At 39.8% G+C, this 72,089-nt stretch overlaps 2 protein-coding genes across 4 annotated transcripts; both read right to left on the bottom strand.

The window, feature by feature from the left end:
- Positions 1-35,491: 35,491 nt before the first annotated feature.
- hic1 (hypermethylated in cancer 1) lies at positions 35,492-52,501 on the bottom strand. 3 transcript variants are annotated; one of them, XM_060888833.1, is made up of 2 exons: positions 52,377-52,501; positions 35,492-43,684 (listed from the first exon to the last, which is right to left on the bottom strand). In XM_060888833.1, exon 2 carries the CDS (start codon positions 43,665-43,667, stop codon positions 41,457-41,459), a length of 2,211 nt encoding a protein of 736 aa, XP_060744816.1. In that variant the 5' UTR covers positions 43,668-43,684; positions 52,377-52,501; the 3' UTR covers positions 35,492-41,456. The 3 variants fall into 3 exon arrangements, with proteins under 3 accessions (XP_060744816.1, XP_060744815.1, XP_060744814.1); XM_060888832.1 differs by lacking the exon at positions 52,377-52,501 and adding an exon at positions 50,627-50,862; XM_060888831.1 differs by lacking the exon at positions 52,377-52,501 and adding an exon at positions 48,588-48,883.
- A 6,903-nt stretch (positions 52,502-59,404) lies between these two features.
- On the bottom strand, positions 59,405-68,513 carry tsr1 (TSR1 ribosome maturation factor). The gene is made up of 15 exons (XM_060888440.1): positions 68,354-68,513; positions 67,819-67,922; positions 67,498-67,726; positions 66,123-66,257; positions 65,527-65,981; positions 65,115-65,274; positions 64,010-64,197; positions 61,928-62,145; positions 61,063-61,222; positions 60,869-60,979; positions 60,617-60,749; positions 60,250-60,366; positions 60,026-60,166; positions 59,836-59,910; positions 59,405-59,693 (listed from the first exon to the last, which is right to left on the bottom strand). The coding sequence occupies exons 1-15, from the start codon at positions 68,469-68,471 to the stop codon at positions 59,515-59,517; spliced, it is 2,523 nt and encodes an 840-aa protein (XP_060744423.1). The 5' UTR covers positions 68,472-68,513; the 3' UTR covers positions 59,405-59,514.
- Positions 68,514-72,089: the final 3,576 nt, after the last annotated feature.

Genomic DNA, 72,089 nt, shown 5'->3' with positions numbered 1-72,089 from the left:
GATTATAGACTGTCGGCATGCACTGATGATATGATATGCTCAGGAAGCCATTTTTAAAGACCTCAGTTTCACATTTGAGTTTTAATTAGTTTACGTACATATTCACCTGCACATCTACAGTACATTGTGTGTCAATCCATAAATACACACACACATACACACACACACACACACAGACACACACACATACACACACACATTATTCTGTGTGCATGTGTGTGAAGCTAAGCAGGATCAGATGGAGGTTTGGGGTTGTTCCGTGCAACTTAGTGTGGTTACTGATCCCCAGTGCCACCCTGGCCTCCTCCACTCTGTCCTCTTGTGAAACCAGATGAGTCTCTCCATCCTTTCCTGACTGTGGATGTGACTCATTCTGCCAGAAACCCAGGAAATGAGAGGCAGTGTGTGTGTGTGTGTGTGTGTGTGTGTGTGTGTGTGTGTGTGTGTGTGTGTGTGTGTGTGTGTGTGTGTGTGTGTGTGTGTGTGTGTGTGTGTGTGTGAGATGGGTGTATGCGGAGCAAAAGACATTGAGATATAACCTCTTCTTGAGTGCGAGTGTGTATCTGGCAGTGGGCTGTTGTACATGTGGCAATGCGAGTGGTTGGCTTATCTGTGCTGTGCTCTCATTCTTTTTCTGTGCCAGCTGCCTTGGACAGCAACCATTAGATCCCATGAGTCTCGACTTCAGGTTTCACTCCCGTATGATGTAATACTGCCCGTCTCCATGCTTTAATATTAAACATTCCAACCTTACTCAAGAGCTTTTTCACCTATTAACCATTAGCTGGAATCTGAGTGAAATTAATACTTTTGGTTTGTCGTCTAATCAGAGAGACATCAAAACACTGTCTAATGGCCTGTCTGGGAAGGAGTGTGGCTTTAAATGAACAAAAAAGAAAGGCATTCAATAGTGAGAAATTAAAATGGAGAATGTAAACATACTTTTGCGAGACAGCATTGAAATCCCAGAATACAAACAAGCATGAAGAACACAGCTATATTTAAAAAAATTAATAATCATATGAATGAATAATCTTAAAAAACATCAGTGTTTTCTGAACTGTTTCTAGCATTTTTGTGTATGTTCTTTGACCCAGACATCTGCAGCACTCCTGCTCTGTTTTCCGGCACTCATTTTGCATCACATATGTCCATTTAGGCAGCTAAAATGTAAAAAAAAAAAATGCCTGCCTGTAACTCATAATGCATTGCATGTTTGGTTTACGTCACAGCTAAAATGTGTTCTCACTGTATTTGACCTGAACTAGAGTTCACGTTGAAAAAGACAAGGACTGTCTCTCAGATGCAAAGCATGCAGCTCAATTCGAATGCCATGTTCATCTGCTTGAATTAACCACACCAACAGGATAAGCACGTTGAGGTTTGCCTCAGTATGCCACTATCTGTTTCTGTATCTGTTTAGACCTATAAATATCTGTATGCGTCTTTAGATTTCGACTAGAAGTGGGTGGGGACTAAAGTAATTTTCCATGAAAACAGTACAATATATAACACCAAATGATTACGATTTTATTTATAAAATCTTCTGGTAATTTGTTTACTAACAACAGAGAATCTAGAAAAACATGCAAAACGAATGTTCTGTATTTATTAAAGAATTAAATGTTTTAGAAATCCCCAGCAGAGATATGCCACCCTGTGCACAGCATATAAAATGTGGCAGATCTACTGGGACTGTTAGAGGAGACGTTTTAGAAAGGAAATGTTCAACTGAATTTGTATTTGCCCTATCAATAGACGAAGTGAGCACAGGCAATCAGCATCATGGTATCAAGTAGCCACTAGAACGATGACACCAAAGGGCACAAATAGAGTTAAAAGAGCAGAACACAGCAAACATTCCCCAAAATCAACAAACTGTTTCAGTCAATTCATGGCCAGCAGCATAGGGACATGCACTGCACTTAGAAGATCAAGGCAAATGGAAATCTGCCACTCAAACTTGTGTCTAGTGCTCTGCCATCAGAACAATTTGTTTCCATTGAATTAAAAAAAAGTATTTGTGTCTGGTTACGACATCATCTGTTGTGTTTTTTGAATTATGTATTCATACATGGTTACATCCTAGTATAAAAGCATTCATCCAAACCCTTTTAATAATGACATCTGGGCTCCAAGTCCCGGTTATCACATTATTTGTACACACCCAGCACCTGACACCTGCACTGTAACCACGTCTGACTGTCTGGCTGTTGCCTGAGGTCAGAGCAGTGTGAACCTCATCACATTATACCTAGCAATCTGTCAGAGCTTGTCAGTTAAAGTAAAGATGCGTCCCCAAAGCCAAACTGCCATCTAACTCTCCTCACCCTGGCTTTTACTAAAAAAAAAGATTAAATTATCAAAATGCATCATTCATGTGAATTTATATCTAATGAATGTATAATGTGGGGATGTTTTGCCACGCCACGTCACTCTGATTTGCTTCTGCATATGATGAGAATCTTGTGTTGCTCTAAATGCTCAGCGTGGACCATGCAAATTTATACGTATGTCATAAGGAGACGGTAGAGGTCACTCTCAACTTCAGCTTTGGTCCAACAGATCTCCCATCATCCTCCTCTTCTCTTTCTCCTCCAGCTCTTCGTGTGGTGCGCCTGTGGCCCTGGGAAGGTCTTGAACAAAGTGCAGTGAGATTAAGTCATGGAGGGGTGTTGAGGGAAAACGCTGACCTCCAATCCTCCCTCGCACTCAGTCTTTCATTTTTCAGCATGTCTTTTTTTTTTCTCCTAATTTTCTGTCCTCCTCATGCACCCTTTCTTCTTGCCCTGATGTCTGCCCCTGAGTCTCATAGATTGTAATAATAGGAATAATGATAATAATGGTGATGGTGGCCGGGATGGTGATGTAAAGAAACATAATATTACAATAACAAACACCCTCTGCAGCCAATGGCCATGGACTGACCTCTGTGATAGTGTGTGTGTGTGTGTGTGTGTGTGAAGGAGAAGAGAGCGTGGTTGCTGGCATGCTGTATATACGGTCACTTCCTCTCCAGTTTAAACAGAGCAGGCTGTGCTGGCAGCCTACACTCCCCTTTCCAAATGGTTTGCATCATGTTTAAACCCCCCTGCCATCCTCCCTCCCACCACTTTTTACCCCCACCTTCACCCACTCTCTCTTCCCCTCCCTATAAATCATCAAATATCTCAAACTTTATGTGAATCTGAAAAAAGAGGACTCTTTCTTTCTTTTCTTTCTTTCTTTGCCCTTGATGCAAAGGCATAAGAAAAAGCCATAAAACAGATGGAGAATCTTTCTCTCGAGTTACCATCAAATGTATCTCAGCATCGCATGGTCTAAACTGAGTATCAAACATTTGGAAACACCTTATATGTTTATGAAATATTCCCATAGCACACCTCAAAGAAATATTAGGTGAGAAAGTATCCAGTGCTGTCTGTAATGGAATGACATTTACAGTCATCTGATCTTAACCAAATCAAGCTGCTCTGGTTAGATCAAAAGATTCAGCTGAGTTGTCCAATCAGCATGACAAACCTCTGGGGAATTGATTTAAGTTGGGGAAGCAGTCATGTACATTGATGAATGTAGAATTGAACAGTTTTGTTGTTTTTTTTTTTGTCACAAAGGTTGACCTAAAATATGTTTGGACTATCAAAACTTAACCAATGAATTCTTAACTGCTGAATCTCCAGAGAAGATTTTATGCTTGTTGCAAAAACTAAAGTTATGCCAGTGTACAACTTAAACTTTTGGATCCACGTGTTAACCATTTTTAAGCAAAAATAAGGAAAAGCTTAAAAGCTGCTACCATAAATTTACCCTAAATGTGCCCTTAGAAGTGACATCAATAGAGAGTGAAGGCAGACCAGTTTGAAGGCAAAAAAGGAGAGCTGGCCTTTACTGATATTACTTTGAAGAAGGAAATCATATATATTGAAGCAGAAGCGAAAAAATGGACTCTTATTTAAGGAGAAATTTGCACAGAAGAATAAGACTCATCAGAACTACAGAGCTGAACACCTAGACAATGTTTTTCTACTGTTCAGTTATGCCGTTTCAGTGCCCGCTGTAGTCCACTGCAGATTCTTGGTCTTGGCTGAGAGGAGTGGAACCTAATGTGTTATTATGACATTGTACATCAAACTAATGGTTCAACATCCCAGATCAGTGTTTCCTGAACTACTCACACCAGCCTATCTGACACCAACAACCATGTCATAGTAAAAGTCACTGAAATTATGATTTCCCCATTCTGATGTGTGATCAGTGATTAATGCTCTTGACTGGAGCATACATTGCCTAATTCCATGAAAGTATATTACCAGTGTTCTTAATATAGTGGATGGTGAGTCTTCTTTTGGGTGACAGATTTTTGCTAAGATTCTGTTCAAAACAAAAGATGGTAAACAGGTGTTGGATGATTGAATACATTTTGAGTACTGAGGATGTTAATTTGTTTAATTGCAGACCAAGAAAGAAAATTGATTTATTAATTTAAATAAACATTTTTGAAAAGGATAGGTGAATCCAAAGCTTTAAAATGCCCTCAGCTGGTCTGCCACACTGCTCCCTGACACATGCTACCATGTCCAAGAAAAGCGGTCCTGGAAAAGCTCAGTGCCTGTTTGTACTTTGAGACAGGTGAACGGCTTGCAAGGGATGGGTGTTCAGTGTCATAAATTACTGCTACAGCATCAGAGGACTGTGCTCCAGTGCTTCTGGATCTCATTAATACTGAACATAATTAAGTGAGGTTAAGTGTCATTTAAGGTGTTAAAATGTTAGAAATATTGAAGAACATCTGGAAATGATTCCCAGAGTAATCAATCATATGTGTGCGGTGGAGAGAAAAGTACAGAGGCATGGACAAATTAAGATGACAAAGAGACAGGGAGTTCTGCCTGATAACACAGAATGTCATGAGCTGTGGGGTGAACATTCAATTTTCAGATGCCCTTTCTTTAGATTAGTCATAGAACCTCAGAGGCCAAAGCATATCATTCTATTACAGCGAGATCCACTGACAGGCTGGCAGTGTGTGTGTGTGTGTGTGGTGTGTGACTAGCAGCATGGGTGGGCAACAGATCAGTAGAAAATTAAGATAAAGAGAAACTAGGGGCATCCCCTATCCCAACAGCCCTTGGCCCCTCTCCAGCACTAGATCCTGTCTATGCTCACCTCAGAACAGCACTGATGTGCATTTATCAGAGATTAATGTGGTTTTTTAAACAAACAGGTGTGTGCATGTATCACTTTCATATCTGATCGACTGCTGATCATGCTCATTAGAGTGCAGATTATGCGTGTGCACTGACAGCCTCACTGGGATGGAATATTAAAACATTTTGCTTGAGGCTTGGGTTCAGCTTGGAATTTTATGCAACTGGAACCAATCATGGTCATTAATTACAATTTTGCTGTAGTTTTGCCAGGTACAACACTCTTCCAAAAACTCTTTCTCTTCCTGTTTCTCTCCTTTTCAATCTACTGCCACTGGTTTGTGTGCATGTGTGTGTGTGTGAGTGTGTGTGTGTGTGTGCGTGCATATTGCATATACCTAAGTGTGTATGCATGCATATGCTTGTGCATGTGGGCATGTTTTATATACTGGTGGAAAAGAAATATCAGAACATATATGAACATATATGGCTGGGAAAGTATATATATATATATATATATATATATATATATATATATATATATATATATATATATATATATATATACACAAAAGTGTGTGTGTGTGTTTGATATATGTATGTATGTGCACGGGAATGAATGGACATCATTTTGTGTGTATAGCGTGAATGTACCTGCTCATTAGAATTTCTAAGGAGCCTGTTTTCCTCCCGGGAAAAATATACTGACTGAACTTGCTGCTGTCTGGATAGTGATCAGACAAGACTTGAGAGTGAGGGAGAAAGAGATATACACACCGCAGGGTCTGGCTCAGGTGAGCTCCTTTTAGAGAGAGAGAGAGAGAGAGAGAGAGAGAGAAACAACAGTGTGCATCGACAACTGAATGAAATCTACTTACACAGGATTTTCATAGATGTAGTCATGCCTTAGAATCATTCCCTTGCTTTTCTGTATTGTATAGACTTTTCAAAAACATGAAGCAACATCTGCACAATAAACTTAAAACTCTAATACATGATAACTTTTTTATTGTTAACACACTGACTCACTATAACAGCTTTATCTCATATGTCTGTGTCCACATTGTTTCTTCCAGTATTTTTCCAGTGCGTTGAATATGCTAGTATTTTATGGAAGACATTACTTCTGTATAAAAGCATTGTGTTTTTTCACATCTGTCTTCATGTACAATGTGTCTTCATGTACACACACACACACACACGCGCACACACACACACACACACACACACAGACACACACACACAGACACACACACACCTGCATGTCTGTGGCTGCCAGCAGGTCGTTTATACCAGCAGTGATGATGAGCATCTCTCAGAGCTGGACAGAATCCAGTGCCCAAAAGCTTCTGTACTCCCATTCTGCTCTTTAATTGTCTGTGTCTGCTTTGGCTTAGTGCTTAACAGTGTAAGTGCAGTAAAACTTTGTTTTATTAAACGAAAATTATATCTTTATTAAGTTTTTTTAAGTGTTTGTTGAAGAAAACACTTCTTTGAACTTAGAGGAAAATCAGTAGGTAGTGTGACTTAGTGATATATGGGAATTCATTGTTAGAGATGCTTACTCTGTAATTAACTACAACCATGTGTGTGTGTGTGTGTGTGTGTGTGTGTGTGTGTGTGTGTTTGTGGATGTTCTGGTGATTAAAAACACAAAATGTAGATATATGAATGACTCTTGTGTATGTGTGCAGCATATTCAGCATAATGAGAACTCGATGAAAGTGAACAGAGGGGTTGGGACTAATCTTGCATCTTGTGAGTGGATAACAGAAAGAGTCTGACCCTGAAACTCTATCTAATAGGGGGTTCAAGTCCTGAACTCACGTTTAATAAAGCCTTGTTTTTATTGCTAGAGAAGCCCAGCATGTTACATATGGCCTTAATATAGCACACGCTTCACAGGATGAAAAGGAATCACACCCCACATTTAAAGTAAGTGGTGTGTGATTTGTAAAATAAGTAGTAAGGTATTTCATGTGGTCATGTTTACTCACCAAGCACTGTATTAGCAGCCAGAGTCGTAGGATAGCAAAAGACTTTCCGTCATCGACCCAAATGAAAAAGTAAAAAGAACAATAATCTAGAGAAGCTTGACTTTAGTAAATACTTTACAAATGACTTTCCTATATGTCTACAATTGACAATTTAAAAACAATTCCTTTCTGAAAATCTACGTAAACAAGCCAGTATTAAAGTGAACACTACGTCAGTTATTAATAGCATATAAATAATGCAATATTCGGTCACTAGCTAACTCCCAAATGCTGTTGCGGTTTCAGTAGCTTCCATGGTTCATTACCTACTTAGCTCATCTTAATTTGTACATGTTTCAAGCTAAATAACTAGCTAGCAGCCTTTCCCTTTACATATTATTCTAAATGTTACCAAAAGGATATAACAGAGCTCTGCTATATTTAACAACAGGCAGTCTCTACTGAACATCAAATTGACATCTTAGGTTGAAGGCAAAGTTTTCACTTACCAAAGTTCTCTCTGTTAGCTAATGCTTAGAGCTGTGAAATGTTTATATCGCCACTTGTATGTCATTTGCAGATGATCATCATTTCGTTTCCTCTGACATATTTAAAACTGAAGTTGCCTGTCTCATACATTGATTCTGTTAAACATTTGATTTTGCTAGAATAGAGCTTTATTAGAGTCAAACTGAATTGCTTCAAATTTGCACATACTGCCTTTTTAAATAAAATACCCTGATTTAATTAAACTAATTGTACTAAGTACTGTTAGAGTAAACCATGTAATCAAGCTCTGTAACAAGGGCACTTGTAGCCATAACTTTCCACCCCTGATAAACCACAAGACAAGCTTAAATCATTTGTGTTAGACATTTATGAACCTTCTAGATTAGATATTTGCATGAAAGCCCATGCTGAAAAGTTCAGCCCATCTGGAGATGGTTATCAGACTGTGACTTCCTGGCACACTGACACTATCTTGAATGTGGAGAGTTTGTAAATGATGAAGTGCAGTTTCTCTATGTAACAAGAGGTGACACTGATAAAAGCTGACTCTAGTGTACAGTCACAGGAATTCTTTCACAACACGAGGCTGTGTGTCTCTATACTGTAGGTTGAAGGTTATTTTTTAGACTGTCACTCCTACAGTTCTCTACAGTCTTCAGTGCCTGTATTAACAGATCTAATTAAGTTGTATCTTTGTGGCTTCACATTTTGTATAGATGATGACAGCTTACGACTGACTGCTGATGCATTTTGTGCATATAAAATGGGATAGATGAGATTAAAAATAACTTTTAAGAGTTAGGGATGGGAAATATGACAATATAATATAAATTTTGTGATAGACTGTATTACAAAACACTTATCCGAAATATCTGAAATAATTGTTGTAGTTTTAGAAAAAAGAGAAAATTACTAACTCCGATTTAAAGCAGCTGATTTAATATTCAAGTTATGTTCCGTTTTAAATCTTTAAAATTGTCTAAATAAATAAATAAATAATGTTTCAATAGATTTTTGTAATTATTTTTCTCCTTCTGCAATTGAAGCAATTTATTGTTGTAGATATTAAATTAAATTATCAAACATTTTGTCATATTACTCACCTGTGTGTGTGTGTGTGTGATTATGTGCAGGTCACACACTCCTGCAGCAATACTTTGGACTCTGTGCGGCTACAGGTGCTTCACATTACCACTCCTAAAACTCCTGGAGAGGAAAAAATTACCGGCACAATTTGTTTAGGGCCAAAAGGAGGAAGAGACACAGGAGTAGTGGAGTTGTGTTGAATACAGTCAGACTTGACATTTTAATTCATGGCCTGTGATGTCTGTTGAATTCTTCAGCAAGGCATCTCAACCAAGTGCCAGAAAAGAGCATATTGTTTTTGAATTGATGTTATGTGCAATTTGGAATGGGTGAGTGGTTTTTCATGTGTGTATGTGTGTGTGTGTGTGTGTGTGTGTGTGTGTGTGTGTGTCCTGTATGCCCTGTGTGGTGTGTATGTTGTGTGGGTGTCCATTATCTCTGCCAGGCCTCTCTACTGGAACACTGCCACTTTCAGAGCGAAGGTCAAAAGGCCAGAGGGTCGTAGAGAGGTAAAAGCCACGAGAAAGGAAGCAGGCTTAATAGGAATGAGCCTGGTAGTTTCCTGTCTGCAGGCAGGGCATAGAGAGCTTTCTGTCCTGAATGTGGACCTGGCTCTTCACCCGCTTCCAACTTTAATTCAGTCACAGCTCCTCACCAAACCCTGACCGCTTTGTGTCATGCTGAACTAACCCTGGCTCTCTGACTCACACCTTCTTTGAAACAACTCCTCAGTGCACACTCGGGGGACTGGCCATGTGCAAATATTACAATCGCAATATTTCATCATTTTAGAAATAATCAGATTTAATCATGTAATAATCATAAGTTTAGAGAAACATTTTTTAGCAGTAAAAATGAAGACACAATAATAAACCAACTAATATGTTTTCCTAATGAAATTCTAATAAATCACTAAGAAATTCTAAGGTAATACTTTAATAAGCTAATAATTGTTTCCCTCATAAAAATGCCAAGCTCTGTTAATTTGTATTAATGTGCATTTTGGAAATGCAGAAACATTCAAGACTGCTAAGTAACTGCTCTTAAATTAGCTCACTGAACAGTTACGTGATTGGTTTACTGTCTGGGTTTAGATTTACAATGAAATCTTTTTTAACACTGGGGATATGGTGATTTGTTTATTTAATACAATGATTTTTATAGTACATTACTTCTGTGCTAAAGAAAGAAGATCATATTAATAGATAAACTCGCATTTTATGTATAAATATTTTTTATATAAATATAAAATAATATTGGTTCTATATATATTTTTGTAAACCTTGTTTTACTTTGGGGGGCACGGTGGCTTAGTGGTTAGCACGGGTTTGATTCCCGCCTCCACCTTGTGTGTGTGGAGTTTGCATGTTCTCCCCGTGCCTCAGGGGTTTCCTCCGGGTACTCCGGTTTCCTCCCCCGGTCCAAAGACATGCATGGTAGGTTGATTGGCATCTCTGGAAAATTGTCCCTAGTGTGTGATTGTGTGAGTGAATGAGTGTGTGTGTGTGTGCCCTGCGATGGGTTGGCACTCCGTCCAGGGTGTATCCTGCCTTGATGCCCGATGACGCCTGAGATAGGCACGGGCTCCCCGTGACCCGAGGTAGTTCGGATAAGCGGTAGAAAATGAATGAATGAATGAATGAATGAATGAATGTTTTACTTTGTTTGCGAACATAACATCATTCATAATATAATTTTGTACTTATAACTTTGTACTTTTTCGAAGTAGTAAAAAAGGGGTAATAAATTCTCGTTGTTTCCGAAATAAATATAATGTTTACTATTTACATATCATATCAACATAGATAGAACAAACTATCTAGCTATATATAATAATATATAACTTTAGCAGGTTTACCTAATACCTTAAACATATCGCTGATTAATTGCATTAGCGCCCAAACTAACAGCTACCAAAAACTAATAGCTTAAAAACTAGAAATGTAGTATTTAAAGCTGAAGATTAGTATTTTTTTGCCATTAAATAAATGCTTGAGTGTTTTGTTAACTGTATTTTAAAGTGTATTAAATATACACCCATGTGTAGTTTTCCCATTAAGTCTATTATTAAGGTTATACAAAAAACTAGTACATGAAATGGCATAAAAATTGTTAATGCCATGGGGTGAGGAAACCTTTTCCATGATTAAATATATAAATCTAAATGTTGTTATATATTTATTATATATCTCAAATAAATCTTGAAATATAATTTTACATAACAATGTCCTTGTTCCACAAAGAAATCTACTCTTCAGAACACAGTGACACCTCATACTGATTAGACAGGACAGGTTTTTTTCCCCCTTTTTCTGTTTCCACAGCCCAAACAATTGTTACAGCTTGTATTACATCATGTGTTTCCATAATGTCCGCTATGAGAGTCAGGGATTGCAGAATTGTTCTCCTGCATTAATTGCTGCCTAATAGCACTCTTCCTGTTGAGCCCCGTGTCATATTCACCCTTTGTATCTTGCATAGTTTGATTAAATTTCCCAATGAATGATCAGAAATTCATATAAAGTTAACAGGATGTTAAAGAACAAAAATAGTGCACATTCTTGGTAAATCTCAGTATGACTATTGGGCACTTTAAACAGCACAGGCAGTACCAGCATTTCGAGTGTTGTTATCAACACAAAGGCTAATATTGTGTCTGTCAGTAGCTTTTATTCAGCCACCACAGCTGCTTTTCGGGCTTCTGCACTGTACAGCCTCTGCAATTGATTACTCCACAGACATCAAAGTCTACCAAATGTGCAAATCACTGTCCATATCATTATGCAATTTGCATGGATTTGTGTTTTACTCACATCACATAAAGGTTTAGCAGACTGATGTTCAGCTTAAGCTTTGTGTCCGCATGGTGTGTATATACTGTAGGGTGATTTTACAGCATCTAATTGTCCAGCGTTTCTGAAATAGACTCTGGATCCACCATAACCCTGAGCAGGATAAAGCAGTTCCTTAAAGTAAATGAGTTCCAAACATAAAAGTGCTTTTGGTTTGTTTTGTTTTTTAGTTCATTTCATCCTATTCTATTATATGTGTATGTCTATTAAACGGATTTTGTCTGGTTTAATTCGGTGACTGCGAAGGCCACTGAAGAACACTGAACTCATTGTCATGTTAATGAAACCAGACTTTTGCTTTGTTACTTTTGCTTTCCAATGGAAGTAGCCATTGAACAGTGGTAAAGTGTGGCCATGAAGGGATGCGCATGTTCAGTATCACTAGTCAAATAGCTTGTGGCATTCACATGATTATTGTTTGTTATTGATGTACCCAGAATGTACCAAGAATACATTGAGTACCCACACTATTACACCACCTTGGACTGTTGACACAAGGCAGGCTGGGTCCATGGATTCATGATGCTGGCACCAAATGCTGACCCTACCATTTGTTTGCTTCAGCAGAAAATTTTCAGACCAGGCTACATTTTTCCAGTTGAACCATCTAGTTTTGGTGAGTCTGTGGCCACTGCAGCCTCAGCTTTCTGTTTTTGGGAGTGGAATCCAAAGTGGTCTTCTGTTTTTGTAGCCCTTCTGAATCAAGGTTTTGTCATGTTTTGCATACTTAGATGTTTTTCTGCTCCCTTCAATTGTATAGAGTTTTCAGATCAAACCAGCCTGGCCATTCTTTATTGGCGTCTCTCATCAACAAGACATTTCCATCGGAACACTTCTGCATGTTTTTTCTTTATTGCACCATTCTGTGTAAACTCTAGATAATGTTGTTTGTGAAAATTCCAGAAGATAAGCATTTATAGAAATTTTTAAACTGGCACCATCTTTCAGGCCACACTAAAAATCACTCAGATCATATATTCCCCCCTTTCTGATGGTTACCTGAAGCTGCTGTCCCATATGGGCATAATTTTATGCATTTCACACAGTTGACTAAATAGATAATTGCATGAAACATTAGGAAAAAGAAGAAGCCTTTGTTTTTGTCACATACACATTAAAGCACACAGAAATTATTTCTTCACATATCCCAACTATGGAGGTTGGGGTCAGAGCACAGGGACAGGGTTAAGGGCCTTGCTCAAGGGCCCAACAGTGGCATCTTGGCTTGAACCCCAATCCTCAACAACCCGGAACCTTAACCACTTGAGCCACCACTGCCTGGTGTTCCTAATAAAATGCTCAGTGAGTGTATATTGTGTATTTTATTATTCACATATATTTCTGTCAAATTCATAGTACAGAAGCTTAGCCCCACTTGTTATTTACGTAAACTACAGATGTTTTAACCCCTGCACGCATAATTCTCAGCAGTACTTAGACTAAAGTCCCTGATGAACAGATTAAGCTGGTGTTAATCTTTATAAACAACATATGGTTTATTGGTTTAATGCATTATTCAATTTGTTTTTGTTTGCTTATGTATTTATTTATTGTTCCTTCTCTTTCATGTTTAGTGATAGGTGATGCTTCCCTCCGTGGATGCGTACACTGTCTGATCACAGGTCTGTGAAGTGGAGTGACAGTGTGTGGCAGTGATCAGAAGTGGAGTTCTTCCTGCATGGCTATTTGGACAGGAGGAGCCTCCGCTGGCCTTCAGAGCTGGAAAGTATGTGTACTGTGGCCACAGGCCCACCTCCCAGCCTGGGAACGGAAGCCGGGAGTCGCCAGGGAAAACAGCTAGACAATCAGGTAGGAGAGAGAGGGAGAGGGAAAGAACAGCACAAGAGGGAGAACATAGGCAGGGAGAGTTAAGAGTTTTCTCAAGTGTCGTTGTGGTTTTGAAACAATTTTCACTGGATATTTTGGTTCTTACTGTATAGTAATGAGGAATGTGTAAGTGTGTGTGCGTAAATGTATGTTTTATTTTACTGACCTGGTTCACTGTGTGCTGAAAGCTGATCCAGTATTAGTGTGTGTGTGTGCGTGTGTGTGTGTGTGTGTGTGTGTGTGTGTGTGTGTGTGTGTGTGTGTGTGTGTGTGTGTGTGTGTGTGTGTGTGTGTTTGGAAAAAATATTGGGAAGTTTTTACATAGATTTGCTTATAGATCTTAATAAAGTGACAGTTCTAGTATAGCAAAGTATTTATAAGTGTGTGTGTGTGTGTGTGTGTGTGTGTGTGTGTGTGTGTGTGTGTGTGGGTGTGGGTGGGTGTGTGAGTGTGTGTGTTTCAACAGTGACACTAGCCAGCAGGGGACATAGTGGGTTCAGGCCAGGTGAATTCTTAGCAATCTGCCTATAGGAAGATAAGGGTTCATTTCCAACAGGGGGGTCCTGTTGTCCTGCACGTACATCATGTTTGAATGGGGTCTCTTAATCTCATTCTCTCTTACTCTGTCACTATTTCTCTGAGCTAAATGAATGCCTCAGGACTGAATGGAAATGTTGAATGATGAATGGTAGAGTAAGGTAGTAGTGAATGAAAGGATTGTGGGAATGCAGCGAATGAATGAAAGCCTGGAAATAATAAAACGATTTTAAAGGCAAAATTTGGCTGCATTCAAACACAGCAAAAATAACTGATTTTAATGCCAGAGCATTTCAGTACAAGAAATAATTACTGGCAGCATACAGGGTGTCCCAAAAGTGTCAATGCATAGGGGAAATTAAAACGTTTTAGTAAAATGTCTCCGCACACACAGAGTGAGAGAGAGAGAGAGAGAGACAGAGAGAGAGAGAGAGAGAGAGAGAGAGAGAGAGAGAGAGAGAGAGAGATTTTTTGACCAAAGAAGAAGGTATTGAAATCATTCTTATGGCTGGATCAGGAAGCTGTCGCAAGGTTGCGATGGACATGCAATTACAAGCATAATTCCAGATGTGTTAACACAAGTGTTTACACAGAACTTCACAGATGTAGAGGATGTTTGTACATTTTGCTAAAAAGGTGTTAATTTCCCATAGGTATAAAGACTTCTGAGACATGCTGTATTACTATTTTGGAAACATGGTATTGCGGCTAAATTTAGAACACATGCAATACAAAACATTAACCATAAACTATTATGTGCACAAATGATCATACATGTGATCATAGATGTCATTTATTAAATCTGTACTTGCACTTGTTTGCAAAATGTTCTCCATTTTGTACTGTAGTGGACAAATATTTTTCCCTGTATAGTTATATTATAATAAATATATCATTTTCATCGATGCAAAGAATAAGAGCCATGAGGCAAAGTCATTTCTTTTAGCTTGGCATGGTTGCTGGAGCAGCCAACAATAATATAAATGTGTTATTGTTGTTTAACCACAGATGAATCCAAAGGGGATGTGTTCTGAATTTTTATGGTTTCAGTTCACTAGTTAGGCCTCATTTCATTCTAACAATATTCTTGACAACATTCACTCCCAAGTAAGTGTATGATTTGGGTCCAGTGTCTCCCTATTGCTGTTCTACTTACTGCTTTTTGCACAGCTACTGTAGTGAATGAGTGAGTGAGAGAATCGTGTCAGATACACAGTGCAATAAAAACCCTGCGTCTGTAAATAAATTGAATGTGTAATTACAGGAAATAGTTTTCGTTAAGCACGCTGATAAATTGCTGTGGAATAAATGGTGGTGTTTTTTTGACGACGAGTAAAGAGGATGTTCTGGCAGATAGAGCGGATATTGCAGTGGTTTTGGCTAGGCAGTGAAGAAGAGAACGTGAAAGGTCTATAGAAATGAGGGGTCTATAGATAAATGTTGTTATTGTATATATATGCACTACACTCTAGTGCAACATGAACAAGCACAGCACATATTAAAAAACACCCTTGCAGGTCAAAACTGAGAAGAGTTCAAAAAATAGTTCTGCCAAAATAAACTTGTCATTTATTTGCCGCACAGCACAATCTTGATATTGCCATTCAAGTATATAATCCAGAGGTATGGTTGATTCTGCTACAATCTGCTACTGGATCTGTTTGATTATGCATTTTGCATTAATATTTTTGTAGTAGAAAAAACTGCCTTAGCCCAAATGTGTTTCGTGTCATCTTGTGTGCATCTGTGGGTGTTTACCCATGTGTTAGCACTCTAGACCATTTTTAGGATGTTTTTGTATCTGCTCTTTCCTTGTCTCGGTGTTGCCAGTTATTTTGGCGAGTGCGGTAATATAGTTCTTTAGACACCTTTATTGAAGATATTAATTATATGAAGTTCAATGTCAGCTTAAATAACTGGTTCACGTTTAGTTTAAGTCAAGTTGTTTCAGTCAGTTTATTTTGGAGTGAGATAACATAAGAAATCTGCAGTTATATCTACAATAATGGGCAGTAAGTAATGTAACAGGACATTTAATGTTCTGGCCTGAGATGGCATTGCATTTGTACAAGTGTTGCAGTTGGCAGGTAGTAATATAAACACTATTGTGTAACAGCCACAGTACTATCGGTAAGCTAAGAAACTCTATTTCAGTTAAAGATTCTCATCAAACTCATTCAGAGAGTAGAGTAGACTGCAGTATTACAAAACCAAATGCTTCCATTCCCCCAATAATTCCTTAGTTCTCTTCTGCAACATCGACAACCTCCCCATTTGAGGTCCAGGTGTGTTTCATGTCCATCTGTAGCCCATAAATAATCCACAAATCAGCTGTAGGCTTTTCACTGAGAGGCTTAACTCACAGGCCTCCATCTGTCTCTTAGAGGAAATTCTATCCTTACAGCTATGTTAAAATTCTGAAGTTCTCTCACCTCTCAAGCAAATGTGTAGCAGGAGAACATGATTGTGGGGCAGGCTGCAGGACTGTCCCATGCAGCTGTAGGGAATTGACTGGCACTCAGCTCTAATGAGCAGAGAAAATGTGTCAGCTCCAATAAAGCAAGAGTGAGCGAGAGAGAGAGAGAGAGAGAGAGAGAGAGAGAGAGAGAGCATTTCTTGCTGTGTAGCGTTTAGACCTTCCCTTTGCAAAAATGTGCTTTATTTACACACATCTTTCAGAGCAGCAGAGCTAAGAGGCAGTTCTCATAGCAGTCGTAGAGTAACCCAGTGTCCTTACATAATGCGTCCTACAGGAACCGTGAACTATAAGCCCACAGAGACACCCAATGACAGTATTGTGTTTTTAATTCTAAATGGTCTATGGGAAGCTGAATAAACCTGCATCTGATTTATGACTTCAAAGAACTGTAAGGATTAAAAACTCGGTTTCTGTGGTTCTTAATGTCTGATCCAGACAAAGGGTCTGCATTTTTCATTATGACTTTTTTCAGTGTCATGATGGTGGTGGAAATTATATTCAAATACTATCTGTTACAAATCAAATAGAATTTGCTATTATTGTTGTTATTTATTTATTAAAATTGTACACCCAAATATAAACTTGTATGTTATAGGAAGTAGTTACTTTCCTGAGTCACTTGAATAAATAATATCAGCTTGAATTTTAATGGTGATTTACAACCCTGGAAACGTTATAAAATATCCAAAGCATTTTGATGCAAGTGATTTGGGTTTCTGTTTGTGGAAAGTTCAGGAATTAAAACCACTAATGGCTTCAATAAATAAATTTTATGGCATGTATTTGCCTAATGTGTCTAATATTTGTTAATAGTTAGATTATAGCAATACATTCATCTGTGCTGCAATCAGAACAGGGTCCATGGAAATGATGTTTACATTTACATGGGAAGGGACTGTCTTTTGAAATTAGATTTTTTTTTTATGTCAGCTAGTATTTGATGTGCTCAGTAGGATAGAAAAGAGACATAGCATAAGGCTACTTTGAATGAAACTGTGTGTGTGTGTGTGTTTCCCTGTATTTGTGGTACGTGCCTCAGTGACTGTCCGTAGTCTCTTGGGTACTGAACTGATTAAAGCAGGGATGAAAGTAAGGGACAGTAAGAGAGAAGAGGAGTAAGCCAAGAGAGATTCTAGAGGATGGACAAGTGGACGTGACATCCCCAGCTGGGCTGTGATGTCACTCCTCTGCTGACAGGAAGTGAGGGAGGTATTAGGAGAGAGGACTGTTGGGGTGGTGGAGAGAGAAGTGGTGACATCAGAGTACTGTCTGGGACACACAGCTGGGTAAACCAGGGAACTGAGACTATACTCCCTTATAGTGTGTGTGTGTGTGTGTGTGTGTGTGTGTGTGTGTGTGTGTGTGTGTGTGTGTGTGTGTGTGAAATATTAGTGTTCAAATTTTACTTACATTAAAAAAACATCTATAAGCCTTTAATTTTATGTTGCTCCGTAAATCATATTAGAAATGTGAAATAAATGCCGAGGTTTATTTTAATGGTTTATTTTAATTTATTTAGAATGTTTTTTGTTAATGATAATTTGTAGATTTTTCATTTGTTAGACTACTTGACCTATCACAAACACAATGTATCATAAATGATCATAGTGTGTCATATCATAGTGCTGTATCATAGTGCTGACAAGGTAATGAGCACCATAAATTGACTATAGACTCTACATAGTGTGCTATAAGCCTAGAGCATAGTTTGAGAATGAGCCAAAAAAAGGACCTACAATAGGTAGCTGTTACTAATTCCTAACTACATAATTGGAATATAAGATTTATGACCCTTTTTGTTTAAAAATATTTCTTTATTTTACAGTAATATGGGAGAGGGGGGTATTTGGAAAATAAGCCCAAAATTATATGCTCTATTCAGCTCTCTTTTCCGATATCAAGTAACATTTAGCCAAGGGTTTCGGAAATGCATGTTTCAGTAGACTTCCAATAGGCAACTTGAAACGTAGCATGTGATCAGGGAAATTCGTTCTGACAGCCATATTTGAAATACAGACTCAGCTCTGCTATTGGTATCCAAACCACTTAGCATCTGTCTGCCACTGTCTTAAACACACACACACCCACACACACACACACACACACACACACACACTCACACACACGTGCATTAGTCCGCAAAAAACAGCATTCTTCTTAACGGAGAGTAGCTGTAGTGTCAGATATGCTTTCCTGTCTTTGTGAGCAAATTTGTTTCCTAAATTTAGAGTAAATCTTACATACATGGCTCATGCTGTTTCTCTGGACTCAGACCGTATGAACATTACACACATGTAAACATGTAATCAATTGGACATGTGGGAAACATGTCATTCTTACAAAACACAAACACATACACACTTTCATATTTGCTGTCGTTTTAAATATCACACATAACATTCATGTCACTTTCACTGCTGACTCATACGCATGTGTGAGAGCTACTGTGAGGAAGAATATGTACTTTGCTAAACCTGAGTTAAGAGGGTTAATAAAGATTACTTAAAAGTTCAGATCAGATCAGGTTAGTTGAACTGATGTAACTCTGATAGCTTTGATTATTATCAGTCAGAATCCTTTTGATACCTTGCAATACGCCAGTGCATGTTCACCTTAATATCTATCTGGTGCAGATCTGTAGCTGTAGAATGTGTCTGTTCAAAACTCATAATGAAATTACCAGCACAGACACCATTAGATACACTGCTAAAATACAAAATAATGGTTAGACTCTATGAACAAAAGGCTTAGTTGGAGAAAAAATGTACTTAAATGTATTTGGAAATTAAGCTCTAAATCTGCAAAAACGTTTCTTATGTAGTCCTACGAAAGTTTTATATAGTTACAGTATATCCATCCTTTCAACTTCGGACAATCACAGTAAAAAATAATTGCTTTTACATTTTCTTGAGTTTTTTTTTTGTGTAGGTCACTGACTGAATTTTGCAGATTTAGAGCTTAATTTCCAAATACATTTAAGTACATTTTTTTTTTCATTTACATTGTGCAGTAGAGTCCACAAGAATAGAAAGAAAATAAACTGCTAATAAAAATTTTGCATGCTTTAAAATGTTTAGTCACAAATGATATTATCAGTAACAAAGTGTGCAAAATCTAATTCTAGATAATATTTACATTTGGGTTATATTTGGTAAGTCTGCCTTCTGCTTTACTGTCAGTTTGTACTCGTGCTGACATAGGCCTCACAAGTTTTTACAAACGTCACCATGCCAAATTTAAACAGTGACCAAAAGAAATGTGCAGAATCTTGAATATTTAAGTGTTTGAAAGATTCACTGAATTTTTTCTTTAAAACAAAATTTTTTGGATATTTTAGAACATAACTGGATGCTGTAACTACATTTCTTACACTTCACAATCCCACAAGCTGCACTACATACTTTAGTATGTAGCAAGCACAGATTACTAGGCAGATTAGCATGCACAGATTACTAGGCAGATTAGCATGCACAGATGACAGACACAGCTGAGAAAAGCAGAAGACTATAACACTATAACTACACAGTCCTTCCTTCCCCAAATGCGTTTGACTAGCTAATTTTGTCTCAGTATATTATTACAATCCCAGTCACACAGAACAGAACTGCCGCATGCAGCACCTTCTATACGGTCAACTATATGTTGCAACTTTTCCGTGAATGCCCTGTATGTCTTTACTGTATGCTGCTGCTTTTTCAAAATCTTCAATACAACTTTTTGTGGGGGGGTTTTGCGGAAAACAAACATTGCAAGCACAGAATTTCTTCTCTTAAGCTACTACCATGGAAGACACACCTGTCATTACTTTCTATGATAGAGGTATTCATGTCTGACACTCAAATTGAAGAGGACTTTGGCTGAATGCATGTTGCGATGACATCACATGACGTGTTTTGGCCAAAATATGTGGAAAATCTGTGGTAATTTTGGAAAAATTGCAAGCTCTCCAGAATATCGCAGAGATGATTTTGCATGATTTCGTATTAATTGCTGTGATTGAAAAATCGCAAAATCCTGGAGGGACTGGTGTAAGTGAGTTTTGAGTAAACACATGCTTTAAAGATGAGGCAATATGTAGATTATTTTGAAATACATGTGGGCGCCCATATTACAGAAACTTCCTGACAGATTTTTTTTTATATCTGTTTAGTAACCATGGTAATTACGTTTATTCTCTTGAAAAGAATGACACAATCCCTATATATACTGTAGTATTGTGATTCTGGATCAGTCCAAATGACAAAATCTGTTTATTGTTGATTATTCTGATTCTGATTATATCTGCATTAGTTTGCTGTATATCACACAGACACTGTCCCCAGGTGCTTCCTATATTTTAAATCTATTTTTTTTTGTGCCAAATCATCAAGCTTTGGGGGAAGTCCTGGCTGTTTTGGCTAGAGTTTCCTGAGACAGTTAATTTGTGATTTGTGATCATTTCATACTCACAGTGAGACCATCATTTATGAACCCAAGAGAGGAGCTAGTTGTGTGTGTGTGTGTGTGTGTGTGTGTGTGCGTGCGTGCAGATGGATGGCCAGCTATGGTGAGCCTAGGCGTACAGTGAGTTAAGGGGTGGCTGGAGGTTTCCACATGGCCTGTTTGAATGTGAAACACATGTTAACGTGTGGGTGGAAGAGGGAAGAGAATGTGAGTGGGTATCCATGTCTCACTGTGTGAGAACGCCCTACTTCTCCATCTGCAGGACCTGTTGATAATATATGTGTGTGTGTGTTTCTGGACTTTAGCTCGCACCATCTTCTCCCACACCCCTTTATTGCCCCATCTGGCAGCTCAAAATGATGCAAATCAAATTCAGCACCTCATCTATAGTAGTCTCTGCCACATGTGGCGTGATGGGTTAGTGTATTTGGCACTTGTGCTGTATATGTGAAATGTGCGTCTGTACTTATGTTTGTTGTGAAATAGAAAGTAGAGCTACAATGTTTAGCATGAACATGTGTAAGCTTAGTAAAGACTTTTTTTCCTCTGTGTTCTGGTGCCTGTCTTCTTCGTATTAGGCTGTGGGTGTGTGTATGTTTCTGCTGTCTGGCAGCTAGGAGCAGTGTTGCAGATGGCAGAAGGGTGGGAGAAGTGTGTGGCTGCATTAATATGGCCTGCAGTTCTCGTTAGCTCTAATCAGGGGCTTCCTGTACCGAGAAGAGCCAGGGTTCACCTTCCCGAGAGTGAACACTACAACTTGCTCTCCCACTCTCCCACTCTCCTCCTCTTCCCTTTTCTCTCTCTCTCTCTCTCTCTCTCTCTCTCTCTCTCTCACTCACTTCCTCTTGAGTGTGCTCTGTAACCTTCTCCTCCTCCCAGAGCATTCAGAACTGTCCCTTTCCCCTTCTGAGCCCTTTCCCTGGCTCTCCCACAGGCTCCAGCTGCCATGAAATGAGTTGGAAAATGTAAACCTGGGAGAGGAATCTTTTCCATATTCATTCAGGTTGCTGAGAGGCTACAGATAGGCAGCACGGCAGTGGCCAGAGCAACTAGAACACACATACTGTCCCGGTGTGAACCCCAGCAGGGGTCGTGAACCTCAGCCAGAACTGAAAGAGAAAAGGACGTACAGCTCTGGGTGAAACAAAAGGGCCTCTTTGTGGTCCTGCTGGCACTATGCAGAGGTAGGATACACAGTCAGAAAAGTGGACATCCTGTATACGGTTCTGCACAATGAGACGCACCCACGTCTTACTGCCAGTCCCTTTGCCAAGACATTTGCTCTGCCACCTTTGTGCAAAACGCAGTGTAATTACAGCAGTGTTTCTTACTTTTTATGGAAATGGGGACAGAAACTGAGCAACTGATTGACGAGCTAAAACAAAGCGAACTAGATTGAATTTTGGCAAACTGGGACATGTGTTGTTCCAACCTACTCTTCTCCTTGTCTGTATTTTTCTTTCCCATTCTCTCTCTCTCTTTCTGTTCCTCTGGCTGGCTTTTAGAGAGCCCTTGGGTTAGATTGATTAATGCATATAAGATGTGGAAATAGGATATTGGAATTGTTGCCTTTACCACTCTCTCCTGCTTCCCCTGTTTCTCCTGCACTCACTCTCTAACACTATCTCTCTCCTCACTCTCTCACAGTCTTGTGCCTTAATGCACCTTAATAGACACTTTGATAGATAGACTGAGAGAGACTGGAGAGATTCGGTTTAACTTTCTATGCTCTTTTGGCTGCACACTTTTTTGCGTGTGTCAAATACTTTTTTTACTTCTAGAGTTCGCCCCCTTTTTTTACAGTGCCCTGGGCTTTGCAACGGATAGCTTCCCCCACCCTCATGCTCCGAGCGGCCACCCCCACCCCCAGCGCTGAACCCCGGCCAGCCCCAGCTGCCTAGCCAGATGTGGGAGAAAGGGAGAGGCAGTGTCCTACAGGGGCCAAGGGCCTGAAAACAGAGACAGGCTGCAGAGAAAGGGAGGGTGAGAAAATAAGAGAAAAAAGAAGAAGGTTGCAATGGACAATTGTCAAAAAGATATCCAAGCCAGCACACTGCATTTATCAGTAAAGTAGATAAGCAGGGAAGTTCAGGTGCTTCTCTGTATACTCCACTTAGTTTCACAATAGAAGAATATGATCTGAAGTGGCATTTGTAGTGCACGCTGACGGAAAAGCCACTAGTGGATGAACTGTACACTTATCGACATATATGTGATCCTCCCAAAGCTACGAGATTTACAGGCAGTGTGTGAGACTTTTTACACCATACTCCAGGGGGTTCTCTGATTAAAGGTGGCGGAGTGAGCAAACACACACACACACGCTCTTGCACGCTCTCACACACTCTTGCACGCTTTTGTGCATGTGGTTCTAATTACACACACGGGGAGTCAAGGGCCCAGTGTCATCTATAACATGGAGGCAGATTTACACTTGTCCTCTGGTGTTTTGCACTCAGGTTGGTCCTGGCCAGATAATTGTCACACATTACTCAAGCCTATTTATCATGTCAAAGCAAGATCTCAGCTGTGAAGGTTAACAAGTGTGTAGGTCATATCCAAATGGGTGGCAAAGAGAATTTCATTTAACTTGGGGAACATACAGTGTTTTACTAAAATGAGAAAACAGGTGGACTGAAACGGTTTAAGCCAAAACTTTTGGTAAAAGAGGTGCTGGTGGAAGTATCATGTCTCTGACATGTCCATGCTGTTCTCCCAAAGTGAGGCTCCATTTTGCAGCTTGAAGCTCTTTTATAGTGACACTTAGCTTAGTCTGGCCGTAAAAATTAAAGTGTGGCATTTGAACATGAGTTCAGTTAGCCAAGTGTGCTCCAAGTGTTCTTGTGTGAACTCTACACCTCCCCGAGTTTAAGACCAGTGTTAATATGCGAAGCCCGTAAACACAGGCGTGGAATCAGAGGCTGCGGTGCAGTAGTCGACTCAACAAGGCCTTTACTGTACACTTTTTTTGCATCTTAGAAAATAGAGAGAGACAGAACAGAAGATGGGGTGATAGAATAAGAGAAAGGAGGAAAGAGACTGACAGTTAGAGAGAGAACATCTGTGCCGTTTGCAGCAAACAGCGTTCCCCAGCTTATTGTAAGATGTGCTGTTTTCCTTCAGACGGACTTGGTCCCCTTACCCAAATTCTCAGATAATAAGCATATGTAGAGATGTCCAAACTCTGCTTTAGATCTGAAACCAGTTTTGAATTAGTAAAACCCTCAGCAAGGTAAGTTCCAGTACACACACACACACACACACACACACACACACACTAGCTTAAAAGAAAGGACAAAAAGTGTGGTCTAAATCTAAATCTAAAGTGTGGTTGTGCTTTTACTCAAGTATATTGCAAGTACAAATTCAGTTGTCAAGGGACATGTTTTTTTTTTAAGATTAAATTCAGTGCAAATTTACAAATCACCTGTGGACAGTACAAAGTCTTCAGGAATGCTCTGCACAGATCTTCTTATCCTATCTTGTCTACTGATGGTATACAGGTACTACAAACAAGCTAATACAGAAAAGCTCATTTCACTAGGCTAATAATTAATCATTACAATTGAGCTTTTATAATGAGTTACTGCTTAGTCAAATGGCTTTATATAATTTTATATAAAACTACATAATTAAAGGATTATCCGTACTTGCAGCTTGTCCGGGGTTGTAAAATGTATTTTGGGTGATGAAACTAAAGTTGATTAAAGTAAAAGTTGTTGTTATATACAATGGAAACAGAAACAATGAGTGATTTCCAACAGGAATCTGTCTACACATCAAGTATGAATGTAAGAAGAGGAGCTTTAGAATTGCCATGCAAGTGAGATAAAAGAAAAGAGTAAACTCGGTTCATCCCAGAAGGCAAATTTAAGATACAGGGATACGTAAACCCTCCTCCATGTCTTGATTTGATGAAAGTTTATGGTTCACATCATTTGTTTGTTTTCTCCTGATTACAGAATGTTGAGTGGCTCAGATAGAGTTACATTTTTAAGTTTATCCAGAGTTTATTTACTGATATATTATTAACAGCTAGTGGAATGTAAGCAGAATTTCCCCAAATATACTGACATAAAATCACTTTTACATTAAGAACACCAGCATTCAATTGATAGTACGGTAATATGATGCATGTATTAGTACTACTTTGTTATTTTTTAATAATTATAATTTCTATAATGTTATTCTTTTTATTTTATTTAAATAAAAATGAATTTAATAAAAAAAAAAAAAAAAAACACCTAGATTTCAAGAATGAATGTTTGGATTATTCTGAGCACCAATTAGGTTTGTGCAGTGTAAGGATTTTCTCGTCCTTACACAATATTACCTTGATGTTTACTCCCATTGTATTATACGACCAGACCTGTCAACCTTTATGCATTTTATAATATTGGAGTATACTATGAGTTAGTGCTCATAAATATGTCTTTTTCTCCCAGGTAAAATGTGAGTTGAGCCAATCAGCAGGTGGATCTGGAATGATTTATACAGATGTATTGAACTCTCCAGCATTACTGTAACTAGCCTGGAAGCCCCGCCCTCTTTCCCAGGCTCACATGTTCTTGGAAAATTTGGTTTACTGCTGATGTTATTACTAAGTGATAATATATGCAGTTTTTTGTTTGGTTTTTTCACACATGCTGTAAAAATGTCAGGATGTAGAAAACTGATTTGTTAAAAAATTGGTCTGTTATTTTATTTTATTTTATATGTATGTATGTATGTATGTATGTATGTATGTATGTATACACACATTATTCACTGATTTCTGCTGCTGGCACCTAGTTCCTGACTTCAAAGTTGTTAATGTTATTACACCCTCCTGTCAACCCTAGTAACATGACATCCAGCTTATGATGAGCCCATGGAGCCTGACATCACACCTCAGCTATTTGTAGACGTACAACCAACAAGACACAAAAGGCGCAACGCCTAGACACATACCACATGCCGTGCCGCCGGGAAATACGGCAACACAGCACTATGGGTCTAATGGACAAACCAGACACACAACAACAGTACACACAACTACAGAGGAAAATTAGACTAGGCAGTTCAATAGCCGGTTTCACCTTTATTGTTGTGGCTGACTGTGGCCCAGCTTCCTGACACTTTCCGCTCAGGCTTAGACACAGATGGCCACGGCTGGAACAAGTGCGCCCGCTGAGAATGCATCCAAACCCTGTAGAAGGAAGGTTGCAGTGTGTGTGTGCGTGTGTGTGCATGTGTGTGTGTGGCAGGTTCAGGCAGACTAGACTGGGACAGCAGGTTTGGGTGACCTCTGACCTGCATGAGTTGTACCGGGTGTGTGTGATGTACATGTGCACACTAGCACCTGTAGCATTCAAGTGGCCAGACAGGCTTTCTGCAGAAGAGTTGGCTTTGATGGAGTCAAGAAAGGATGCTTCTGGAGACACTGTGTTTGTGTGCACGTGTATGTGTGTGTGAGATGAGCTGTGGGGGTGTTGCTGTCTGACAGGAAGTGCGGGTCAGCTGTATACGTGTGTGTGGCCAGGCCTGGGCCAGGAGGTCAGGGCTGGGCAGCCCGCAGGAAATGGCCAAGACATTCCGGCCCTGCGCAGGCGGACTTAACCCCTTAACTGCATAAATATGCAGTAAACATACACACATGCAGACTCCGGACCTGACGAAAGACCATGCATACAGAACTCGTTGCTAAAAATAGTTTTTGACTTGATAGGGATCTGTTTTATCTGTTTTTTGGAAGCTTAGTTATTTTTATTTTAATTCCACTCCACATATTCAATTTGATATTACACCACTGGTAATAATAGTGCATATAAAAATGTTTGGTGTTCAGTCCTAAATATAGCCCCACTACTTGCCCTGGACCTTGACCGCCTTCCCCGAAGACACACACAAAACCCCACAGACAGACTTACCTCCCAAACTAGAAACAATGGTAAGCAGACCCTTGTTGTGTAACACACACCCCTCCAACCCACCCACAAATGGTTTGTGATGGCTGCTACAGCTGAAAGGTCGACTCTCTGGAGTGTGCTAAGAGGGGAGTTGGGCTACTCTTTGGCCAGAGGGACACTCTGGGGAGCACAGAGACAGGAAGTGACTTTTGTAGAAGAGGAATTCTGCAGCAGTGAAAGACTCAAGGAGAAGCTGACATTTTGGAAAATTGCGATGCCATAACAGAGCTCTGACGGCCCATGGTTTGAACAGGCAGGATGTGGAGGTCTGTGGCAGGGCACGTTTACATTCCTGCACTCCAATGCTCTTGTATTAATGGCCTTTTATAAATAGGTGAGGGATGAGTCATGAGCTGGCTGTTAGCCCCAAGACCCTGCACCTTAGGAGTGGCCCTTTGGGACGGCAGCCCTTTTGGCTTCCTGGTGCCACATGCAAGCAGGGTTTCAGTCCACATGCTATTCCAGATAGCAGACGGAGCACGTGCAGGGGTCTTCCTGTTTTGGGATGCTGCCCTAACCTTGAGCAATTTGATTTTCCTGCATCAACCTGCAAAACAGACATCTGTTATCTTTCTGCTTTCTATTTGCATCCCATAGCATGATGTCCATCTTATACCTTTGTTGCAGAATTAGTTGAGATTAGTAAAAAGTCAGACTTTAAAGTATTTGGTTAGATTCTCACCAGATTTTTCCAATTATAGTAAATTCAGGGTGAAGCTTGTTTCTTCAAGCAGAAGAAGGGCTTGTCATTTATGTTGCCTGTAATTTCAGAACACTTCTTTTTACTTCTGCACTCTGATTTCAGCTTTTAATGGACTCGGAATGTGTTTTGTGAGAGTAAAAGAGAGGGAAACGAGTGAGGTGTGTGTGTGTGTGTCTTCTGTGAGATGACTATGTCCATAGTGGTAATGGCACTGTTCCAGGTCAAGAACAGAGCCAGTTAGGGGTCTGTGTGTTTCACATCCCTCTTCAACCAAACACAAACACACATGTCCGGCCAATCTAATCCACAGTATCTCTTGGCTTGCTTGTGCCAGAAACACACAAACACACACAAACAAACACACACACACACTTTGCTTGTTCTCTTCTTTAGCTCTTGCTGCATTCTTCCAGTGATCTTTCCTCCTTTCTCTCCTTATGCTTCCTCATCCCCATCCTCCTCTCATCTCCAGAGTTGTGGCAACAGGCACCTCACTGGTCTTGCTCACATCATCTTTTTCCACTTCCTGTGTCTTGCTCCCCATGCCCCTTTACGCCCACTCCTTTTTCCTCCCCCTATTTCTCACAGCTTCTCTCACTGTCTCTGTCCCTCTCTCTTTCTTCGGGACGTGACTCTACGCACAGACATTGGGGCCTCTGCCAGCATGCAGGGGCAGAATGTCTAAACAGTATCTATACACATACATACACTTCCATGTATGGGTACACACCCCCAGAAGCCTGTTATTGATTCTGAGGCCAGTCCCTGGAATTACAACTGGATGTCCTAGTTACTCAAAATATTCGTACACATTATATGATTACCAAATATCCTTTTGTTAAAGTTAACAGTACAGTCTCCTAACAACATACTTTCACTGCATTTATTTAGCACCTAAAAAAAAATAGCTCGCATATTCAGCCATACTCAACGAGTTGTACATCTCACTTCAGTCAACATCTCAGTTCTTCTGCCTCCTCCCAAGCACGTCTGTCTCACATTTTCATTTTTTTACACTATTTTCCCACCGTTCTTGTCTTTCTCTCCCTTGTCTCTTTTTTCATATCACTCGGGAGAGAAGAAGAGAGTGCAAAGTTCTGCCTCATGACTGAATTCTGCTACGCTCAACTAAAATGTCTTAGTTGTGTGATAGTTTTTCCACAATTGGTCAAATTGTGGAACATGTGATCCTGGGAACAGAAGAAATGCTGAAAGTGTGTCAGAGTGCCTTGTTAGAAGTGGCAAGAAAGAAAGTGAAAGAGTGAGGTGCAAGCTGCGGCCTGCACAGGAAGCAAGGGAGGCTGGTGCGGTGCAGGAGAGGGCACAGGCAAGCCACACTAAGAGAGAATGTTCTTCTAATCTGAGCTGCAGCGTGCACAAACCCACACACACACACACTGTTATATCATCAGTGGCAAGCTTGAATCTATAGTGGAACTCATAGATGACTATAGCTTTCACAGTGTTTACTGCTCAGCTAAACACTGGCCAGTTAGTCTTACTAATGGGAGCACTAATCCCCCTCACCATGACATACACTTATTCCTCCGTACAAACATTCACACGCACACACACACACACACACACACACACACACATACTGTATATATATATGGAGGTTCTATTCTACTCTCATTCCTTGTCTTATATGCGTAGTACACACCTATGAACTATACAGCTTTTTAAAATTCTCACACAAAGAGTGCATAGTGTAAATTGGTGCAAATTTCTTTTTTTCTCCATAGATTTTATAGTGACATCAAACTTGAATGTAAATCCTTGTTAGCAGCAGCAGGTTATGATCATATATATGATCATCTTGGTTGGGGCAAGACAATATTAATAACAACCTTGTCTCAGACATTATTAAGTTGAAAGGTTATTCCACTTGACCTATGCTATAGGCTTCTGTCAAGTGAGCTTTTAGAGTGACAACCATAGATAGTTGAGAGTCACAACATACAATTATCCTGCATGCATTGTAGCAGACTGTTTTGTGCTGTTTTTAAGAACAACTGTGTTTTGTTCTTCTGTTTTTAAGGTTATTTTTATTAACTAGTATTGACAGGTTCCAGCAGAATTTCTAGCCTGAAAACATCTCATAAACCACACAAAAGAACTGAAACTAGCCCAAAAATGTAGGCCATTGGTAAGGGGATACATTTTTTTCTATTTCTCAGTCTTTGCATGGGAAACAAGTATTTCACACATCATGCTGATATACAGACATTATCCACTCTATAACTCTTTCCCTATCCTAATCTTTGTAATATGTCTTACAATAGAAGTCTTCTGTACATCATATACACACTGTCAGTATTTGCACTTTGCCTTTAATTGCAGAAATTTTATTATTTTTCATTCTGAAGATTTGCTATAACATGATCTTTGTGACCAGTGAGTGTTTTAATCTATTCCAAACTTGCAACCCCATTAACTTTCCTGGCAAAAGCATTGGGCAGAGCAAAAAACCTTACGCAAGTTGGCCTTTTTAGTGCTTGCTACAATTCTTATTTTTGACCGCTATTTGCAAAAAGTATGGAAGCTAACTGGGGAAGTTAGCACACTGCTCAGTAATTACTCAATATTTAAAAAGGTGAGCAAATCAGTAAAAGAAATGGCTTATATCTGTCAAATAGCTGCATTTGCTCCATTGCTCTTTCAGAGGTAATTAGATTAATATTTGTTGATTGGCTTCTGTAAATGGCTGATTACATTATGTTTCACCCATCTATCTTCACCTTCAGTTGTTATTAATTAAAAGATAAAAAAGTTATTAATTAGTTATTAACTAAAAAGAAGTTGATCAAATCTGTGCAATGTTTTCTGTTTTTAAAACAGCTGTAAGTAATGTTAGCCAACTTCCCCAATTCAATTCGACATCCATACTCCCTTTCTCTAACTTATGTAGTGTTCTTTAAATGTTGCTTGCTGCCACTTTAAGGTGTTTAGTATTTGCACATGTGGGTGTGTAAAAGCTTAAGCAAGTAAAACCCAAACTTCTTCACACATCCAAAGTCAGTTTCAGCAGATACACTCTACTCAGTGGGTTATAGGAGATGGTGACACTGATAAGTCCAGTGCTGCCATGCCTCTTTCACAGAATTAATAGAATGTGTTTAATGGTCTCACACAGCCCAGGGGCAGCGCCTGCTTTACTGGCCATGGGGGAACAAAGTCTGGACAGATTTTTATACACCCAGCCAAGCCTGTACAGACCAGGCCTGCTCGAATCTCAAATCCACAGCAGAAGAGTAAGAGCCAGAATCAAAGATCCAGCATAGCCTCAAACCGATAATGTCACACCTTGCATGCACACACACACACAGTATCAGGTTCAATATATGTGTGTGTGTGTGTGTGTGTGTGTGTGTGTGTGTGTGTGTGAAAGAGAGCATATGGATGCAGTTCTCTCACTCTGCCAGGTCTTTGCTCAGCTGTGTCTGGGCTTGCTCCCACTGCTCTCTGCTGTTTCTCCTCCCCTGTCTTCCCTGCATATCAATGTTTTCTCTCTGAGCTCGTCCAGCATCCCACATCACTAATTCATCACCTGTGTGTGTGTGTGCGTGTGTGTGTATGTGTGTGCATGTGTGTGTTAGAGAGAATCTACACAATTAAAATTATTTTTCTTATTACTGTTATTACAATATTATGTTTAGCAACAATTCGGCAATAGAAGCAAAACAGTTCTTTTGTACTGATAATACTTCATACATAAATAGCATTTCTGTCATTTCTGAAAAAGAATACATTGCTTTTATTGCTTGAATATCTAGTAAATAATACAATCTAAATAAGGTTTTTTTTAAATGTAAAAGATTCGATCAACTGATTTAATCTTATAAATGCTAATTAAATATGCTACAAAATTGTGTGTGTGTGTGTGTGTGTGTGTGTGTGTGTGAGAGAGAGAGAGAGAGAGAGAGTGTGTGTGTGTGTGTGTGTGTGTGTGTGTGAGTGCAAAACAGTTAAAATATATAAACAGGGAGTCTATAATAGAGGGAGTAGTAAACGATATACACTATATTAATTATTATTCATGATTAAAATATGTGCACCAATTTCTGCACCCTAGTATGGTTTATCTTAAGAAGAACTTCCAGTAAGACATTGGTGAATATACAGTATATGATTGTTAGATGGGTGTGTGTGCCCACATTCTTGTTTTAACACCTCTGGTGCAAACAGTGGGTGGTTCTACGTAAGTAGATACCAACAGCCATGTAGCAGGAAGTGGAATGTTTATGTTTGTACTCTTGCTTTCCTCACACCCACAACAACACCATACATTTTCTTGCTCACAGTGGATACACAAAAATCTACACACCCCTTTAAATATGGGAATGTAAAAACAACTAAACCAAGCTTAATCATGTCAGAACGTTTTCCACCCTCGGTGTGAAATTTAAAAATTAAGTAAAAAGAATTCAGAAACTTTTTTTATGAAGAAAAAAAACGTATCTCCATTTTCTCTGCCTGTTGATGATGGCCTTTAACAGTGTTTCATGTTCTTTTCTATCTCTCTTCTGATTGATACTTCTTAACAAGTCAGATAGCACCCATGCTTTGTAAGCTGTGGCTTTAGGCAGTCAGATGAAACCAAGAAGAAGAAGAAAAACCAACAGAAACAGCTGATTTTTATTTGTAAAACAGGATCCTTTCATTGATGACAACTGTATGATTCTTATGTTTTATACATGAGATAAAATTTCATTTTTTCATTTTATTCATTCTGAACAGAGACACATGCTCAGTTCTAAAAAGGAATGCAAACTTCTCCAACCAGGTCATTGTTATATTCTTTTTTTTCCTTTTTCTCATTTTAACAGGGGTTTTACATTTTAACAGGGGTTTGTAGATTTTTCTATCTATTGTATATTTCTGCTACTGTGTATTTGAAATAAAATGGTTTATTTTTTCTACTGCAATTTCAAATAGCTTTTTTTGTTTTGTTTTGTTTTGTTTTTTTTTTTTTGCTTTTTGCAATTGACAAATTGCCATTAGGTTGAATGGCTACTGCTTTGTGATTGAATGTAGCCTAAAAAAAACATCACATGCATAATAAGGCTGCATAAGAGAGGTGCTTTTGTTTGGCAAACTGTTGGGAGTGAATATAAGTGCAGTTTGGAGCAATAGACAGGCTTTAATTACAGCAGATTGTGTAAGGAAATAGTGACACATCAGCACACAAAAGTGGTTTCTTTCAGTTGCCCTCGTCCATATAAATTTTGTTGTCCTCAGAGTAATAGCTGATTGCCTGATCCCTATCCATTTATTCTCTCTCTTTCTCTCTCTCTCTCTCTCTCTCTATCTATCTATCTATCTCTCTCTCTCTTTCTTTTTGCAGCATTACTTTGGCTACACTGCTCTGTGCCAGATGTCCTGGCAAGACTGAACTGGCAGTTGAGGAGACTGCAGGAGTACGACGTATTCATCTAAATGCAGAAAAACAAGGGGATCAACTTCCTCTAGCTCAAGAACAGTACATTCATGCAGTCAAAAGAGGAAAATGTGCTAAAGGGCAAAGGTGAATCAGACATTTTCAAGCAATAAAGATTGAAGAATGTGAATGAATCTAATTATTTATAGACACTGATATTAGGACGCCTATTGTAAAAGGGTGTGATACATTAAATATCAATTCCTTTGTCTTTTATAGTCTACTTCAATCTTGTAGTTGCTTCAATTAAATTTTCTGAGCTGGTGCATGCTAAACAGGTTCCTTTAAAAGAAACCTATGGCCAAACTCAGCACTGTGAGATTCAGTAAAAAGGACACATTCAATTTAGTGTATGAAATCTGAAGCTAAATCCCATATGTTGTAGTTGTGATTTTTTTACATATCCTTGCCTGCTGTAGCTATGCAGTGTGTGCTGTGTTGGCAGAATGTGTGTACCCTTTTGCTCTGCTTGGATGGAGTCATAGCCCCTTGCTGTGACTGTAATGGCCCAGTCAGCACAATATGCACCGTTGCCCTTCTCCGCTACCCCATTCCCCTCTAATGTCAGTGATGACTCAACTCTTTAGAATCCACACACATATACACACACACACACACACACACACACACACACACACACACACACACACTGCCACTGTAAAATCCAAAAAAAAGCTTACTTATAGATTTAAAAAATGCTAATATTTGGCTGCATGTACATCTGTGTACTGTATGTCTGGTACATATATATTTTGCGTGTTGACAAGTCAGAGTGGCATGAGAGCATCATGGGCATCCATTATCAGTCCACACCCTTTGACATTAGCAAGCCTGAAGTGGGTAGTGGCACTACTTGCTGCCCGATACCAGATACCTATGACCCCTGGCATTTCATTTAGAATGACCCACTGGCATAATTCCTTCATATGGGAAGAGCCAGGCTGGGCACTGAGCACTGGTCTAGCACCGAGACACTCTTCTTCATAATGAAAAGCCATCATGTTTAATTTCTCATGGCCTATAACCTTATAAACCAATGAGCAAGTAATGTATCTTTTCATCTGGTGTTATGATCATTTTAATTAGCGTTAGTTCAGACTCTTTTAGTCATGTATATTTAGCAAAGGAAACACAGGTTATAAATTCGACCTAAAATCAACTGTTTTTAATGGCATGGGGAAGTGAGCGGTTAGCCAGCTAAAATGTAACATCTGAGTTAACATTTGAAATATAAGAAATTGTTGGTGTTCAAATAAGTATTCAGTTTTCTGAGATATAGAAAAACAAATAGACAGGTGCATTACGAATCATTTCCCAAGTAGCCAAGTTCAACACCACCAGCAGAATCTGTGCAGATCATTTACATAAGATTTGTTATTCACTCAAAAAGATAATGCTGAGCTTTTAAATTTTGATATTATCTATATGCTGCCATCACTGAATACAATCTGTCTAATAAGAAATACAGACTGGAAGTAATACAGCAAATATTTGTTCATGATGTAAAGAACACTAAGTGTAAATGTTTATTTTTTTTTACATAATTATTCTCTAAAAAAAAATTTGTTTGCACATGAACCAGCTCTAATACTGTAGGTAAAAATATGCAGTGAAAGAAATATACATTTGTTCTGGATTAAGATTAGTTTTTACACTATTTTAAAAAATAATGAATATGTAATGAATAACTAATCATCTTTAAGTAAAATTCTAGACTAAGAACATTTGCCGTTTCAAAAATGTGCAGCATCCTTAAAACCTGTTCTAATCTGCACAAATTGGCTTAAACACTCGACGCTCTGTATCTTTGGCTGTAGCTCTGAAACAGACACAATCTTCGGGCTTTAAGTGCTGTCGTTTTGTAACATTAATTCTGGTGAAGCTCCTGGAATTTCTCCCCCAAGTCTGCCCCTGCTTGTTTTTCTAAACTTTTTATGACTTCATTATAGCTCTTGACATTGGACTGAGTCTTTTTCTCTTTTTTTATATCTTAGCTCAATACTCTACACGTGGCAGAGTCCTGGATATGATTAGTTTTCTGATGTTTTCATGAAATGTATTTTTGCCATTCATCTTTGTGTTTGCGGGAATGTATTTAGCTCTGTGTGGGGACAGTATGTCCACATGATGATAGTAATACATGACAGTTTTGACAATGTGTGGATGTTTGGATGGTCTCTATGAAGAAAAGTGCTTTAGTTGCTTTTATTTTTAAACTGATAAGATGGAAGCGCTGTAAGAGCCAAAATATTTCGTTTTGAGGCTAGGCTAAGGTTTAGGCGCATCATGTAAAAAAATTCTCCTATTCTCCTTAGACCTTGTCGGGAGAATAATTGTGACACTATTGTACTGAAATCTATTGTGCTAAAGTAGTTTCCAGTACTATCCCACACACCCATATACACACACACACACACACACACGCATACCCTGCCTCTTCTCAGTTTATCTCTCTATCTCTTTAAAGAGATCTCTTTAAATCTTTATCTCTCTATACCAGAATGAAAAACATTTGTATAATATAAAGGAGACCATGCTTTGCATTTGTGAAACCATTATGCAACTCAATTTATTGCCAAAATGATTTAGAGTACAGGTGCAAACAAAAAAAAAATTCCCAATGGCTTTTAAAACAAATAAAAGCCTAATCAAAAATAATGACACCCCACAATTGAATTTTGTATTTAAAAAAAACATAGAAAAAACATTTGACATGCAATAAATACATTCATTTCACTAAAAGCAATTTGTAAAAATTAAAACAATATTGGCAATGTAATGTAAAAAAATACTGTTCGGTTTTATTTGTATTGCTTTTTTTTGGTCGTGAAATCACATCAATCTTGCAAGAAAGCACTTTAAAGTTATGTGTTACGTTGTGTTAGATTTGAAATAAGTTCAGAACAAAAAGTGATGTTGACCCTTGAAATCAAAGCAGACATGCTGGTGTGTTAGTTGGCTGGAAGGCAATGGGAACATCCACAATAGTTTTTTTTTTCCTTTCTCTCTATTGCAGTGACTGATTTAGGCCATTGAAACATGTCTACGGTCTACAATGGCTCGCTTATCATTTAGTCGTGCCACTTCTTTCCCTTTTTTTGTTATATAACTATGGCTTTTTGAACCATTATTGAATAAGTGTGTGCGTGTGTGTGTGTGTGCATGTGTGTGTGTGGCCACATATATGAACTTGTATATAGGTGTGTGTTCAGAGTGTCCAGATGTCTCAGCAGTGTTCTGGCTGGTCTGATTTTTGCTTCACCCCATCAGTAACACAGACTGCATTTTAGTAATGGCTTTTTAAACTCAAAGTGACACTCCAAAAGGAGCTGGGCAGCCTAATTAAATCTGACCTAATCTGGAACACAGAGCAGTGACAGGGCTGTCTGCCATCCAGCTGTATGGTGTATGTGTGTGTGTGTGTGTGTGTGTGTGTGTGTGTGTGTGTGTGTGTGTGTGTGTGTGTGTGTGTGTGTGTGTGTGTGTGTGTGTGGTCACGCATGACTATCAGCATTGCGATAAAATCAAGCACTCTGCTCTGCCATTCTCCTCGTGTTAAACTTTTCCTTTGTTTATATGTTTAAATTCCCCAGTTGGCTGAAATGAATTTCCCCTCAAGTCCAATCAATTTAAGGGCACTGTGGACATCTCTGCATAGCTGGTCCATTTTCATGTAGCTTTTTTATAGACTCTATCTAATCTCCTAATCAGGAGTCTCCTTTGTCCATTTCAGAGCTGAAAAATGTTCAGCAGTGCAAGTGCAACAAACTAAACACCATAAAGGAGCCATTGCCGAGCTCGCTGTAAGCCTGTGGACAACCAGTTCATGTTGTGGGAAGATGGGGATAACAATTTAAGGCCAAGTAACATGATACAACTCTCATGGAACAAACTTTGAAATGGAAATGCAAGCACAATTCACTATACAGTCATTCAGTGCTACTCTGCAAAAAAGGAGCATTACTATACCACCTGAAAGAACTTTGCCCTTCAAAAAAAATACTAACAGCCAAATTATAGAGTCCAAACCTGTCCAAAAGGATGACAAGTTACCCGAGGTGAAACAGAAAAGCACATCAATCTTGTCTCTGTATAAGCTCCAGAGCTCTTATATATATTCTCTCATTTCATTTCCAGGTTTGCTTCCTAATGCAACGCACAGAACAGAATTGTGCACTCCCTGTGTTCTCCATGTTACCATTGAGTGCATTCTCTCTCATGTGTCCTTTTATCGTCCTAGATTTTTCTTCAGTCATAGCGATCACTGTTTTATCTACAACTATGACACATTTTTATAGGAACTAAGTCTGAGATGATAGCATCGTCAGCTGTTTATTTAGCTGATCTAGCCCCACACAGAATCTTAACACATGCCTTCATGTTTATCGTGGAACTTGATAGGGGTGTGAATAAAAAGAAACTAGTTTTTCGCATAAACATTTAGACAACTGTCTTCTTCAAGCAAGAAGAGCAGCTGGACGCCACTTCATCAGAAGGTGCGGCCGTGGGCTTGTGGTCAGAGCTCTGGGTCAGCCGGTGGGAGGGAGTGTGTAGGGATCCAAGATGCTTCCAGAGAAGTGAAAGAAAGCACTGAGTTAGTCTGGGAGAAGCTGGGATGGTGTGGGTTGGAAGAGAGGGAGTGGTGCGATTAGCGACAGAGCAGGAACAATCATGAGGCGATGATTTATCCAGAAATAGGCCCTCATAATGAGTCAATGTAAAACAGCTGAGTAAAATAAAGTTTGTCATGGATCATGCACTTTTTATCACATGCTCTCTCTCTTGCTGAAATGCAAGGCAAATTCACAGGTGCATTATGGGCCATATGATGCATAATATGAATAAGAATCCTTGTGGTCTGTGATAAATAAAATGACATCTGCATGTGTTTAGATTTGAATGTGACATTTTAGACCACAGAATCCAGCTAGAATTAAGAAATTAGTGAGACCACAATGGCCATGTTTTAAACACCCGCAGTAACACTGTAATACACTTGATTTGCATGTTCATACTTCTCTTATGCTGAGTAGATTCTGTCCATATAAACTTTAAGGCTTTGGCTTAAAGTAAGCTTTGGTTTCTGTTCTGACTGAGGGAGCTTCCTCAGACTGAGAGGAATATTTCCTTTGGACCAGTTTTTGAAGTATGGTTAGTACAGTGTATTGTTCCACATATTTCTCTTCATCTCCAAAGCTTTGCTTTTCTTTGCTTGGCCCATTCTTTGAATAAGAAGAGTGACCAGAGAGTTAACAACATTTTGTAAACTGTCAAACACTGCCTCTGTCCAGAGTTAAAAAGGCATGAAGAAGAAAAAGAAGCAAAAGGAAATTCTTTTCAGAATGGAAAGGAGTCATAGATTATTTTTTCATAATCAAGACAAAACTTGGAATCCCAACCTCTGCTAACCTCTCTTTTCCTCTCTCTTCATCTCTCTACTAGCATTATCTGGTTTTGAGCAGAACCACACTATGCATCTTGCTCTCTGCTCCTACCAAGATGGCTTCCTCAAGTTCAGTTCATTCCCTGAAACACACACATGCTTTCTTCACCTACTGTAGACTAATACACAAGAAGCCATGTCACCTTTCTTTCTCATGTGTACATTTGCTCAATTCTCTAAGGACTATGCCAAGTTACTGTAATACCTTTAGACAGTAGAGAAAATAGATATCTGCATTTTTGGAATGGGTATAAAAATAATTGTGTAAAATAGCAAGAGAGATATTCCACAAGAGACCAGAGGTGCTTAATGAATGGCAGAGAAAGGGAGTGTAAGATTTATATCCCCAGGACAAAAATCCACATTTTCTATGTGCATTAATATGTCTGCGGTCACAGATTTGAGTATTATAATAGTAGTAATATTGTAGTAATATTGTTCATAGACTTGAATCAGTAGATTTGTATTACGTGTTGTGTGTGTGTGTGTGTGTGTGTGTCAAGCTCTTGGCTATCCACATAAATTGTATTAGGAAATCACAGCATTTCTCTAAGGCCCAAATGTGCTGGTTACTTGTGTGTGGTTTAATAGTCAGTATAAACAAAGTCTAAGTGGGAACCAAGTCCTGCATTATTGCCAAGGTTTCAGCCGAAGCTCCTTCAGTCACAACCTGAACATGGGTCAGTCAACTTTAGAAACTATGCTTCTTCTTTACCAAGTCAACCCCAGTGTTTATCACTGCAGCGAATTATTGATAAACACATCACATTTTATATACAGCATAGCATTTAACACTAAGGATTGATATTGCTTTAGGGAAAAGGGTGTGTCTAGAATTGTTCTGCATACACAGGAATATTTACAGGTACTCATAAAGAAATATCCATAAAACCGTGAAAAAATAGAAGAGAGTCAAGTAAACTATTTAGAAACATTGTTAATAATTATAGACTCTTGTAAAAATTGACAACATGTACACATTTTCATAATCTTGAAATAAGCACAGATTTGAAGTGGACAACTCTGCCTTAAGAGGGTGTGTGTGTGTGTGTGTGTGTGTGCGTGCACACGCTCGTCTTATGTGTACATGCTTTGCTATTTCCTAACTTTGTGTCCCCATACTGAGATGGGACAGGTCCTGAGGTAAGCACCAGTTTCACTTCACTTTGGTTTAAGAGTCAATCAATCAAATGTAATCAAAACAAACAACAACATGATGACATGCTACAGAAAAAGTCTCTAGAAGGCAGTGTACTGAAGTTGCCTACAACACTGTAACATGTTCAGTATGCTCATTAAGGCTGGGAGGGTTATTAGTCCTATCACAGTGCATTCATGGCTTAAGTAAGTCTTCACATTTACCTCTTGAGGTTGTAAATGTCAATAGTGGTTAACAAACCCCCCTCTTAAAAAAAAGGAAAATTCCCATATCATTGGTATATAAGTATAAGGTACAGGTGCATATAAATAATATTGATATGTCACATAATAAGACATAATATGTCTTTCAAGACTGCAAAATTTGGTTTGCTGTTAGTATGTTACGGGCTAGTGGTGTTCAGTTGGGGTGATCCAGGCAGTGTGTACATTACAAGGCTGCTTAGCAGCCGTGAAATCTGGAATCAGGCTGATAGACAGCACGAGCAGACTGAGAGAATTGGGGATTTCACAGGGCTTATCCTTAGTGGAGCAGCTGCAGGGAGAGTGCTGAGATTTATCCATGCTATCAGTGTCAGGGAGAGTGCCCTATGTCTAATCTTCATGGCTGTCACATTAACAGCTTCACATATTAACCTGAAAGCAACAGCACCATGAGTGGGCCTATGCAGCTCCCTGTGATGTATACTCTGATTATGGAAGTTTACTTTAAATGCTATTAGATTCATTATTTATCAAATAATGTGAGCTACTTGGATAGAGTTTATATACACCGGATCTGGAAAAAAATGCTTTTGTTTCAATTGCTATTTGTTTGGTTTTAAGTGTTGTTGAGGCTCGAAATATTTCTAATGGGTTCACTGTGTTCTCCTAAAGAATGTTTGGGCTGTATTGCTGAATTGTAAATATTACCCGATTCTAAAGGCAACACCCATGCTTACTCTATCTCACCAGATGCATATAAATTCTCCACCATGGATTACTGGCATGATTGGAATATGCACAATAACATGTCAGTGGCACGCTCAAATGGATTTGCTTATTCCTCTTTAAACAACCAGTATAAAGGCACTTGTAAGAAGGTGGGTTATAACATGTAAAATAATTGAAACTATATATGACACTCTGGATATTCTCTCTACAAAATGGGACTTGCTATATCAATGCATAGATAAGCTTAAGTCACTTTACCAAAGTGCTGGAACAATTACTGGCTTCACGTAGTTGTTCCCTTTTGTATGGGAATGCTGGGCCACTCAGCAAAGCAGGAAACTGATTTAAAGGAGATATCCAGTATTCCAAAAAGTCCTCCAATTATCATAAAATTCCAAAGATGCAGCTTTCTGTTTTAGCCCAGAATCCCTTTTCCATCCCAATCAGAAGCCCTGAAAATTGTTCATATGTGCTTTGTTAATTATTCTATATACAATAGTCACACTTATTACACAGGTTAAGGGTATGATTGCAACACTCTTTCCAAACCTATTTTCTTTGGGATTTACTTACATACAAAAAGAAATAAAATAAATAAAAATGTCTTTTTTGGTTTTCAATTGACTGATTGGTTCGGAATTTGAAAAAAAAGGATCCTATATTTTTTTTAGATATAAATACTGCACTGCTATATGTGTCCATGGTTGGAGCAAATTATAAATAACAGTTCTCCTTTTTTTAATAAAAAAAATGGCTGTTCTGCAATACGTGTAGAGAAAGGCACTTTTTACAGTCAATGCATCCGGCATGCAATTTTCTAGCTAATGGTCTCTTTCCTCCTGTGTCTGAAGTGCAGGTTCATTGAAGTTGAGGTGAGAGTTAAAATACTGTGGGCAGCCTACAGGCATTTTGTTATGTGTCATAGCTGGGCAGCTGAGCTCTGCTGATGGAAGACAGAGTTGATGGTCTTCTCTCTAGCTGGGGGAGTAACGGTCAATGGTGCGTGCCTCTACAGGTAGCTGTTGAGAGGCAGGTGGCAGTGGCAAGACATCCATCTTATCATGAGTGAGGCCTAGGTGCTCTGCAGTCAGTTTGGACAGCGGATAAAGGCTCTCCATAGCCTTGGCATCTGCCAGTAACTGCTGAGAGGCCTGAGCGAGAAGCTCTGAGGCCTTCTCCTGTTTCAGGCCTAGATGTTCAGCTGCATACTTACTTAGGGGAAAGATGCCTTCAGAGAAGTCCATCTTTAGCTTGCCATCAGATATGAATCCCCCACCATTCCCTCCACTGCTGTGCATCTTCATGTGACTAATGAGGTTACGCTGCTGGGCAAATTTGCCACCACACACCTGGCACTCATATGGCTTTTCACCAGAGTGAATGCGCATATGCTCAGTGAGCCTGTACTGCCTAGTGAAGCGCATGCCACAGGCATCACAGGCAAAAGGCTTCAAGCCCAGGTGGCTACGCATGTGGCGGGTCATGGTTCCACGCTGGGTGAATTTTTTGCCACAGATGCTGCATGGGTAAGGGCGGGTCAGCCAGTGGGTCTTCTCGTGCTGTCTTAGGGTGGCTGGATCTTTATAAGTTTTGTCACAGGAGGCACAGCGATATGGCCGAATCATTTCTCCAATGCCCACTGGATGTAAGTTCTGCCCTAATTTACTGTCTGTGTAGGTGCTGTGGAGGCTGCCCGTGCTGTTCAGGTTTGTGGGTCCATTGGTGCTGGTGGGTTTGTCAGTGCCATTGCTGCTTGGGTTTTCTAGCTCTCCAACATGGTTGAGATCCTCTTCTGCGTGGGTTTCCACATGGGCATTGAGCTGTTCAGAGCTAGGAAACCCTTTGCCACATGGGATGCACACATAAAGGTTATCTCCAAAACTCTCAGGCTCATAAGGCATATGATACCTCCCGCGGGGACCAGGGGGTGATGGCCTTCCTTCACTGCTGCCTGTTTCCTCACTGCCCGTCCCATTCTCATCCTCTCCATCACAGGTTACTGGCCTGTCATAGCCTCCCTCACTAAGGTTCATCTTCTCCTCATTGTTTTTGTGATGATTCAAATGTTGGTGGTGTGTGTCTTTATCCTGCTCACCCATGCCCCCACTATCATCCTCCTCATCCTCCTCATCTTCATCCTCCACACTGTAGGGCTCATTTTTTACCCAGCGGTAAATGTTGGAACCGTCCCTGCTGCGGTCTCCTGGTTCTTCTGAGGGCTCGGGGCTTGGGGGGCATGGGTAAACCTCCTGGCCCTGGGAACTTGGACGCTGAAAACGAGGGATTTGGGGCAGTTGGTTGAGGAGGGGAAAAGACCGTGATGTTAGAGAGGCAGTGTGGTGCACAGCCTCCATTTTCCCTGAGCCATCGGTAGGACTAAGAAGAGGGCTTGTGCGGTGACTCAGTTCTCCCTCTGGCTCCTCGTTAAGGTGACTCAGATGAGGATGGGTAGAATGCTGCTGGGAGTTGGGGCTCTTCTTGGACAGGTCTAGGCCATATATGGGTGAGCAGTTTCTATCTGCAGACTGCAAACGTAGACCTGCTTGTTGAGGCAGGGTTGCTTGAGAATGAGGGTAAGGCTGCTGGCCCTGTGTAGGGACTGGTGCATAAAGCTCTCCTACATGGGGGGCCAGGGAATGGGGTGGTAGATCCTCCAATGATGGGCCTCGTTGTGTGTTCATCACCCCACCAGGGAAGCAGGGCTGTATTACTGGAGTGGACACTCGCAGCCTTCCCGCCAGCACTCCACTGGGGCTCATTTTAGTGTAAGGCAGAAACCCAGACGTGGGTCGTAAGTGGTATTTCCCATTTCTTTTTAGCTTTTTTTTGCACAGGGCTACCAAGTCCAGCAGCTGCAAATAGCTAGCAGCTGCCAGCACTGCACCTATGTTTGGCTCTGTGGGAGATGTGGGGTCACCTTCACTTAAACGTCCTGTGTATATGTAGTCAAGGATGACTCTAAAAACACCTGGACTCACCATCTCGTGGTCCAGGTTGATGAGGTTGTCATGGACAACAAGGGATTTAAGGTAGAGGCTGCTGGCAGCCAGAATGTTCTTATGAGCACGGAATAGAGCATTTTGCACCACTATGATGACATCACACAAGAAGCCTTTGGTGCGTTGCGTGTTCAGTTGCAAGAGGAGGTGCCTAGCATGAGTTGGGACTTCCATGGCATCCAGCATTGTCTTCAGTCCACCACCTGAAACAGTAAGAAAAGTAGTTCATTCGTTATCCAAAAAACTCTATACAAACCTTAGTACACTGTTGCCTTTTAAAAATGCTGCTGAAGCCCAAAGTACAGCTGAAGCCTAAAGCAACATAGTAAACTGACACTTCAGTTCAGGATGCCATTCTTATGCCAAATTGTCTTGTTTAATAAGTGTTGATTGAAAAAGACAACTGAAAGCCTATTGCTTGAGAGGATGTCAGAGATGAAAGGTACTGTATAATAAAAAAAAACACTGCTTTACAGCCCAAATGTGTTCCCTGTGGTTCATCTTCATGCTGTCTTTAGAGAAAACTAAAGTCAAAACACTTCCGATCCATGATCCATAAAAAGTTCAAATTAATATTTACAATTGAGCTCCTAATAAATGAGAAAGGACACAATGGTGAGCATATACGTGTATCTGCAAAAAAATATATAGGTGGAAAGTGGCAATTTATATGTGTTTTCGTGTTGCTGTCTTCCTGATAAAGCATTCCAGAGGTGGTGTGTGAAGTTTTAAACAAAGTCTAACTGAAGGTTTTGCAAGTGTGACGAACAGCAGGTATAAACTAGTGGGACAAAAATGTGTCCAGTAAAAGATAGGACAGTCAGCTCCCTTTTAGCTCGGTCAAATAAGGAACTACAGACAGACTTACTGTAAATCTTATCAGAATTACGGAGCTGGGGTGCAAACTAATCTTTATTAGCATTTTATGTAAAATGATCATTATTATTAAGGATGTTTAACAAAAATAAGTTCTCTGCTCAATATTAGATGTGCAAATCCCTATTATATAACATAAGCATTTACCAGGATGTGTTATTTAAACACTACTGCAGCGTACGTGTTCTTTATATACAAGATAAAACAGATTTCTGGGGTCCCTTAGGGCTTGACTTCAGTGATGGGAAACCAGCAGCTAAATAAATAAGGTCAGCCATAGACATCCCGACATTAGTTCATCCTCTCTTTGTATATATCTTTGCACGTTCGCTTCTTTATGGAGGAACAAGGAAGTCTGTATTTATACACTTCAATTTAATTTTTCCCTTAATGTTTTAGTAAATGCTTTCAGCTCAGTTATATGAAACTGTAAACTTTTCATTAATGAAGAAGAAAATAATTTACGCACTATTTTATGGAGCATGGATTTTCGTTTTTGTTTTATTTTTGTATTTTTATTTATTTATTTATTTATTTATTTATTACAAGTAATCTGATGTAGGGATTTTTCCCTCAAGCTTCCCTACAGAAGGAACTGAACTCCGGATACAGAGGCGATGTGGCGCACGAAGCGCTGTACCGCGTGCGCAGCTAAGAATGTGCGCCTGCAACAGAAACGCAGTGACAAGCTCCTAAATCAGTTCTAAATCTTTTGTGGGTGGAAAGTAAACAGTCTGGCACAAAGCAAACATCTTGCAAACATTAAAACAAATTTATGCAGAAATAACAAGCGGGATTAAGCAAGTCTCAGCACGAAAAAACGTAGATGGGAAAATATTAATCATGAGTCGTTAGGTCAATAGTACACCTGTAGCATATTGCGCATGTTCGCCGTTTGCTGCATGGTTTAAAGCATTAGGCTGTTAGGAATAATTCATAATAATTTGCCTTATATCTTTATAATACAACGCCTTTATTTATACCAAAAGTGTAATACAGATTAATATATAGCGATGGTCAGGGACACAATGATATTGTCCTTTTGCGCATTTCTTCCTATACATATATATATATTCCTATACATATATATTTCCCCCCTGTATATTCGGGGGGAAAAAAAGAAAATTTTCCCTTTTTTTCATCATTTGCAGGTGTAAAATTAAGCAAAGGGAGAAATGGTCATAGCTTTCTCATTTAAGAATGACAGTGTTGGGGGAAACCCAAAAACACAGAAATGTATAACTTTATTATACCGTTTTTCTTTCTGTCTGTTTGTGTGCGTGTGTGTGTGTGTGTGTGTGTGTGTGTGTGTGTGTGTGTGTGTGTGTGTGTGCGAGTGAGAGAGAGAGAGAGAGAGAGAGAGAGAGAGAGAGAGAGAGAAGAGTAGAGCTGCGATAAAGTTGCTTTTCTCCAAATAGAACCAATAAGATTAGATAAAAAGAATAATAGCTTGTCACAGTTTTTGACGATTAAGGTATAAAACATCCCCTCTATTCTGTCAGGCACTCTTAGCGTCGAGTCAGAAAGGGAAGTGGTATCACAAGTAAATCATGTTTAAAAAGCTTTGTTTGAACTCGACGTGTAAACACTTCTATCCTCCTGCACGTCCCCTGCGCTCTGTGTCTATTGTGTGAATGTGTCTATTCCTCAGACTCAAATAAATCCCCAATAACGGAATGTCATATACCTTACAGAACAATACCTTACAATGAATCTAAAAATGTATGCTAATTATCAAATTAGGTAGTGATCTTAATCATAATAATCACTTTCCAGATCAGCAATGTTTGCTTTACTGAATCCCGTTAATTAAGACATACAAAAACCTATAAAACGTAAACAGGTGCAAATACGAACGTTAGATATAAGAACGGTCTTAATAATACTTTAAAACTATCAAAGCTGAAAAGGCTGCACATAAAGATGTATATAATGCCATCAGGATGCATTGAAGTAACGCCTTATTCCCAATATATAGTCTGGATGTGATGGACTAATTTGCTATATTTGGTATGATCCATGCTCGTGCTTTAGGACGGCCCGTGGGTCCTATTTTGGACGGTTTGGTATTCATTAGGCCCTGTGTTTTGTCTGTGTTGTCACTTGGCTGGTTTTGGGTTGAGGCAGGGGTCTAAAAGTAAGTGAATTAAAGTCTGCCTGCACCTACATCCCTCTGACTTACACCCCACTCACTCTGTCTGTCTGTCTGTCTGTCTGTCTCTCTTTCTCTCTCTCTCTATCTCTCTCTCTCTCTCGCTCTCTCTCTCTTTCTCCTCCCTCAATCAGTTCTTGACCACAAGTCAGCCTATTAAGATTTTTTTATCCTTAGTTTAGTGCATATGTTCAACAAGTCATATCTCATCCATATGTTATGTTAAGATATTGAGCACGTATAAATAATTGTTTACAGGTTAATTTAATAGAATTTATATTAGTTAGTTAATTTATAGTTCAGCCTATAAAACATATAGGCTGTCACAGCCAATCAATTGGCTTAGTTGGGATTAGAAATCGAAAAGCACCACTATAGAATATGCTGTGAAATAAAATACATGCTAAAAACATTTGTTTTCGAACTTAAATTAATCACAGCGAAAATAAGACCTTAATTTAATAAGGGTCTTTAAAAACCTAATAGGTTTTACTTATATACATGTACCGAGATAACAAATGTTAACAAATTATTCGTTTATTATAGCCACTATATAGCTAATAGAGCATTAATAGATCAGTAATCATTTAATATGATTAAATATTTAGGACGTTCATTGTTACTGGGATCTAAAACGCTTAATAATAATAATAATAATAATAATAATAATAATAATAATAATAATAATAATAAACTTTACTTATATCAACTCAGATTTTGAATCAGGATACTTCTGGACTCTCTAGTCCTGTTTTTGCGCTAATGTCGTGCGCACATCTGAGCTGCGCGGAGGAGAAAACTCTCTCTCTCTCTCTCTCTCTCTCTCTCTCTCTGTGTGTGTGTGTGTGTGTGTGTGTGTGTGTGTGTGTGTGTGTGTGTGTGTGTGTGTGTGTCGTTCTCCCAGACTTCAAGTTCATTCACAAATCTCCTTAACACTGCCACAGCCGCCTTTAACACACACCAGCTTTCACATTTTAAATGTTTTCCTTTAGGCAAAGAAAGTCACTTCAATTTAAAAGCATGACTAAAAAAACGCTCTGATATCCGCTTTGAAAATGTTCCTCTGCGTTTTCTCCTTAGCTCCTTAAGACAACTTGTCATTTTGCGCCACTGTGAACAGTTTTGACTACGTTTTTGGTCATCTACTTTTTGAAGTACAACCATTCATCAAAAACATTCAAAAACACATACATCGTGTTTTTTATGCAAGACAACAAATCAATTAGTTGATGAATTTGTTCTTTGAATAACTAGCAACTCTTCTAGACTTTAATTCTCCATTTTAAAACATTTGGTGATGCAAACAACTACAATTCACTTCATTCAATTTTACTTTACATTTACAGGCGCTAAAGTGAGTTAAAGTGACACGAGTGATATTGTTATCCATCATCTTCATCAACTTACTCATCCTTATCATGTTCCTATGTCATATACTGGCAGCAGTTATAAAATAACTAAACATAATTCTTCACGTGCATTGGTGTGAAACCCAACAGCTGTCACATCAGCACCCATGTCTGAACCAATCTTATACCATTACATGTGAAACACCATGCTCTCTCACTCCAACTAGTCTTGTCAGCTAGAAATGGAGCAAATTATATATATATATATTTATATATTATATTAAATTATATATATAACTGATGTATATTTTGTGTTTGCTAATAACAACTTATTAGTTGACACTCATAATAAAAATAATTGCACATTTGGACCTGAAGCCTGTATGACTGTAAATCAGTATCATAAGGAATTATCCTGTTTATGACTGGAAAAGCCAGTAAAAGTAAAACTTTCAAAATCTGTAGGTTTTTGTTTAGTTCTGGCACTCATGCAGATACACAGTAAATAAGTTTACACAGTCGTTGCATACAAAAAAGGGGGGAAAGGCGAAAAACAAGAATTAATGTAATAGTTGTGCGTCAGTGCATCGAAGCAGCGGGTTTAAAAATAATAATACTAATAAAAAAAAACGTCCGTAAAATACATTAATAAGCGTTTAAGAAGCAAACGAACACATGTGAAGAAAATGTATATTTATATATATACATGTATAAACATAAGGGGTTTACCTGGATACCCGAGATCTTCTGCCATCCGCTCTGAGTCTCCGGTAATGATCATCTCAGCGCTCTAATGCACGCATTTCTGACGTCTCAACTCTGAACTGCCAGCCTCCAAAAAACCATGCCAGTTTTCCGCACACGACTGCCAACTCTTTTTTTAAGATTATTAATTGCGATGAATGTTGTTCGCCCTCCCCTCGCTCCTCTCTCTCTCTCTCTCTCTCTCTCTCTCTCGCTCTCTCTGTGTTTTCAGAATCGCTTGCTCACTCTCCACCTCTTTCCCTCCCCCTATAAAATATTTGCCCTCGCTACAGCATGGCTTTTTTGTTTTTTTTTTTATTCTTTTTTTTTTATTGTAGTAATTTCCCTTATTTTGTGTGTGCGCGTGCATGTGAAAAGGCGAACGTAGCTGATGATGCAGTGCGCTGTAGCTGTGTGTGTGTGTGTGTGTGTGTGTGTGTGTGTGTGTGTGTGTGTGTGTGTGTGTGTGTGTATGTGTGTGTGGGTGATGTCAGTCTACAATAAAACTCAAAAGGTAAAAGCAAGGGCAGGAACTAACAGTGACCCCGACTTGAACCTGACAACACTCCGTTAGCTCGCCTTAAAGAGACAGGCGTTTTTACTGTATATCACACTGTATAGAACAAATGAGGTGAAATCCCATCAAACAACGAACCATCTTCATCATCATCATCATGCAGACTCTAGGGCTAGTGATGCTCTGCCTTTGTCTGTGTTTTAATAGCGATTTATATGCGATCTGATGTCAGTTTTAAAATAAATTCTCACTTTAACATCTCAGAATTAACAAATGCACGAACATATGTGGGGTCTGATTTGAAGGAAAATATCTTCCAATATGGGAAAAACTTTGAGCAATAATAGTGGTTGTGAACTCAAATGTACAGAGTTCTAAGATAAAAATGCTATTTTTTTGCTCCTTGCTAAAATCATAACTTTTATAGATATAATTAATTGCAAATCGACAACTTGGATGTATTTGGGTTCTTTCCAGAAATCATTTGAAACTATGCAAACTTTTTTTTTAATGTAAAGTAAACTGTAGGTAAATAATTTATACAGTCAAATATTTATCTTTATAAATCTTTCTAGGCCAAAACGTACAAACTCAAGTTTTTTCTAAACTGATACATGGATATTGACTATAGTGACTATTGTATCTCTTAATGAGTGCATCCATTTAAAGTGAATATTTAAATGTTAGAAACAAGGCTAAGGAACCACTGTGAACTTGCAAACATCTTATTTTTTTAAATTAGCTCTTATATATCTACTGGCCTAACAGAATGAATTATTTATATTATATTCAGTGTGAAAAGAGCCAATGAATCACACACATGAGTCGAATTCAGTGAAGAATCAGCCTTGTAAGAGTTTACCGCTTTAGCAAACTTTCCTCAGACAAAAAAAAAGTTTTTTGTTGTTTTTCCAAAGTAGGCTACTACCTTTGGCCCAAAACAGTGTCAGCAGAGGTGTGAAAATCATACTTCTTAATTTAGCCTCTACAACTTCACACAGGAAATGTCTTAACAATATGTTAGTTTAGGTTTGTGTGGCCTTTTTTTTTTGTTTGTTTTGTTTTTAGATATTTACAAAAGAATCAACTAAATTATAAGCAGGAGATTATTAAAAATTTAGAGCTTTGTTGTTTTTTTTTCTTTTTTTTTAATATTTGAAAACCTGTTATTGTATTTTATCTAATGCTGCAAACGCATAATAATAATAATAATAATAATAATAATAATAATAATAATAATCGCAGTAATGTCTCATCAATATTCAGACGTAGCGTGTCCTGTGTCTCCATGGTAACGGCGCACCGGCGCTCGCACTCACTGAGCTCACCTAAGCATGGCTGCAGCACGTAAAGTGCACTTGGGCTCCGTTCCAAACCCCTTACCAAGGCACTGAACCGTACATCCAATCCAAGCAAACGCTTTTGGCATACTATTTAGTGTGCGGATTAGCACGCAGCCACAGTCGCACCCCAGATCGCAGTGTTTTTTTTTTGTTTTGTAACCCACCTCGGAGTCATGTCTGATGGGCCGCTCGGCTGAGTTTTCTCTCTGCAGGATTTCCTCATCCACAGATATCCATAAAGTCACCTCCTGATCACTACCTCGAGTTATAATGGAGTCTGGTTCTTCTTCTGATTCTCCCTCTTCTCCCTCTCTGTGTGTCACGCTCGCTTTTGACTCCGCACGTGCCGCGGTTTGTATCGGACGTTCCGGTTGGAGCTGCTCTCGGTGCTGACTGCAGCGATCCGCTGACCGCGCGCGCAGCGACACCTACCGATTAACGCACGCGCTTTGTGCACGGACTGCACCGGAGATCTCTACCGTTAACAGCATGCGCAAAATGTACATACGCGGTTTGTAGGTCTGATCCTTTAATCCCCTACATCTGGGATATAGATGCACTTTTTTTATAGCTCATCTGCTGCTGCTGTTTGTCCTCCAGACCTCCTTACTCTCTCTATCAATGCAAATGTTTATATTAGGGACAAATTAGGTTCCATCTCACCCTTATTAATAGAAATAATAAATAAGTTGTGGGCGAATTTGTGGGGGGTTTATTAAACCAGAAATAATAAATAGTTTTTACTGGAAAAACCCCTTTATGCTAGTAAACCACCTTGAATATATAAATGTTTGTTTCAAAAGAGGTTTTCTAAGTCCATGATTATACTTTATGACCCAAAACCTAGGACAACTTTTTGTTGTTGTTCATCTTCTTTTTTGATCAGTGCCAGTTTTTTTGTTTGCTGGCTACAGGTTTGTTCTGAGTGGAAAAAGTTTTTAAACAGGTACAATTTCCTGATATTAGTATTATTATTATTATTATTATTATTATTATTATTATTATTATTATTATTATTATTATTAACATTAGGAAAATATGTACCATCAAATTGATTTATTACAGACCTGAGATCATTCTACTGCTAAAATTTTCACATGTTTTAAAATATAGATTTTCTTTCTCATTGAAATTGCAATCACCTTCAGGTTATGTGATTTATAAGCTCTTACAAACTTTCAGGTTCTTTTTCCTGTGAGGAAACATTAAAATGTTTTACTGGGAAACCTACAATAGATTGTTTCCCTTTTAGAAAGTATTCCAGGTAGAACCAAACTATCCTTAATGAACTATTGAAAACTTTATTTCTAAGACTGTACTTGAGTGTACTTGAAGTTACTGAGGTATGGATTAAGCCCGATTTATGGGAATAATTAGAATTAGGTTAGAATAACTTCATTAGTGGCTGATCATAACCCTTACCACAGGAACATCCTTTAAAAAATCCAGACTACTGTCAATATTTCACCTATGTCTCAGACCCCAGTCAATATTTTAGGAACCAATGATAACATGCTGTTTTTAACAAAGAAGTTATTATATAATGAATAATTTTTAATGATTTGAAATAAGATGCCCCAAACACTAAAAACAAACACCAAAATATGGTACACAAATATAACATTTTTTCATGGCTGTATCTCATTTCTGTGATATTGTCTTTTCAAATGGATTGAACTTGTAATTTAAATAAGATATATGGATTTTAACTGTGCAGAACTGAGTGCTCTAACTTCCTGATTAACCAGCATGTCCAGTGACACGTCACGGATCAATTCTAGTATTGCTATTATACAAATAACTTTAGACACATCTTCAGCAAATTAAAGTGTTGCCGTACAAAACAGTTGTCATATATTTGTATACCTTCGGCTTTTGAAGCCCCAGGTTGTGATGATTGAGAGAGTCACTCACCTGACAGTAGTCTGTTTGTCACTACCTTCCTCTGAATCACTTTAGCAGATGACTGATGTCTGTTCCAGGGCTTTTTCCTTCAAATTACCCAAGATCAAGATACTGTTCTTTCACTAGAGTGGTCAAAGTCACAGGAGTCCAGCTTAAAAGAAGAGGAGGTATTGTCTCTCACTTCCAGTTTCCCTTGATGAACTGTTGATAACCTCAGTGACACAGATAGGCAAAGCTAGACAAAGGACAGATGTGAGCCCTCCAGCACCTGGCTGTTTTTCAGTTCACTTTTAACACCAAAGTGTGGAATATAATTCATAAGCCATAAGTATCAGTGGCAGAAACAGTGGCTATAGATAGCACACAATAGCTGAGAAGAAAGCTGTAAGGTGCTGTATGATGTTTTACTGCTCGACCTTCTCGATTACTAAAATAAATACAGATTCCAAAATAAATCATGCAGCAATCAATCAAATCATCTTTTATTGATCACATTTCTGGTGGTGATAGATGAAGTTCAGATTTAATTAGAAGAAAGAAGAAAGAAATTATTTTGTCTGCAGTATTTATTGATGTTAACCACGACAATGGAGGAAATTTAAATGAAAACATTCACTCATTCGGGGAGGCACGGTGGCTTAGTGGTTAACACTTTCGCCTCACACCTCCAGGGTTGGGGGTTCGATTCCCACCTCCGCCTTGTGTGTGTGGAGTTTGCATGTTCTCCCCGTGCCTCGGGGGTTTCCTCCGGGTACTCCGGTTTCCTCCCCCGGTCCAAAGACATGCATGGTAGGTTGATTGGCATCTCTGGAAAATTGTCCGTAGTGCATGTGTGAATGAGAGTGTGTGTGTGCCCTGTGATGGGTTGGCACTCCGTCCAGGGTGTATCCTGCCTTGATGCCCGATGAAGCCTGAGATAGGGACAGGCTCCACGTGACCCAAGGTAGTTCGGATAAGCGGTAGAAAATGAATGAATGAATGAATTCACTCATTCGTCTTTAGTAACGGTTTTGTTGTGATCAGGGTCATGGTGAATCCTGACACTATCCTGGGTTTGAGGTGGGAAAACACCAAGGATGGGATACAAGTTCAGTACAGAACATGAATACACAGTAACATAATATAGCAGCAAAATGTACACAAATGCTCAGATACACTGTTCTTTATCATGTCCTCTTTATTGAGGCTTCTGCCAGACTTTAAATCCAACTTGTCAAAACACTATTTAAAGAAATCTCGGTTAAGCCCAGCGTTGAACGATGAACTCTAATTGAACTGTCAGCACTTGTACACCTCCAGATCGATGCTGTAAGCAGTGATTTAATTTGAATGAACACAGAATAGAGCACCTTCCTCTGGACAAGGTGTTGGAAAAGCCCAGGTACACAGACACAAAACCACATTTGACAATAAGAAAGACTTTCCTTTACAAAAGATACAAAAAAAAAAAAGAGAAAGAAAAAAGAATTGACAAAAAGATGCAACTTGAAAGGAAACTTAACACAAAAATTTCAAATGGCATAAAAATAGTAGCCAAAAGGTTTTTGCAAAGGAGATTTTTTTCTCAATTCCTTGTTTTCTTGCTTTATTTAAATCTTCATCATTGTCCTTCACTTTCCTTCTAGTCCATAAGTTGACTCCCTAGCCACACAGGCCCACATAGCTTGAGAGATTGATCGCGGGCTCAGGTTTCGGTCTGAGTGGAGTTGTGCATGTTCTCTGTGTGTCTTTCTTTTGGCTTCTCTGTGATTATTTCCCACCTCTCAGAAACATGCTAGTGTCAGTGAATGTGTGTATGGTATCCAGGGTGTACTCCTGCCTCACAGCCAGTGTTCCCGGCACAGGCTTTAGATCCTCCAATTATTCCAGATCCCTCATCAGGACCAAACAGTTATTGAAGATGATAGAACAAATTAAGAGACTACATAATATATTTCATGGTTTGGAAATGTAAGTAGGAAGTGAGAAGACTTAGAGCATTATTTACCATAATGTCTTGTGCAGGTAAACCGCTAAAGACATTAACATGCACAAGTGTTTCTCTGTTTTCTGTTAGTTTTCCCTGGGCTCTACAGGGTCCACAGCATTTCATTTCAGTGCACCCAGGGAATGACTAAAAACATTCCAATTAAGTTATTCTTACTCCATAAGGGCCTGGCAGATGGCCTGATGTCAATGCAGAGGAGTTTGGGAACTGGGGTGAAGAGGGTAACATTTATCCAGAGCATCCCCTCTGCTCAGAATGATGAGCACACTCTCTATTTGTGGTCTGCGCACATGCACGAACATTGACCCACTGCTGCCAGACTCACTCAGTTTAAATCAGTATCACACAAAGAATTGTGTAGTAGGACTGACATTTACATGCACCCTGTCCTAATTCACTCTAATGAGATGCGCTGAGACAGCTTTAGTGCAAGGGCATGCACCAGGAGGATGATTTGCATCCTCTTCTTCTTTTGCGAGAGAACCCTGGCCGACATGCAGCTCCATCCTGCGCTAGTAGTGTGTGCCGTTTAGTGGAGGTGAAAGCTAAGCTGAAGGACTTGAGTGATTGATAGTGATGATATGAGTACGGGCTTTAATTGGGCACGTTGGGATTGGCAAAAAAGCATGTGCACCACTTGCTGGCCAACAGCGTCTCTGTGGAACGGCCCAGTGGTGCGATTCGTTCAAAATACCTTCACAGGCATGTGTCTATTATTACCAGATGTCACTTTGAAACGTGGCCTTTTTTTGTTTCAGAGTGTTTAAGAGTGTGTCGTGTACCATGGCCCTATGCCTCCTGTGTGTGTCCTGTGTTCTTGGCTGATCCTGTTCTTTCCCAGTGCCAGGTGCTGCAGAAGTGGAGCTGGTGGTTATGGGTTGTGTGTGTGTACAGCAGACCCACCAGATGATAATCTGCAGGGCACATGGCTGTACACTGAGCAATATCTGTTGCCTTCTCTCTCCTCATTAGCCCTACACAGACCAGCCATACGCTCCTCTAACACACCCACACACACATACATACATACCACAAAAGGGAAGAGTGGCCTTTGTTTTCTGTGTCCTACACACAACCTTTGGTGAACCTCCTCCTTTTCTCTCCTCTCCACCATGTAAATCTCTTTTCTGGCTTAATTCTCACTGAAAACCATATGGTGTGTGACATCATGAGGCCAGGAAGTAGAGTGAGAGAAAGACAGACCAAATGAGAGCAAGGGAAAGAGAACGATTGCACCACCAGGTCTCTGTGCAGTGATGTCAGCAGAGAGGAATGCTAGGAGGCCTGTTGGGGGGCGAGGGGAGCAGGTTGGAAGTGTTTTTGCTTTTCTAGATTTCACTCCCACCTGTATAATCAGAGTAAAGCAGGAGAAGTAGCAGGGGTGCTTGAGACCCGCTTTGCATTCTGGGGCTGTCCCTCTACAGGAATGGGGAATGTTTGCACTCACTCATCGTACACATGTATTCTCACTTTAACGCGATATCCTGTTGGCACTCTTGCTCTCTTGATGGTGAGCTTGAGTTTGGCACATGGTACGCATGGATTGTTTTTGCCACATCCTGGAAAATATAAACATAACACCAGAGAGAAACACACATTTTTGGGAGTTCTGAGTGCTACTGATGAAATTCATTAACCATAACTACTGATGAAAACCTACATGTACATCATGGGAGTCTATAGGGATAGATTTGATCCTTCTTGAGCTCTTGATGAGTGCAATGCGTGCAGTATAGTAATGCATGGAGACCTGGAAGAGAAGCAGACTTGACATCTGGGATGTATGTTAAAGACCCACAATGTGAAAAACCGTTTTGCACCGAGTTGCCTTAATGAGACAAAAGTGCACATTCTACATCTGTTTGTATTGAACCATGAGATTTTCCATGTTTATACGCTATGATAGACAGAATCTAGGATTTCTCCTCCTACTCCTCAGTGGACTTCACGTCTGTTTCCGCTGCCCTCTCTTTCTCCCCCACTCCCCACTCTGTCTTGCTCCATCACAGCTCCATCCAACTGCTCTGCTCTGTTTATCTCTATCTCTCTCATCCTCTTAGTCTCTCTTACTGACGAGTCGCAATCTGCACACCAGGCCTTTCTGTCTGACAATCTCCCTCCCCTCCTGTGTTCGCTCGCTGGGTGAACTCTTCAGCTTTTGTTGGGAGGTCCTGGTCTCCATACCACCACCACCACTATCCCCTTTCCTGCCAGCTCTCTATCAGCACGTACACACACACAAATAGACACACACACACTACCCCTCTCCTCTTCTCTGATTAATGGCAGAGCTGGGGAGTATGCCAGGCCAGTTCCTTGCTTAGTGAAGTAAAGGGAGAGGAGAGGAGAGGAAGGGAAGGGAAGGGAAGGCAAGGCGAGGCAGGGCTGCTGCAGCTGTGGTTTTGGAGTCTGTCTCTCGGCCCCTGCTCTGCCCCCTTTCCCTCTCCATCTCCTCTCTGGCTCCTCCAGGGACACACGCCTTGGCCAGGCCCCAAGAACCAAGAACCAGGGAGTCAGGACCAGGGGGACAAAAAAGGGGAAAAAAGAATGCAAGGCTGTGATGTATAGTGGGGTCGATTGCACAGCGAATGAGGGTGAATTTAAGGGAAATGGCAGGATGTTTGAGTTTTTTTGGCAGGAATTATAGATAGCTCAAAAAAAGTTCAGGGGACAGCAGGAATGCCAGGAAAGTTTTTAAGAATCATAGACATTCTCTTACATTAAAATGATATGTGATGATCTGATAATCATAGACGGAACATTCTTTATCAAATGTTTATAGGGTATATTCTGATCCCTAAAGATTTTTTTTAAAGGTCAGAGGAAACCCTCAAGGAGTTTTGTGTCCTTTTTCAGGATATAAATGTCAGAACATTTAAATTTGCAATAGAAACAGTATACAAAGGTGTAATACAACGTGTATTTGTAGTATGCCATACAGTTTTGATGTACTCTTTTACTTTTAATGTTTTATGAGCTGTAGTGCTGCGGTGTGCTGACCTCACTCTCACCCCGGTGCCACCCAGCCTGTGCGGGACTCAGGCGCGATTGGCCCCAGCCAAAACTCTACAGCGGCACATCTGTTATCCATAAACGCCAGCCACTCACTTCATCTCCATCGCCCACCCCCTACCTCCTCCACTTCTACTGCTGGTTTATTTCTGCTTTGCCATCTGAGCAGGCCATGTACTGTTCCCCTGCCATCTTGTATTTTTTTTTTCCAACTCAAGCACTCACTGGTTGTTCCCCTATTCCTGTTCTTTGGAACCCCATGCTTTTTATCTTGTTCCAACTGAAAACTTTCTTAACCAATATATCCTAAACTGGAAGCCAGCTGAGTGTGGTGGCTGTGAATTAGGAGCCACAGGATGATCCAGCTCCAAGCCACTAGCATTAACCATTTAATATTCCCATGGCCCAGTCATGGCCGAACACCATCATCACTGTGTGCATGAAATATCTGAATTATATCTCTCCAGTTTGGATTTTTGTCATGAGACACGCTTTACCTTTAGTCATTGCTCAGTAAGCCCAACATTTCCTTCTGAAAATGGCAGGGATGTTTTCGGGTGATCTGTGTGGCTCTAGAGAAAATCTCCACATCCACATTCCATTCATGTGTTACTTAAAGTTAAGGACAATCTCCAGTGTGGGAGGATTAGATTTCCTCTCTAGATCATAAGCATTTGGCCAGGCGCACCACACCCATTAGCTTTAAAGAAGATGTGTTTAACACGTCCTCACTGAATACCCAGTGTGCACTATGGCCTAAAAAAATGAACAAAGAAAATAAATTGAGTGCCTCGACTTAACTGTCCGAAGCTTTAAGTGCACCCCCAGGAAATAAAGACGTATAACCCTCATGCAATTTTTTTATATCATTATTTTGACTTTTTCCACTGTAATCAAATTCACAATGTGCAAAAAAAAAAAAAAAAAATCACATACTGAACTTTTGCTCCCTCATATCCTGGATCATCCTGTCCTTTCCAAGACCAAGCATTCACCTTTTCTTTTCCCAGACATATTGGCATGAATCTATGTTGGGGTCCCAGAAGAACCCTGGGATGAATCATGTAGCTGCAAGCATTCAAGAGCACTGTCTTATGATAAATATTACAAACCATAAATCATTGTTTCTCAGAAAAAAACTGGGGGTGTTAGAGAGAACAGAGTAAGGGAGAGAAAGTGTGTGCAGAAAAACATTTAGGAATCTGGAGAGAAAACAAAAGCAGGGTCACATTGTGTGTGTGAGTGTGAATGGTGGTGAAAATGGGGCTTCAGGTCAGAGAGACCACTGGGGAGTGGGAGTGGTGGAGGAGGCAGAGGAGAAGAGGATTGTGGGAACACAGCCAGCAGCTTCGGACCGAAGCCATGTTCTTCGACCAGAAAGTCCATTAAAAGCCTGCTGAGATTTGCGTATACATACGCCAGCGTTTCACTGAACGAATCTACGCACCAGTGGCCAAGCGAGAGTCGAGTCATTTTTGGTTCAAACTGAAGATGAGCTCATAATAGCATAGTTTAATACGTGAACATGAATGTGCTTTTCTCTATTCAGAAATCTAAGAAACATTATTAGTTGAGATTTCTATACTAATTTTGCTCAAGATTTAGGGTTGTTCTTGAAATAAATGCTCTGCAAATGAACAGACTGCTACACACACTGGTGCATTAGATGGCATTGCTGCCTCACTGTTCCAAACTCGCTGGTTGGTATTGTCTTATCCCCACATTCACATGGGTTTCCTCTGGGATCCAGCTACAGCACGTGTGTGTGTGTGTGTGTGCCACCTAGGATCTGTTCCAGCCTCATGCCCAGTGTTTCAGTGATAAACTCTGGATCCCCAACACCAGGATAAAGATGAATGATGTGGCTGCAGTAAGTAGCTGATTATATAAAATGGTTTACAGTGACATCAGGATACTATAAGACCTCAAAAGTAGCCAAATGTATAAGCATCCAGGCAACTTCATTTTAATGCAGGCATGCCATCTAGTGGCCATCACAAGAAATGCTTAAATATAAATTTGTCGTAAAGTCATGTGGTAAATTTCATTAATGGATTTATTCCGTTAGAAGTGTATACACTTTTATAGAAGCCAATAGTGTGAAAGTCATGTCCACTGCCTCTGCCAGTCCATAATCATCTCTCCTGTTTACTCCATGTCAATATCATGGAGATCTTCTGGCTCTTCTTTCTTCACCCAGGGCACAGGATGAGGCACATAGGGGTCATATGTCCAGCGAGGAAACACTCTTTTATAGAGGTTCATCAGCACCGTGTCCTGAGAACGCAGCTGACTGTCAAACACACATTTCATGTGACCGTGTGTACCTGCGTAGAAAAAAGAGGAATACGCACATTAGTTTTAATCTCTGACCGTAAACTTTAATATGTAGCTCCATGTGACTTCTTATATGACTGAAAATCAACTTTAGCTCTACAATGAACAATTGTGTTTCTCTTTTCTTCTCACCCAAAGCCTCCTTGATGTGTCCTCTCCGGCCCCACTTTGTGCGCAACTCCACCGGCTTAAACCACAGAATATCATCTGTAAGGAAAGTCACAAAAGCGGTAAAGTTTCACACAAAACTGCCCCCTGTGGCTTATGAACTATCCCAGAGCTGCTTATATTATATATATATATTATTATATATCCTCCTCACCTCTGTTGAAAAACATGTAGCGGACAACAGCAGAACGGCGGTTAATCTTGAAGGGGTGTCCGCTCAACACAATCCTCTTCAGCACCACACGCTGAGGGTCACAGCTCAGAAGGCTGCCTGTGGCCACCAGGTCCTGCATTCCTGAAACAGGAAGAATCAGTGAACAGTTGCCTCGTTACAAATATGCTTAAAAGTAAAACACGACCAGGAGGTGTGTCACTTACCATTGGCTCTCTGTTTGAAGAGCAGTACTCCGGCAGTCGGGAACGTAATTGGAGCGTAAACAGACACAACTGAAGGTGCATCAGCACGGAGAAAACGCTCCATCTTATGTTTGTCCCCTAGAAAAAAGAAGGAAAAAAAAGTTAAATCTCAGTTATAGGTCTTGATTACAAAATCTCAGTTACAAAAAGTTAGAGGTATATCCACATTCTTAATGTTGCAAGCTTCAACCAATCGTTTGTATCCCTGATATTTCCTTTCCTAACTTATCGCACAGACTGTAAAAAATTTATTGTACTGCACATTGTACTGTGTATGGTTGTGCATGTGACCACTAAAAGTTGTATTAGAAGCTACGAAGGGCCATACCGCTGGTGTGCTGAGAGAAGATGGGAGAAGCTCGAAAGCGTCTGAAGCCACATTGAAACACCAGCTCCTCTTTAGACGCAATGGGTTCTGTGAAACCAGGCTGGCGCCGTACCAGCACATGCATCACTGACATCTACACACAGACCACAGAAACAGGAGTCACCAGTGTTTTCCACCATGGAGAATAGTGACCTCATTGGTCAAAGGATGTTCAAGGACAGACGAATGAATGAATAAATTATGATGTTATACCTTCTGCTCATGTGGGAGCATGGAGACCAGCACCAGGGGTTTGCCTGCCTGAAAGCTCTCCATCACTGAGACAGGAACGTCCTCGAGGTGCAGCGTCACATACCAGCCAACCTGCATGATCAGGACATCACTCATATAATAATATGTGGTGCATTACTGAGATATATAAATCTCTCTCTCTCTCTCTCTCTCACCATGGCCCCTTCCTGCTCAGCGGCTGCCTCGGCCAGGATGCGGCGACGCGTCCGCTCAAAGTTCTGGAACTGGAAGATGCGCGAGTAGTTGAGAGGCAGGTTCTCCATGGGGTCCCATGGAGAGGAGCGGAAACTCTTCAGACCTCTGTACCTCTGAAATCTGAGCCACATCCCCAAACAAACAAAGCTGTGAGTCTGATCTTTGCGCTTTAGTAAAGGATCTGAGTAGGTGTCAAATTTCAAAGTTTGTCAGACTCCCTGTGAGGGAGGAAAGATTATTATATGTACAATGTTACAGAGGCTGTAGCAGCCGGACACCGAGAAGCTTCCCATGTAGCAAAACTGGATGCAAACAAATTCATTTGTTAATCGTTCACAACGTTATTTACACAAGAAACATGGTCATGAAAATCCAGATAAAAAAATGGAAAAGTCTGTATCATACAAAGAGCTCCTGAGTTTCCGTAAACGGACATATAAGGAGCCCAAATCGGACACTTGACACTCATATTTCCTTCAGATCATATAATTAATATGGAGTTAGTTTTATTTCAATTGTCATATTGTGAGTGCACACAAAAGTAGTGATCAAGTTAATCTGTAGTTATAGTTTTTGATAAACTCTATTTAGGGCACAAAATGCTTAGGGATTCTTGTTTTCTACTCTCTGTGAAGTGTTTTGAAGCTTTCTGGCCTTTAACTGTAAAAATACAAAAAAAAAAAAAAAAAGCGTAACCTACATTTTTAAATCTGTCTTATTAAATCAAATCATATTAGTTTGATTTGGCCTAAAAAAAAAGACATGTAAGTTTGTTTAAAAACTTCTGTATTTAAGACACAGAAGTTGAAACATTTTGTCCCTTACCTTATCCTCGCAGCAGCATCTAATGGTGTATCTACTTCATCAGGGAACATTTCATGTGAGCGAGCTTCACGATATCGCTTCAGCCCATCTTCCTCCTCAGCTTCATCTATGGCTTCGTCGTACTTCTGCTCGGCTCCGACGCGACCTGCGGAGCTTATTTCCTCCTCTTCCTCCTCATCCCCATCATCCTTTTCAGCATCATGACAAGCGTCACCATCCTTAATGAAGGAAGAGTAAACGAGTAGGTGTGGATGAAAAGAAATATACAATACTTGTTTTTCCACAAGTCAAGTCAAGTCAAGAAGCTTTTATTGTCATTTCAACCATATATAGCTGTTGCAGTACATAATGAAATGAGACAACGTTTCTCCAGGATCAAGGTGCTACATAAAAACAAAGACAGGGCTAAAGACTTGTAAGTAGTCTTAGCCACATAAAGTGCAACTGTGCAACCTGGTGCAAACAGTGCAGGACAAGACAAACAAGACAGACAAGACAGTGCAGGACAAAAGACAGTGCAGGACAAAAGACAGTGCAGGACAAAAGACAGTGCAGGACAAAAGACAGTGCAGGACAAAAGACAGTGCAGGACAATGACAGTGCAGACACAAAGTTACAAGACAATACAAAAAGTACAAAAAATGCAGTACACAAAAGACAATAAATAGTAAACAGTCACAGAAACAGCGCCGACCGACCAGTGTTAATACTGTATGTGTTAATATAGTATGTGCGAAATGGCTGAGATATTGTACAATATGTGCAAAAACGGCTGAAATGTTGGGACAAAACGGCTGAAATGTTGGGACACTAGACAGATGGGAATATTTATTTGAGCTGTGGGTAGAATTGGATTCCACGCACAGCACATGAGCACAAACCGTCTCATGAATAAATCATTTCAAAACAATATAAAAGGAAACAAAGAATGCTTTCCATATCAGAATATTTCAGTAAAGGTGTATTGTGAGAAATTGATCAACATAATATTTAGTCCAATTGCTACAAGTGACCAAAACGTGATTTGATTTAATAAGCAACTGAGAGAACCAGAAAGTAGAATGATTTCATTGCAAATTCTAATTCTCCTTTAAAGATATTTTTGGTTAAAACAGTTTAAACTTGGTCCAGAAGTCTAGTTATTTTCTTTGCTATGCATCACTAAACATACACAGCCTTTGTGGTTGCTGAGATGTGAAAGGGGCAAGACATAGTGCTGGGGTGAATCCACACCCTGGAGGGGTCAAACTGCAGAACAATCACAGGTGCACTAATAAAAATAATCTCTCTGTATCATCTGTGGTACCACTTCCCTCCTTGTTAACATCTTGCATTGTGAAGTCCTCTTTGGTGCTCAAGCAGACATCAAACGCATGCTAATTGGGATTAAACGAAAATAAAGCCTGCGTACATGAGGAGCTTCCCCCCTGCTCCTTTCAAGCCGAGCTGGTATAAATAAATGGCCGCCTGTTCTGCAAGCCCCAACAGGAAGCCCTGTCCAAAGTGGAGGAAGTCAGGAGGCTTCTCTCGGGACAGGCCTGCCGCTCCAAACACTATTGTTGCGCTGCTCAGCCTGGCACTAAGAATGAGAGGCAGACACTGAGAAAACAAACAATGCCTCTGCACCATGCAGCGCACAAAGAACCAGTCACGTATGCACTGTTCCACCCGCAGTGTGCCTGCCCTCCTGCCCGCTCTTAACCAATCAGCCACACCTTCTGCCTTTATGTACACACGAGCTACGCATAACCGCCTGCACAGCAAGTATGAAGTAGCTTGACCTGCTTTGTTCTCATTGCTCACTGCCTTCCTTTGCTGCCAACATAGGCAACAGCAATGCACACAATACCAACATATACTAATGATTTTCTGGGCAGTGAAAGTCTTGTAAAATATTTTATAGCTCTATTCTATAGCACGAGCTTTGGAGCCAAGATTCCTAAGCATGCTTTAACAAAATACTTCAAACGGCATTTAGATTTATAGAAAACACTGTATTCAAATATTTCCTGATTAAACAATTATTAAAAGGGTTGAGCTTCTTCAAGCGTGTGTTTCTAACCTAGAAGACTGTTTAAATACCTGAGACTCATTTTCAGCATCCTCTTCCATCATCTCATCATCATCATCATCATCATCATCATCACAGCTGTCCAGATCGTCCTCATCATCATCTTTGTTCTCTTCTTCTTCATCATCCACAATCCATGCGGCCTGATAGTCTGAAGTGCCCTTTGGCACCTTCATGACCCTTCGGTTCTTCCTGGCTTCTACACGTCCAGGGACATACAGAATATTCACATCACACAGGAGCACAGAGTTCATGCATTAGATTACTCATTCCTTGCTGCACAGTTAAGCCTAATGTTAATGATGATCTGATTAATGATAATTAATCATTATAATTAATTAATTTATCATTAATTAATAATTAATTTATCAGTTAATGATAATGTTAATAATGATGGCATCTAAACAGGCTTTCCAAAATCTCCAAAGGCAGCTTTAGGTGTAGCAGAACATGACAGTTAATCAAATCAGGTTTTCACTCCAACCAAGCAGAAGCCAGACCTGAGGCTACTGAAATCACACACACACACACACACACACACACTTTTTTGAATGGGATTGGACACCCCTAATCTATAGGAATGCTAACTACATTAATTTAAAAAAAAAATTGACCAACTATCCTTATGCAGTCATGGTGAGCACAGTCGTGTGACAATACATTAGGCTTTACTCATTCATTTAAGTGATTCATCTTGATTATGGTCCCTGTGGGTTAAACTAGATATCTCTTTATATTTTGCCACACAACCAACCAAGAGATTGTTGAAAAATGTCAGCAGAAAGGGCCATGAATGCACACTTATACACTCCCTGACAAAAGTCTTGTCGCTTATCCAAGTTGTAGGAACAACAAATAAAACTTTTGTCTAAGCAAAGTCTGACCTTTCTGTCCTAATTAAATCATTTAAAATCAAGGCATGATAAGATTTTTTTTTGGTAAAATAAGCGTAATCTAGAGGCCTTTGCCTTTCATATAAGCCACTTCTGATTCCAAATGAAGTCAAGTTATTATTTGTTGTTCCTACAACTTGGATAGGCGACAAGACTTTTGTCAGGGATTGTAGATTAATTGGTATTTTGTACAAAATATTCATTCCTGCATTTTTTGTTATACCTTCAGCCTCCTGAAGCTCAGACTCCGTAGGCCAAGTCTGTTCTCCGTCCATGGGATCAACCTCAGCTTCTGTCTGCAGGCTCTCTCTCTGAGAGGGGTCAGACTTCATTAAGACACGCACCTCTTCTCCAGCTCCATTCACATCTCCAGCACTCCTGTCCTGTGCATACATCAGACACACAAGTGTAATCAGCATGGCAGACTAGATTTACTGACAAAATAACCAAAAAAAAAAAATGTTTTCAGAGCTTGGTCATGATATTAGTAATAATAATAATAATTTACTCTTCTGTGAGCATTTGGTCAGTTTAAGCAGTTTTGATCATTTGCTCTAAATTTTCACAATGCATCAGTGCATATTTTTCTGATCATGAGAATGTCAAAGAGTTGCTGCTGAATATTCAGTACTCACCATCATCTCAACATCTTGTCCCCTGGCTGGTTTTACAGGTCGTTGTACACCCGTGACAATGGGCATAGGGTCTGTAGGTGCATCGATCTGACTCAGCTGAAAGTCCCCGTGGCCTGCAATGTGTACCAGTCTGTTCACCTGAAGAGGCCTACCTTGGATATACCCCGACACCCGCAGAGTACCCAGTCCTGTAGGTGGCCCTTCTGTGCCTTCCTGCTTACTGTTTGGGGTGTAAGAAGCATTTTGAACTAGCATGTGTGATCGCCTTGAACGGAAGGCCAGTCGCCTCTGTTTCTGTGCCCCCAGGTGGCGGAGCAGCAGCACTGCATCCTGCTCCGTGTCCATAGAGAAGAGATGTGCGTCTGGGAAACGAGTCTCGGCCAAGCGGGACAGCGAACGTCGAGATTCGGTCCGCTTCTTCACTGCCAGGTCAGCGATGCCCCGAAACACCAAAGCTGAACAGTATATAATGGATTAGGGACAGCAAACAGTCATCAGTGTGAGAATGAACAGTTCTCAGCATTACAGGAGATAAATATTAAGACTGTTTCATTTCTAACGATGCCCTTGTTTCTATCTCCTGCTTCATGTCTTACCATGACTTGGTAGTCCTTGTGCAAAGAGACAGGAAAGGCAGTAATCTCCATAACTGTCCCAGCCCTCTTTGGATTCAAGCACAAACACCAAACTGTCTGCCACCTTGGCCACATCAAGGAGCGAGTGCAGATCAGCTGAAATAAAAAAAAAAAAAATGAGCAAAATAAATGCAACTGAATACTGAATTACAGATTGTTTTCAGTGTTTGTTCAGTAAATAACCAGAGGTAATATTTATGAAGGGTCTTACAAGTAGCTTCTAAAACAAATTTGCATGTTAATCCTAATAAGACTCTAAAATCACAGTTGCCTTCTCTGAAAAATCTCTTAAGTCAATGTGTCTCAGAAACTGAAACTAAAAAAATGTTAAGCTGTTAAAACCTCTTAACTTTTTCAAGTTTATTTAAATAGAACAGGACAACTTTTACTGCTGTCTCACAAGCATGGAAGTGCAATGTAAAAAGCCAGTCAGTGGTGTTCAATATGCAGGTTTGGTTTATATTCTCACATTCCCATATTAGCCTCAATCAGTTGGGCATTTAGTTATTAGTTAGTTTATTTGTGTAAGAGGTCATTTCAAAGTAAAATCTAATAAACAAAAGATTTCTATATACAACATTTTTAGAGGGTGAAAAGCTTGTATACACTGTGTTAGTGTTTGGTAGCATCACCTTCTTGAACCAAATGATTGGGGTAGGCCTTCTACAAGTATCATACAATATTTTGCCAGGATTTATGGCCAAACCCTTACACAAAACTAGTGTAACTCTGTCAGCTTGAAAGTTCTTGGCCGGGACCCAGGTTTGTTCTTCCCTGTGAGTCAGTCTGTGGCACAGTCTGGTGATATTGTTAGACAATAGACACTTTCCTATGTTGTCTACATCACCAATACTGTAAAAGCTACACTAAGGTCAGAGCTGGGAGCTACTAGTGGTGTGCTGTAACAAAAAAAAACGAAGTACCTGGACACCAAACACAACTACCCAGCAACACTCCAACACAGAACAGACCTCAACCCAACTAAAAGATGAAGAAATTGTACTTATAAACGGAGGCACTTCTGATGTTTGGACATGGTTTGGGTATAACAAATCAGACACTAAATAATTTTTTCATCAGTTTAAAAGAAAATAAAATATATATTGTGATTTACATCATTTAAGCTATGAAATGATTCATATCGTGACAAACAAACAGTCACTTTGGTGTATGTAAACTCTGATGACTGGAATTCTTAAATAGTGAATTACAGCTGAAATAATTTGGTCTCTACAATACAGGATGGATAAAAGAGTGTTCAATTGGATTCACAGCAAATACATAGTAATTATGACTGTTCCAATTACTGTGGAAACGCAATGTGATAAAACGTTACCAGTGTCAGGCTGATAAAATGTGAATCTTTGTTTAAAGCGTGGAAGAACAAGGCCAAAGCTGCGCCGTTCCCCTGGAATTCCCTGGTGTTCATGCAGAACTCCTCCAATTCCATCTGCTCTCAAAAGCTGGGTCACAGCATCAGCATCGACCTGAGAATGCAGTCCAATCACAGCCACAAGGTGAGGTGGCCCGTCTCTGCTGCCCAGCCGGCGCTTCTCTGACAACGCCTGAAAGACCATAAACAGAGAAGTTAACTTGCTTGTTCTCTTCAACATCAATTTTTAGACGTAAGCGACGTTAGGCTAGATCAATTCCTTACCAAGTCCTTTTTGTTGCGGCGCAGCTGATTGGCTTTGTGACGCTTGTCCAGCTTACTCAGCTCTCGTCGTTGTTTTTTAGTAAGAGCCACCACAGCAACTCTGCCTAAGAGACAAAATGAACTTTAGATCTGTCCATAGTTTAAAAAACAGCTGCCCCTATTTGCTTGTTTTACATCATATTTCACTAGGAGGTGTGACCTGACATGTAAGGTGGCAAGGAGAGGAAATGTAGACGTAACAACTGAGCTTGTCAGATCATATCACCCAACCCTAATATCCATGCATGCAGTGAGTTAGTTAAAGCTTAGTTAAAGCTTAGTCAAATCAATGACCTGGATGAAGGTTTTTTTGATTAAAGAACTTTATCATCGTACATTTATCCCTGGCTTACTACTGTCACTACTACTGAAATATGATCCAGTGCCATTCTTGACTCGGGAAAGTGTGTGAACTTTAAACACGTGTTTACTCTAAACAGTCATGCCATGGCTCAAAGAATGCCACATGGAGTAAAAACAAACCGTCCAGGATTACCCTTATTCTCACGCCCGATCTCTCCCTTCGTTCGATGCTTCCCATGTTTATGCTGCTTGTTTTTCTGTTTGTAAACCCCAGGTCGATGAGCCTCCTGATGCTCTTTACCAGGAGCCATTTTCCCTCGTGCTGCACGTGTAAACTTTAAATGACGTCATATTCCTGCGCCGACAATCGGAGAGCAGTGGGGAAGTCTGCCATCTGCTGCTCAGTCACATTACTGTTGTGGTTTTTAGGGTAAAGGAAGCAGATCTGGGGTCTCATTTATAAAGCGTGCGTACGCACAAAACGGGGCTGGAAACGTGCGTACGCCAGTTTTCGCGCAAAGGTTGTGATCTATAAAAATCAAACTTGACGGGAGAACGTGCGCACCTTTAAGCAAACTTTGAGACGTGCGTACGCACATTCTGGAGACGAAGGGAATTGGCGACACAGATGGTGAGGTCGTGAACTGAAGTTAGATTGTAGAAAATACATGTGAGAAGAAGGATTATAAGAATTAATGACATTTCATTTTCACTCCATTTCATACGTTATATCCACATTATCACGAGGATTAAATCCAACAGTGTTATTTGTGCCGATTGTTTTAGGCTATATACATCTAGTAAAATCCAAACGTAATTCAAAATGTATTAAAAATAAAATAATAATAATAATAATCAGCGCTACTCCGTCCAGGGTGTATCCTGCCTTGATGCCCAATGACGCCTGAGATAGGCACAGGCTCCCCGTGACCCGAGTAGTTAGGATAAGCGGTAGAAGATGAATGAATGAATGAATGAATGAATGAATAATCAGCGCTGCCTTACAGTCACATTGTCCACAACGGGAGCGCAGGAGGAGAAGGCGCGACTACATGTGATACAAAATAGCATGAAATACCCTTTTATTAGAGAACTGCAGAACACAGTGTAAAAACGAAATATTTTCCTTAATGTACATATAGCTATCATAAAATGTCAAAGTCTGCAAATACAGTCATGAAGCACAATCGCTACTCATCATCGGTCCTACGGTGTTCATTACAAAACCGTCATGAAGAAGTATGTGTTCACTATAACCTTTTCGTCTTAAATTTTCGCCCACAAATTAATTCTGTGATTTTGTCAAGGTGATAACGATCAGTCTAATTGCTAGAAACATATAAATCCTCCGGTGACCCGGGTATGTAATGCTTACGCCAATTACGCCATGGTGCAGGATTACGCCAATGGCAGAATAAGGAGAGAACGAGTTTTCAGGGACCATGATGATTTCCTGGCCCATTATGATTCCCTAGAGCTGTGCTCTTAGATCTATGTGCTGAATTGGGTCCAGTATTAGAGAGGGCAACACTCCGGAACCATGCCATCCCAGTCCAAATACAAGTCCTCACCACTCTGGGGTTCTTGGCAACCGGCTGTTTCCAGCGGGAAGTGGCAGACAGGTAAATTATTTATATAAAAAAAAACTATAAGTAATCCTCAACTTTGTCTCTAAGACATTTATGTATATGAAATAATTCTATTGGAATCTATCATATCACCCTATAGGTCTGGTATATCACAGCCGTCCCTGAGTGCCATAATATCTGTCGTTTTGAATGGTATACTTACGGTGGTATACTTAAATCATATGTGACTCCAACATGACTCTCACAAACATTGTGGCACGCTGGCCTGGTTCAACACATGATTCCTTTATCTTGACACATAGCAGTGTAGGGAACAGACTAAATGCAGGCGCAGTACGTGATGGCTTGGTGAGTTTAACAATATTAAAAAGTAGAAACTGTAACAATTTTGTTTTTAATATAATTATAACAATGTTGCTTTTAATATAATTATAACCTGCAGGCGACAGTGGCTACCCCCCTGAGACGCTGGCTCCTCACCCCATTTTTAAACCCTCAGAGCGCAGAGGAAACTCTTTATAACGAGGTCCACTCTCGTGCCCGCGCAGTGATTTGCATTGACTATTTATGGTTAAAAATGGGCGTGTACAGGGCGGGATTTCACATACGCACATCTACGTGTGATCTGTGATTTATAAAGGGAACATTGCTTAGAGGAGTGCGTACGCACGGTTTTAAAAATCGGAATTTTTTTTTGGCGTACGCCATTTTTGGCTTTTGGGCGTACGTAAACTTTTAGTAGGGGTCCTACGCACAGTTTTATAAATGAGACCCCTGGTTATGATCATTCATTCATCTTCTACCGCTTATCTGAACTACCTCGGGTCACGGGGAGCCTGTGCCTATCTCAGGCGTCATCGGGCATCAAGGCAGGATACACCCTGGACGGAGTGCCAACCCATCGCAGGGCACACACACACACACACTCATTCACTCACACAATCACACACTAGGGACAATTTTCCAGAGATGCCAATCAACCTACCATGCATGTCTTTGGACCGGGGGAGGAAACCAGAGTACCCGGAGGAAACCCCCGAGGCACGGGGAGAACATGCAAACTCCACACACACACAAGGTGGAGGCGGGAATCGAACCCTGACCCTGGAGGTGTGAGGCGAACGTGCTAACCACTAAGCCACCGTGCCCCCTGGTTATGATCATATTCAACACATATTAACGAAGAATAAACTCTTCAGCTATGGGAACAGTCATTTTTGACTATTATCACTGAGTATTAAAATGTTTATCAAATGAAACTTTTATGTAAGGTGGAAAATGTAGAAAAAACAAATATGTACAGAAGGTTGTAACTCTGCATGTGACCTTGGCTGACAAATTCAGATAATTGAACATTGCACACTTCAAGAGAACTGCAACAGTAATCCTTGATGGCTTTTAGCTGACATAATCTCATCCATGTTGGGTCTTGCAGTGGGAGGTTTCCTTCTTCATATGGGGTTTTGCTCAGGAAATGCCAGCAGAGATATGCCACAAAGGAAGTGTGGGATACAGAAGTTATGTTTTCAGTAAATATCATTTTCTTAAAGCTTAGAACGTCTTCTCCTGTTTATCTCACAAGACAATTAAAATGGCATCCTCTTGAATGTGGTGTGAATACTGAGTGCTTCATTACGTTGTTTTATTAAATGTATATATGTATTCAATGTAGGTATGTAATGCCATTTGAACTCCGTTTAAAATATTAGACCATAAACCATCAGTAGTAGTAAAGTAGTAGGTAAGAGATTTGCTGACTTACTGTCCTAAATGGTTACATCCTGCTTATTCATTCATTCATTCATTCATTCATTCATTTATTCATTTATTTGTTTGCAGTAAAGTATCTTTGTACTTCTGGTAGATGCCAAACTGCATTTCGTTGCTGTGTACCTGTACTATGCAATGACAAAGTTCTATCTGTCTGTCTGTCTGTCTGTCTGTCTGTCTATCTATCCATCCGTCTATCTATATGTCTGTCCTTCTATCTATCTATCTCTGTCTGTTTGTCTCTGTCTGTCTGTCTGTCTATTTATTTATTTATTTATTTGCAGTAAAGTATCTTTGTACTTCTGGTAGATGCCAAACTGCATTTTGTGGCTGTGTACCTGTACTATGCAATGACAATAAAGTTCTGTCTGTCTGTCTGTCTGTCTGTCTATCTATCTATCTATCTATCTATCTATCTATCTATCTGTCATCATATCTATGTCAAATAGATAGACTGGGATTTTTAAGAGCACCACATCTCTACCACCGTGCATCCATAGCAGGTGAGTCTATCTTTCCTAACTCTATCTTTCCTAAATGGCTCTATAGGTTCTGTCACATTACACCACT

This window comes from Tachysurus vachellii, chromosome 15, assembly GCF_030014155.1.
Source record: "Tachysurus vachellii isolate PV-2020 chromosome 15, HZAU_Pvac_v1, whole genome shotgun sequence".
Taxonomy (NCBI): domain Eukaryota; kingdom Metazoa; phylum Chordata; class Actinopteri; order Siluriformes; family Bagridae; genus Tachysurus; species Tachysurus vachellii.
The sequence above is the reverse complement of the archived record's forward strand: the minus strand, read 5'-3'. Positions and strand labels throughout refer to the sequence as shown.

What these genes read in the sequence shown, in the direction of transcription:
- hic1 (XM_060888831.1), bottom strand. Translation starts at nt 48,639, where the DNA reads ATGATCATTACCGGAGACTCAGAGCGGATGGCAGAAGATCTCGGGTAT. An exon ending in AGAAGATCTCGGGTATCCAG is followed by an intron (nt 43,685 to 48,587) that starts GTAAACCCCTTA and finishes TTACTGTTTCAG; the next exon opens with GTGGTGGACTGAAGACAATG.
- tsr1 (XM_060888440.1), bottom strand. Translation starts at nt 68,471, where the DNA reads ATGGCTCCTGGTAAAGAGCATCAGGAGGCTCATCGACCTGGGGTTTAC. An exon ending in GCCGCAACAAAAAGGACTTG is followed by an intron (nt 67,727 to 67,818) that starts GTAAGGAATTGA and finishes ATGGTCTTTCAG; the next exon opens with GCGTTGTCAGAGAAGCGCCG. An exon ending in ATGCTGAAAATGAGTCTCAG is followed by an intron (nt 62,146 to 64,009) that starts GTATTTAAACAG and finishes TCCTTCATTAAG; the next exon opens with GATGGTGACGCTTGTCATGA.